This window comes from Mixophyes fleayi, chromosome 1 (assembly GCF_038048845.1).
Source record: "Mixophyes fleayi isolate aMixFle1 chromosome 1, aMixFle1.hap1, whole genome shotgun sequence".
Taxonomy (NCBI): Eukaryota; Metazoa; Chordata; class Amphibia; order Anura; family Limnodynastidae; genus Mixophyes; species Mixophyes fleayi.
In genome coordinates this window covers 105,428,968-105,499,983 of record NC_134402.1, presented here as the reverse complement: position 1 = coordinate 105,499,983, position 71,016 = coordinate 105,428,968, and the positions used below count along the sequence as shown (strand labels likewise).

The window sequence follows — 71,016 nt, the reverse complement described above, 5'->3', positions numbered from 1 at the left end:
CTTGGCCAATGTGTGTAGCATCTGAGCGCAACTTCCTCAGGATGGTGCAACCTCAGAAGCATCTGGCTCGGCATGCTCTAGCTCCCCTAAAGCATTTGTTGCAATAGGGCCTGGTGGGATGGTCCTCTGTTGTAGTAAGTTTGAGGACATAGCTGCAAAAAATTCCTCAAATGCTCTTAACATTTGCACATTGCTCTCCTTCATCTCCTTGGAGATGTTGCTATGGATACTAAATACTATATCATCATCATCATCATTTATTTATATAGCGCCAACATATTCCGTAGCACTTTACAATTGGGGACAAACACAGTAAACTAATAAACAAACTCGTTAAGAAAATTACTAGTGCATACATACATATAAATATATCAATTTTTTTATTCAATAAGTTCACAAATTAATTAGAATGCTACACAGGTATAAACCTATATACCTACATAAGTGATTAGCTTTTTTTTGCTTGCTTTGTGATTGATTGTTATTACTTAGGAACAGGCAGGGCTGGTGCTAGGGTCCATGGCGCCCTAGGCAAAATCGGCAGCCTCTAAACCCTGCAAAAATCGGCACCCTCCTCCCTCCTCACCCCGTCTTTTCTTACCTTGTCTCACCACCGCCGCCTCTCTGCTCCGTCTCCTCCCCTCCACTCACTGACACTAGTGAGTGGAGGGGAGGAGACGGAGCAGAGAGGCGGCGGTGGTGAGCAATAGCCTCTTCCCCCCCCCCCCTCCCCATGCATCTGAATGCTGTGAGGCAGCCGTGACAGGTATGGTCAGCGGTCGCCGCACAGTTTTAAAATTAATTTCCAGTTCTGTGGCGCCCTCCAGAGCCCGGCGCCCTAGACAAGTGCCTAACCTTGCCTAATGGGAGCGCCGGGCCTGGGAACAGGTCCTATGAAAATATAAAAATCACTTGTCTTAGGCCACATTTGTGTCTAGAAAAAGGTTGAAAGAAAGTAGCCATTGTCAGAATGTATTATGAACGCACAATTTATTTTGCTCGCTTTGGTAACTCGCCTCTTTTTGATTTTGATACAGGTCTAGGTATGGGAACCACAGAGTTCACCTGCTGTTTGATGCACATAAAGCACCAACTTATACACTATGAGCGACAATAGCAGCTTCACTTCTTAAATGCTAATATTTGGCTTGTGCCACTTTGTGGACGCCTGGCTGGGCCCTGGTGTTTTGTACTCAGGCTGGGACACTATTTTCCATGGAATAGATCGCAATAGAGCAAAATACCAAAAGGAATGTCAACTGTCACAAAATGGCAAGTTAAAATCCACCCTTTTTTGCTTTATATAGTGTCTGAACAGGTGTATATTTGCTCTGGTTTCCTGCCATTTGTTGCATGAGAATGCCTTATGGCACGTTGGAAGGGCCACTATCATCATCAAAGGGGATATGATAGGTACTCCAGTATGCAGAAATTAAATGAAAGTATATCCGCCATTTTAGATATGGTGTTGAAGGGAACTGTGGCATACCTACGCCCACACGTGTCCTGCAAGCTAATCGGTGAGGGAAATGTTAAAAAGACTTGTTCAGTTGCAGACATGCTGTCGGCGAGCTTCTCCCACACAGAGCTCTGGGCTCTGATGTGTGAAGGACCAATTTTTGGGTCCTTTGCCCCACTATGTCTGCAATGCAGAAGAATGCAACGTAATGGGCTGCCAGGCAGTATTTGCGGCACAGAGTGGGCAGCTGGTGGACCATTACGCAGCACCAGTGAAGGGACTTCTGCAGGGGACGGGCACAGCTCCTTGCAGAGATTAGAAGGGACATTGCTAGGCGTTGGTTCACTATTGGGAAAAAAAATATGAATAGAGTTTTATTTAGATCATGTGGTTATCTAAGTGTAGAAGATAAAGTATTATAGATAGTAATGTTGCTTGTAATACCCTTCACACAACAAGATACAACACATGCTATGTAATAGGGATGTGTCAGTATTATGGCTACATGTGTGATTACATAGAATTGAAAATATTTAATTTTAATTACACCTCCTATATCAAGTCCATATGCAACTGTTGTAGAGGTGTCTATAAAAGACAAATGTTCCATATGTGAGTTTTATGTGTAAGCACACAATAAAAGGTGAATGGTCGTAACAGAATCACATATACAACAATAATATTCATAAAAAACATGTATGTGTGTGTGTGTATGTGTGTGTATGTGTATATATATATATATATATATATATATATATATATATATATATATATATATATATATATATGTATATATATAAATCTATAATATAAAAGCCTATCGGCGTGTGTTAGTCTGTGTGTGGGAAAAAAAACAAACAAGCTGCAGCGCTACCTGCTGGACGGAGTTATACACTGACCTACTGAATTCTTAGCATTATCTAATATATAAAAGTAAAAGCCTAGCGGCGTGTGTTAGTGTGTGTGTGTGTGTGTGTGTGGAAAAAACTATTTTCTCAGAAAGGGCTCATCCAATTGACCTGAAATTTGGTATACTGACATTATTTGACAAAAAAATTAGAATAGTGAAGTCAGTTAACTGCCATCATCCCCCCTCCCCCCCCCCCCCCCCCGTGGGAGGGGTAGTAAAGGCTAAATTTATGAGTTGAGGGGTCAAACTAATTTTCGTGAGGTAATTTTACCTCATGAACACACATTAAAAATGGCGCTTGCATCGGGAAGTAACGCTCTTCCCTGAGGAGGCCTGGGCTAGGCCCAAATGCATGACAAGACAGAACCTTTTTAAGACCTTAAGTAGCTTGATTTGACTAGAATGCATGAGTATCATGCACGGGTTAACTTGAATGTATGTATATATATATATATATAAAAACACAAAGAGAAGAGGGGCGCCACACATAGTGTAATTCAATTTACACAAGTAAATGAATAAGTCCACTGATATAATATTCCTGTACCAAAAGAAAGAAGAATGGCAGCGTATCTGAAACTTAATGTCGATGTTCAACAGATTCCTCTTCTTAACATCAAGAGCCGCATAAACGCCACAACTCAAAGGAAAGGCACAATAGTGTAGTACAATCTAGAAATGAGTCATACTGAGACTCATAATGCATATAAGGATTTAATATTAGTAATTATTAATATTAGTAATAAAACAACCGCCTCAAAAAACGGCTAAAAAGCAAAATAATGCCCGTACATAAGAATAATTTAAAACAGCTTATCTATCCACATTCAAAAATAATGACTCCAGAGTGAGGTCTCGGCCGGAAATAACAACCACACTCCAGGCACTGGTAAGAAGAAGGAAGCCACGGTATCTCCTCAATGCGTTTCGTCCTCCAAAAAAGACTTTCTCAAGAGATCACAGTGATGTGTAACATTTTATTTCAAACAGAACACCAACATCACTGCCTGCATGAGGGGGCCCTGGAGACAGGGCTGGCACTGGCGTTTACAGCGCCATCCTGCCTGCAATTTGCGCATGTGCAGTGTGCAGTGTAGCCCCATTCCTGGCAGCAAGGTGCCTCTGTGCTCCTATGCCAGTCCTTGCTTTAAGTGCTGGGACTCGGAATTTAAGTGAGCAGATGTCCATAACGAAAAAAAAAAAATTTCATCTCGGATGGGTTGGCGATGCATCATGGTAAGTGCAACAACCTCCTGCTGTGCATATCTAGCTTATCATATTCTGCCGGCCCTGCCTGGAGGAGGCTATCCCGGACCCCGATTGTAAGTACCTTGATTTAAGAATATAGTATTATATTTTAGTGTGTTGTTTCTGTTGAAAGGTATAGGCCTCGAAAACTTTATTTTCTGATTACATATTTGGCTAGGTGATTGCTGCTATTATACAGGTGCATTAATTAATGGAAATAATAAATGTTTGACCTTACCTAAAACAACCCAACCACAAAATAGTAGCTAAATTATGTGATTTTACCATATTTTAGCTATTTTTTCTAAAACATACAGATCCAAAACCAAAAAAAGCAAGAGCTGTTTTGCCAAAACTAAAACACGGGGGTCAGTGAACATCTCTAGTTGGTACATGGACTCCGGGGCCACTAGACATTTAAGTTGTAATAAGCACTGGCTTTCTTCATTGAGTGCGTGTGATTCCATCGCAGTCAGAAAGAAGAAATTTTATTCATACAAGATTTAGGGGTCTATGCATCAAACAAAAACGTACTTAAAATATTCGGAAACGACTACATTTGCAATGTATTAACTGCCTAACAGAGATTTCATAGAATCTTCTCCGTTTAGGCTGACACCGCGCAGCATCGCAGTTCCCATAGATTACTATGGGGACTGCGATGTTCTGCAATGCATGAAGCTTTGATAAGCTTCGCATTGCACGGACAGGTAATGCCATCTCAGGATGGCGTTACCTGTAATTTCCTATGGGATTCAGCTGAAGCCTCTCCAGTACAGTAGAAGTTCCTCCCGTCATCGGCAGCACTAAGCTGCCAGTAAGCAGGAAAAAAAGATCGCGGTATAGGGGTCACTTCGCCGGGGCTCCCAGAGTAGCCCCGGCATGGTGCATCTTAGCGGTACCTAAATATGCATCACTGCAATGTGCAGCGATGCATATTTAGCTTATTGATGCATAGACTCCTAAGGAGCTAATCTGATTGCCATAAGTGTCCTAAAAACAAATGGTTATAAAGTAGAATTCGCAGAAGGCAAGTACACTGTGCAAAATATAAGAGGGACTTTATAAGCGACAGCCTCCCGTTGCCAGCGACTATATGTCTTGAGGAGTTATGTGTGATCGCTACCTCTGGTATGTGTCAGACTATGGAACTGTGGCACAAGAGATTAAGACATTTTGGGTATGATAATGTGCAGAAACATCTAAATGGACTGGTAACAGGAATGGCTGTAAATAATCCTGATAGACTGATATATGGAAGTTACTTTCTGCGCTATCCGTTCTCACTCTAACATAAAAAAGAAACCAGTTTCTCCTTGTTCAGGTAATGTTAATTGCCACATAGAACGTAGAAACTTCACAACTTCAGGATATTCAATCGCCACAATCAAAAATAGACTTACAATTAGTATAAGCCCGTGTTCCCGTAGCAGGTACTTGTAATGAGGGAACCTGATCTTATCCGCCCGCTTTTCACATATGGTAACAATCAGAGTACTTCAGAAGTCTCCCACATGGCTCGGATAACACATTAAAAGAAAGATAAAGACATCTAGTGTACTACGTTTAAACATTTAATACAAAACATCCAAATACAACGGGATATGGTTGCCCGTACCGGATAATTGAAAGAAAATCGCATGGATAGTTATTGATGTTCCGGAGCTCCTAACCACAGCATTTTCTGACAATGATGTAAAATGGTCTGCTGTCCACTTTACCAACGCGTTTCAACTGTAATCAGTCTTTCTCACCTTGAGAAAGACTGATTACAGTTGAAAACGCGTTGGTGAAGTGGACAGCAGACGGATTGGGAACCCTTTCTCGTGATTTTACATCATTGTCAGAAAATGCAAAGATGAAGGACTTCATTCACGATGAGCATAACAACCTGAGTATAAACTCAAAAAACAAATAAACAAAAAGGAAAAAAGAAAAAATGAGTTAGAATAATCATCAAATTATAAAAATTATAAAAAACACTTTAACTCAAAATCTTTATTCAAACCATTTGGTATTAAACAGTCCAATTTAAAAATCCATTGCATCTCCTTCTTAGAAAGGGTCTTATCTAAATTTCTAACTTTCCAATTTTTCTCAATTAAATCTATTCCCAAAAAGGACTTTATTCCTGTTACAGAAGAATTATGACAGATTTTAAAATGTTGAGAAACAGAGTGTAATTCATAGCCTATCTTAATATTCCGTAAATGTTCATATAATCTCTTTTTAAGAGGGCGAGATGTCTTTCCTATATATATCAAACCACAATGACATTCTAAAAGATATATAACATTTACAGTATTGCATGTAATAAAATGATCTATTTTGAAGGTTTGACCATGGATAATAAATTCAGTGGTTTTATTTTTATCACATGGTACAGACTTACAAGTCATGCAGCTTCCACATCTATAGAAACCTTTTGATGGGATTCTGCCTTCAGAAATATTGCTAGTAATAGGACCTTTCACCAGCCTATCTTTTAAATTCATCGCCCGTTTATAAATAAAATACGGTTTTATCGAGAGAAAATTAGATAAATGGGGATCCTTTTTTAATATATGCCAGTATTTCTTTATAGTCTTCTCAATCTCTTTAGTAGATTTGCTAAAGCGAGTAATAAAAGCCACAGGTATATCCTTCTTTTGTTTTGACTTTTGCATGGACAACAACATATCCTGTCTATTTTTCTTCCTGGCCTTATTCAATGCAGAGTCAAGTAAAGAATTCTCATAACCCTTGGTTTTAAATTCCTCATACATCTGCGCTGATTGTATTTCAAAACAATCATTTTCTGAGCAACTCCTCTTAAGACGTAAAAATTGACTGTAGGGAACACTTTTTAGCCAATTATCATGATGTTGGCTGTCAGATCTAATATAAGAATTGGTATCTGTTGCTTTCCGATAGCCTTTTGTCTGAATCGTATTGTTATTAATATAAATTTCCAAATCAAGAAAATGTATTGATGTCTGACTTACATCAAATACAAACTTTATATTCCATGTATTTATATTAAGACTTGCACAGAAAATATCAAGTGAAAATTTGTCACCGCGCCATATAAAAAGAACATCATCTATATAGCGTCGCCAAGACACCAGACTTGACCCCAGCCTACCTAAAATATGTTGATATTCCCAATGTGTCATAAAAAGGTTGGCATAGCTGGGGGCAAATCTGGTGCCCATCGCTGTTCCTGTCTGCTGAATATAGTATTCACCCTTATAAAAAAAATAGTTATTATGAAGTATGAATTCAATACCCTTTAGAATAAATTCTTTTAAACTTATATCCATAATGGTTTTATTCAAAAAGAATTCAACTGCCTCCAATCCTTTATTATGTTAGATAATAGTGTAAAGTGACGCAACATCCGCTGTCACTAAGTACATACCCTCCTCCCATGAAAAGGTGTCCAATAATTTAAGTACATCGCATGTATCCTTCAAATAAGATGGATTACTTTTTACTATGGGTTGAAGATAGCAATCAATAAGGACAGACAAATTGGTGGAGATACTATTAACTCCAGAAATGATAGGTCGCCCTGGGGGATCAGTCAAATTTTTGTGGATTTTAGGAAGTGTATATATAAATGGAGTAGTAGGTTCTTCTACCCTTAAATAATCTAATATATCCTTATCCAAAACTTCCTTAAAGGTGTTCAATAATATTTCAAAACGTTTCTTTATAGCTAAAGTAGGATCATGTTGCATTTTGCAATAAGTATCCTCATCATTTAATAATCTTTCTAATTCTACACAATATTTATCCTTATCCATCAATACCAGAGCCCTCCCTTTATCTGCAGATCTTACAATTAAATCAGGATTTTTTTGAAACGATATAAGTGACGATCTTTCTTTTTGAGTAATGTTATTAGAGACCAAAAAATTCCTTTTTTCTTTACGTTTTAGTAATTTCATAATGTCATCCGTAACAAGTTTATTAAAGGTCTCCAAAAAAGGACCTTTGATATGTTGGGGGAAAAAGGTAGACTTCTTTTTGAATTCTGATATATTTCTAGAGGAATCAGCTATATCCAAAGGTTTTTCATCATTTTTCATAATAAAAAATGTCTTAATTGCTGAGACTTCTGAAGTACTCTGATTGTTACCATATGTGAAAAGCGGGCGGATAAGATCAGGTTCCCTCGTTACAAGTACCTGCTACGGGAACACGGGCTTATACTAATTGTAAGTCTATTTTTGATTGTGGGGATTGAATATCCTGAAGTTGTGAAGTTTCTACGTTCTATGTGGCAATTAACATTACCTGAACAAGGAGAAACTGGTTTCTTTTTTATGTTAGAGTGAGAACGGATAGCGCAGAAAGTATCTTCCTCCCCATTTTTTTGTTATATCTATTTAAAACCTCTGTACGGTTTTCTGAAAGATACTCTCTTGCTGCAATCTAGGAGGCGCTGTATATAATCATTTCTCTATAATCTATGATATATGGAAGTTGCATCAAAGGTAAACAATATTAGACATCCCTTCCCGAAGCCAGCGAAGAGCTGAGGCTCCATTAACATTGATGCATATGGATGTATGTGGTCCCATGGAGAATGAATCAATTAGTGGTTACCGCTACTTTATGACATTAATTGATGACTATACAAGGATGACTCAAGTGTCATAGAGAAGATCCAGTAATACAAAACTTTGATAGACTCAACCAGCCATAAACTAAAGACTTTGAGATCTGATAATGGAGAATGCCTGAATAAGAACAGCGTTGACTTTTTGAGAAATCATGGAGTCCAACATCAGTTGACGATGTCGCACACGCCAAAACAAAATGGTGTATGTGAGCGATCACATTATACAATTGTTGAAAGAGCATGTACGATGTTAAAAGACACTGGCCTAGAAATCAGGTTTTGGGCTGAAGCAGTACAAACGGGTTTATTTAAAAAACTACGCACCCACTGTTGCAATAAAAGAAAAGACACCAATTGAAGCGTGGTCTGGAAGATAGCCTGATGTCAGTCATCTTAGGGTGTTTGGATGCAAAGCATATGTACACAGAAAGTATATAAATTGGACTTTAAATCACAAGACTGTATTTTGCTTGGATACAGGCTTTTGGACATTGTAAACAAGAAACTTATTAAATCCAGTGACATCATATTTTATAAAAACAGCATCACCTAGTGAAAAAATAGGATTTGATATACCCACATTCTCCAGTACATCTACTGTATGGCAAATACTTTAAATTTTGGCAACCAGCAGGAGAAAAGAACTTCTGTAAGAAGTAATGAAGCAAAACCTTTAAGAAGGTATAGTGAGGAATATGCCAACGTTACGTTCTACGATACACAAGTTTGTAGGAAGCAAAATTCAATGATGAATGGGAATATTGGAAATTAGCCGTAGATAAAGAGATGTAAAAATGTGAATACAGATGGATCATTTTCCGTTACAAAGCTCGTCTGGTTGCAAAGGGTTTTACTCAAAGGTCCAGAATTGATTACAGGGAAATCTTCCCGTCTGTGGCAAGGTACAGTACACTGTTTAGTTATTGCCATATCTACGTTGCATAATTTGTTCTCTACCAATTAGATTTTGACTCTGCTTTCTTAAATGAGGAATTAGTTAAAAAAAAATCTATGTGGAGCCTTTAGAGAACGTTTCCAGGAGGAAAAGTGTGTTAACTAAAAAGAAATCCTTTTATGACTTTTTAACAAGCAAAGTGGTCGATGTTGGTACATCGTTAGATACTATGTTGATTGACATGGACTTTGTACGATCAAAGACTGACCACTGTCCATACCACAAAATATTAGATAGAAAGCTGTTTGCGATTGCTGTATATGTGAATATGTGTAAAAATGTCAGTAAAAAGTCTGTTGGGAGAAAAGTTCAGATTGAAATAATGAGGCCATGCACATCACCTGTTGGGAATCAGAATTTAGCAAAATCTGAATTTTAGGAATGTTATCATAGACCAGCAATGTTACATTGAGGCTATACTTCTTAAGTATGGAATGACAGATGCTAAACCAGTAAATATTCATGTTGATAAAAGTACAAAATTAACCAAAGTATGTCACAAACAAGTGAATCTCAGAGGAGAGGAAACGAATCCCCTATCAGAATGAAATTGGAAGTTTAATTTATGCAAGTGTTGGAACTCGTCCTAACATCAAACATATGGTGAGCCAAGTGAGTCGATTAGCAATAAATCCCGGAAAACAGCATTGGAAAGCTGTTAAAAGAATCCTGTGATACCTGTAAGGTACAAGTTCATTAAAACTAAAGTTTATAAAACCCACGTCTTCAGAACTAGAGATTTCTGTAGATTAGGGTACAGACGATGATGATCATCGTTCATATACTGGTTCCTAGCCAGACTGAAACTAAAAATCAGCCCTAGCATTTAAAGTACACAGGCACACCTCCTGTGGCTCTCCAGTTTACATGGCACTACAAGTCCCAGCATGCCCAGCAATAGGCTGGCAGGTATACTGAGACGTCTAGTTCCACAGCAGCTGGAGAACTACAGGGTGTTGGGGTATGTTTCTATAGTCCTCTGTGGATCAGCTGTTTGCTGTCTGTTACCTGCCCTGCGCTGGTCATCTCCAGATATCACTGCCGTGTCCTGTGAGATACAAATGTATTACACGCAGCTTGACTCTCTGTTTGCAGCATAAGGCGCACCAGTATCAGACAATGGTATGTACAGGACCGGCAAGAGAAATCTGGGGCCCGGGTATAGTGAACTTTTGAGGCCCCCCTCCATAGATGAGCAGGGAAAGAAACTTTGTGCCGGGACAGCGGTGGCGGTGCCGAAAAGGGCGTGGCCACATTTTGTTGTGGGTGTGGCCAACATGGGGCATTGATACATACATTATAATAAAACATTACAGTTATCACGCCCTCCAGCCACATCACGCCATCCCCCCAAGCACATTATGACACCCTTGGCTCACTGTACTTATCTATGCTTCTGGTGCTGCTGACATCCATCAGGATGGAAACTTCCTGTAGAGTGAGCATGGAAGCTCTTGGTCTCATGTGTTATGTGCGTATTGTCGCTAACCAATAACGATTGTCGAACCTCGAGTTGTGTTTCCAAAGCACAGAGATTTATTCGCAAATAATAGAATATATATATGCTCAAGCGAAGTAATAGTAAATACAGCCGTTACTTATCGCAGGCGCTCTGGATCCAGTGCAGTCATTCAATCCTGAAGTCTGGGGACAAGATGTCTGCCCACTGGATCACAAGCTGCTGCTTATATACAAAATCAAATACAGTAATACAATGAAGATGGTATAGCTTGCATCTATTGGTCCAGGTCTCAGGAAGGTCCAAGGGGTCGTCATCATTGGCCAGTTCATACAAAGGAATCCAAAGGAGGGGGTCATCTCTGCAGGGGGTATGCTCTGCTCTTCCCGCCAAGAGTCCTTAGTCTTAAGTAGTTCATAATTCCCTATCATTCATAACTTGCGTATGCACTCTGCGATTCCCTCGCAGAGTGAACCAAACAGTAGGATATGTGACAAGGTTCATTATGATACCACTCATGATGTGATTCCTTCAACCTGTTCCGTGTATTTCATTAATATACATGTAACTCTGATATAACATATAAATACTACTATATTTTGACATAACTGACTGTGTTGCAACTACCATTAATGTGTACTATTTTATAAGTATGCGTGTTTGTGCGAATGTATGGTAAAAGACCAATAATTGTTGCTGCCACGTGTAGTGGATGCGTACGCCCTTTCACGCCGTAGCGTGCCCTTGTACGTCATAGCGTACTGTACGCATCTTTTCAGACAAAGACAACCAAGTTTGCTAGACTTTAATTGAAATTACTTTATCCAATTTGCTGACTTCGACAGCTCCACCCTTTGATAGTGTAATAAACTATCACCCAATCACCGTTTCAAGTTCAGGATTATACAATACTTCTTCACAGACCATGATCTCGGTATCTGGTACCACCCTTTCAGTCTCTTTCTCAGTGTTACTCCTATGAGACCCTTTTCCACACTTCAACACAGTAGGAACACATTTGACAACTAAACCAATTGCTAAGATGACACCCAGTATAAGGAGAAGGAGCTTACCTACACTCGCAATCATTTCCTGTACCCACTCCCCCAGACCGGAGAACCATTTTGCAGGGTTCAACCACGAGAACCAAACCGCCACCTTTTCCCCAACCTCATATAATGAAGAATTATGGCTCCTTCGAAATTCCCATTTCAGCTGCAAAATTTCATCCATCTTCCAGTCTATAACCTCTTTAGGGTCATCCGTATTATTAGTAATGTACGTGCAACATTTGACACCGAACTGGGTGGCCAGTGTCACACAGTACCCACCAGTAATAGAGGTGAGATAATTTAGTACCAGTCTATGTTGCACCAACTCCTTCTTGTACGCTTGTAGCTCCCTTCCAGTATACCTGAAAGTGTCATCATACATCTCGGTGATATTATCTATTAATTTAGCTAGGTCTTGGATATATTTAAAGTTTAATGTTCCCCGAGCGGTCCTGGTGAGTTCTAGAGCAACCATAACTTGAAAACCAGCAGTTTCACTAATCAATTTTGTAGCCATGGGTTCCTCACCAAGAATCATATTTCTCTTGCCACGGTGTTCATACTGTGTGTGTATGTATGGTGGTGATGTAGTCTTGTGAATACCAACCATTTCTTCATGAGTAATAGTCATGATTTCAGGAACCAGTTTAGCTAAGAAACACAAGCCCTTGGAACTCGGAGTCACCCAGGAATAAGCTTTTCTTCCACAAACAAAATACACATCCTCAGGGAGAACATAAGGAACAGTATGCCCATGAATTATATCACACAGAGTTTTGGTAAAACTACCCATGCCTAGTGTCTCCATCTGCTCTAGACACGTGTCGGCATTAATGACATTTTTACATTTATCTGGAGAGACTTTTCCAATGGATACCTTCTTATGTTTGGTTATACGCCCTAATTTGTGATTTCCATCAACATTCCTGCTTATTAGTGACCTTGTGAGTCTCCCTCTAAAATGAGTGTGGCGAGCCATTGTCTGATCTGATAGGTCAGCCTCCCAATTCTCCAGGCGCTTTGCATGCGATATGTTTAGGCACAGCAAAGATCTGCCTATGGAGTATTGTCGAAGCGTCAGACTAGGGGACCTAGTGTTATTGTACCTACCTTCTATGGGCCTCCCACCCCTTAATTCGAGTACTTCAGATATGTTTAGAGGGAATGGCACTAGTCCTATATTATGCTGCCCTTGAGGCACGTGAGAGCACACCCAACACTCGGTTTGGTTTAGCACCTTACCCACCAGGGAGTGATAATCCTCCAAAGGATGTCCGCCTATATTCAGATTACTGGGGGACTGGCATCGTTGGATGCATCTCTCTTCAACTAGGGAGTCGCAGAACTTGCAGATACAATACTCATCAGACAATAGCCCCTCACAATGCCTTCCGAGTTCCTGAGCTAGCAGACCTTTTCATAACCCCTGGACCAAGTTTGATAATGGGCTGCTCTGAGTATCCTATTAACTTTTCTTCGGCCTCCATTTCATCCGTATCACTCCCAGAACTCTCCTCCGTCCTCCATCCTCCTTCACAAAAATAGAATGTACTAGAAAAAGTAAAAACAAGGAAAATCCTGGAACAAAAGAGAAACAAAAACCGCCACTCCATCGCTGGAAAGATAGTTCTGAGGCAACGTCTCTGGTTCAGATGTCTCAACTGCAGGCTTTAGGTCTCCCGGAACAGGCTCACAAGTGACAGCTCTATGTCGTCGGTCTGAGTTTTGTCTTGCACTTTCTCCGGATTATGGACTCTCCTGCAGTGGGTGGAATGGACCCAAGTGTCTCTCTCTGCAACCTTCAGTGATGTAGTACTGGTCAGCAGCACTTGGTACGGGCCTTCCCAACGGTCTGTTAAACAACCTGAACGTAAGAAATTGCGGATCATCACATAGTCTCCAGGTTCAACATCATGACAGTTCGTTTCTGGCATACCAGGTGACAGCATTTTTAGTTTTTGTTGTTGTTGTTTTAGCTGTCTACTCATTCTTATAAGATATTGTACAGTCACTTCATTATTACACTTCAAGTCGTCTTGTGGACTCACGATCAAATGAGGTTGTCGTCCGAACAGTATCTCAAAGGGGGACAGATTAAGAGGAGGTCTAGGAGTGGTTCGAATGCTATGGAGGACCAACGGCAAAGCCTCAGGCCATGCCAACCCAGTTTCAGCCATTATCTTACCCAGCTTGTTCTTTATAGTACCGTTTACTCTCTCCACCTTACCACTGGCTTGTGGTCGGTAAGGGGTGTGAAGTCTGCTACTGATTCCCATGAGTTTACACATATTTTGGAAGATATTACCAGTAAAATGGGTACCCCTATCACTTTCAATGATTCTAGGGATACCGAACCTACACACAAAGTCTTGTACAATTTTCTTTGCAGTGAACACAGCAGTATTAGTGGCTGCCGGATATGCTTCTACCCAACCGGAAAACACATCAATACACACTAACACATACTTTAGAGTCCTGCACGGTGGTAATTGGATATAGTCAATTTGTATTACCTGAAAAGGTCCGTCTGTAGGAGGGATGTGGGATGGCTCAGTTGGAATAGTTTTCCCAATATTTTTCCTCAAACAAGTAAGACATGACATTGCTTTCTTACCAGCCTGAGAGGAAAATCCGGGAGCACACCAGTATGCTCTCACCAGTTTGCACATACCTTCTTTACCCAGGTGAGTCACACCGTGTGCTGCTTCAGCCAGGCTTGGATAGTATGTTCGGGGAGCTACAGGCTTACCTTGTCCATCCCTCCAGAGTTCTGAGGACTCTTGACCACATCCCTTCGCCTTCCAGACCGCCCTTTCCTGCAGGGAACACAAATCTTGCATTTCAATTAATTTCTGCATGTCTAATGTCTGAAAAACCATCATAGTCTTGGTCGATACAGTTATAGGTTGCCCTGCTGCCCATTTAGCAGCTTCGTCTGCCCTGTTGTTGCCCTTCTTCAAAGGTATGGGCTTTGCACTTTATGACGGCTACTGTTCTGGGTAACTGTATCGCTGTCAGAAGTCCTTTTATGTGTTGTGAGTGTGCTACTGGTGTACCTGCTGCTGTCGTAAAGTTTCTAAGATGCCAAAGGGCCCCAAAATCATGCACTACCCCGAAGGCGTACCTAGAGTCAGTATATATATTGGCTGATTTACCCTCTGCCAATTCACACACTCTCCTTAGTGCTATTAGTTCCGCCACCTGGGCTGAGTGAGGTGGACCAAGGAGTTCAGCTTCTACCACATCCTGATCGTCTACAACAGCGTAACCAATACATAGCTCTCCTGTCTCTGTCTGTCTATGGCAACTTCCGTCTGTATAAAACGTAAAATCTACATTTTCTAAGGGTGTCACGTATGTCGGGCCTTGCAGTAAAGGTCTGATTCAGGTGTTCCATACAGTCATGCGTGTCAGTATTCTTGCCTAACTCATCATCAACCAGGGTCTCCTCACCTCCCACCCTTTGTGTCTCTAGAGACACATACGGAAGGTATGTAGCTGGATTTAAGGTGCTACATCATTTGATGGTGATGTTTGAGGGTGCCATCAGGGCTAATTCCCACTTTGTGAATCTAGCTGAAGAAACATGTCTGGTTTGGGCTGAATTTAACAGAGCTGATACAGCATGGGGTGTATAGATAGTTGAATTATGTCCTAATACTACATCCTCGCTCTTACTTACTAGTAGGGCCGTTGCTGCTACACTTCTGAGACATGTTGGGAGTGATCTTGCCACATTGTCTAATTGTGCACTGTAGTATGCTACCGGTCTGCTAGCGTCACCATGTTTCTGTGCGAGGACACCTGCTGCACAACCATCAGCTTCTGTACAAAATAGCTCAAAAGGCTTTTCATAATCAGGTATTCCCAATGCAGGTGCTCTAGTCAGACTATCTTTACGATTAAAGAACGCTTGCTCTGACTCTTCTGTGTGCACAACACGTTCTGGTTTCGAGGAAGAGACTAGCTCCTGCAATGGTAATGCCAGAATAGAAAAACCTGGGATCCACACATCCCCAAGAAAGTACGAATCTGCTTCTGGCTCTGCGGCAGAGTCATGTGTTGTATGGCCTCAATTCTGTCGGTTGTCAGGTGTCTTAGCCCCTTAGTGAGGCAGTGTCCTAAGTATTTGACCTTAGTCTGACATGGCTGTAATTTATCCTTTGCCACCTTGTGCCCTGTTTGTGAAAGATGGAGCAACAACAATTTAGTATCATGTAAACATGACATAAAATAATCAGAGCACAACAACAAATCGTCCACATATTGAATTAGAACAGACCCATTGTGGGGTTGAAAGGATTGCAAACAGTCATGTAAGGCTTGGGAGAAAATACTGGGGCTGTCAATGAACCCCTGGGGTAGTCTGATCCATGTGTATTGCACTCCCCTGTAGGAGAATGCAAAAAGGTATTGGCAGTCAGGGTGAAGAGGGACTGAAAAGAAAGCAGAACATAGATCAATGACAGTAAAATGACTGGCAGACGGTGGAATCTGCATGAGGATGACAGCTGGATTCGGCACTACGGGGAATTGGCTCTCAACAACTTTGTTAATTCCCCTTAAGTCCTGGACTAATCTATAGCCCCTCCCCCCACTCTTCTTCACAGGGAAAATGGGACTATTTGCTGTACTGGCTGTACGAATTAAAATCCCTTGTTGTATCAGCCTTTCAATAACAGGATATACCCCTAGTTCCACCTCTGGTTTTAATGGATACTGTAGGATTTTTGGAGCAATCCTACCACTTTTTAGATTGATCATGACAGGGGCTACGTTTGCCATCAGTCCAGTGTCCTGTCCACCTGGTCCATAGGGAACCTGGTATTTCCAGCAACATCCCCTTTACTTGAGATGGACTTTGTTCTATAACAGTAGAGTATAACATTAACCTTTGAGGGGTGTCCAATATGTCCTGTTCCTCATGTGCAACCTTCTCGGGTATATCTAGGAACACACCATCTGAAGTACAGTATATGACACTTCCCATTTTACATAACAAGTCTCTCCCTAGCAAGTTAGTAGGAGCCGCTGCAGCTAAGAGAAACGAATGCTTAGTATGCAGAGGGCCGATAGTAACTTCAGCGGGTTTAGTTAGAGGATAATGTAACACTTTTCCCGTTACCCCCATAGCTGGAATAGTTTTACTGGTCACCTGTAGATTGAAAGGAGAGGTTATCACAGATCGGGCCGCCCCTGTATCTACAAGAAAGGTTTGTTTCCTACCAGCTATATCAACTATCATTGTTGGTTCTTCATTCTGACTCTCAGTTAACCTCACTGGCTGTAGACTACAGGTATGACCTGACCCCTAGCGCTGACTATTGATTTCCCGCGCAGCATTTGCTGCCGTAATATGTGCGGGTAGATGTGAGTCTTCTAGTCTATGTGAATTCCTTCCTTGGAGGATATCTATGTGACCCACCCTTCTGTGTATTGAGTCTTTCCTTTTTACAATCTTTCACGTAATGTCCTTCCTCGTTACAGTTGAAACACCTGATCACTTTAGGTTTCTTGTTATATGGGTTGTATGCTGGTGGTCGTGTATGCACCCTTTCTAGAGCCTGTATACTTACCGTCATTAACCTATCACTTTTCTCCTCCCTTTTTCTAAAAAGGTTTTTGTCATGCTCCACAGCAGACTCCCTAAGAGAGTCTACCGTGACGCCTCTCCAATTAGGTAATGTGGTTTGTACTCTCGTCTTTAAATTTTCTCTAAGGCCATCCATCAGTACCCCTACAGCTACCTCTCTGTGATGTGGGTCCTCACTTATGTTAGATATCCCAGTAAACCGCGTTATCGCTGCTATAGCTCTAGTGAAGTAATCTGCTGCTGTTTCACTATCCTTTTGTTTAATGGTGAAAATCTTACTCCAAATTACTACTACTGGAAAATAGATGGCTAAGTGTTTGACAATCTGTTCTATATTTTTTTGGTTAATCTCATCAGTCAAGGTGTCATCTTCCTCCAACAAACAATCTTTAATAAATTTTTGTATGTCAGTATTGGGAGGAAGACACGCCCTTAACACTACACTCCAATCCTTATTGGTTGGTTTGTGGGCATTTCCTAAGTCTTTAACAAATTTCTGACACTTAGCCAACTCTTTTCTAGGGTCTGGGAATTCAGTCATAATGGAACGTAATTCTGATCTAGTCCAGGGACAATGCATTGTAACATTTCTTAAAGGAACTACACCATCCTTATCCGGTTTCCCATTGGGAACTGATATTGTGCGGACTGGGAATGCACCCTCTGGTACACTGACTTCAGGGGACACTACAGGATTTGCTGGTTCTAGATTCAGAACGCTTTCACTCCTAGTGATCACGCTACTCTCACTCCTAGTGATCACGCTACTCTCACCTATCTCAGCCATTTTCTCATACTTGCGCTGAGCTTCTAGTCCACTAACAGCATGGGCAATGGCCGAAATCACAGTGGGTTCATCTTCATTTTCAGATACACTTGATTGAAACTGGCTTAAAACAGGGTACAACTTAGCAATTTTTCTATTTTCAGTTTTAACAACGGCTGTACTTACCCCTCCCGCCACATAAGGTGGCGGGGGCGCGCTTGCGCTGAGTTCGCCACGCTTCTCAACGGTTACATCCGCCTTTCGCGCGCTTTTCGTCACGCCTACTGCCGGTTTGCATTCGCTGCTCTGCCACGTGTTTCCTTCCATTTGCCACAATTTTAAACAATCATTATGTTTATTCCTCACTTTCGTTGAGGTAATCAACCATACTTTATCTTTTACAGTATTTAGCACCTCTTCATTAAAGCTTCCTATTGTTGGGAAAGGCCTATCACAATCTTTGGTCATCTTGACCCACGTGTCACAATACACAGTTGCGTATGCACCATATTTCTTACACATGAGAAACCTCGCTGAACCAATAGGGCCTTCCTTAGGCAGTACACTGACCATCTCTAGCGTATGCTTAGCACCCATGTTGAACAATATACCAACTCTTTTGCTACAATCACACCTAGAGATCTCTAATGCTCTGTGAACGTATTTCCTTTAGCCGCGTTCACTCGCTTTTTTCCGCCCCTGGCGTGGATCCCTAATACAGAAATATCACTGTGGGCCCCAAGGGCTATCAGCTCCTCGATACCCTGGCTCAACCACAAAATCTGCTGAGTTTATTATAACTGGGAGAACAAAGTCAATACAATCAACCAGCCTTTCCAATATAATTCCTCCTAGCTGCTTCACCAATTCGCACTCAAGATGCGTTTAGATTGCACTGCCTACCAATACTAATTATTAGCAAACCTTGCGTTCTATTGGTAGCGCTTTGCGAAAACCCGGTTTTCGCATTCGGTATACCTGCCCTGTATACCGTCCTTCAGTTGGGCAATCAGCCTCGTCAGACAGCAACTGAGCACAATGAATAATGAACAGTGTATCTACGTTACAACATCACACACTATACACCTTTTCTGCGCAGAAAATCAAAAGTTCCCAACAACAGTAATAATATCTCAGAGGTTTTCACAAGTAATTATACTATACATGTACAATAACTATCAAAACGATTGTTTAACCACGTGGAAAATATACCGAAAGTTCGCGTACGCACAGCAGGAAATACACATACGCTAAGCAATGCAATACAGTTAAAACGCACAATGACAGTAAAAAGAAACAGTTTTCTCTTTTGTCCCTAGGTTCTAGTTAGCGTGCCCTAGATAATGCAAAACGGACATTCGGTTTCACAACACGGAGTAAAATTCAGGTTTTGAACATGCGTTCTTACCCGTTTATGACGCGTCTCCACCCTTTGTTGCGGAACCGAAATCCGTTGGTCTTGCGTATCATCAGCACCGAAACCTCCAAAGCTCACGAGCCCCCTAATTGTTATGTGCGTATTGTCGCTAACCAATAACGATTGTCGAACCTCGAGTTGTGTTTCCAAAGCACAGAGATTTATTCGCAAATAATAGAATATATATATGCTCAAGCGAAGTAATAGTAAATACAGCCGTTACTTATCGCAGGCGCTCTGGCTCCAGTGCAGTCATTCAATCCTGAAGTCTGGGGACAAGATGTTTGCCCACTGGATCACAAGCTGCTGCTTATATACAAAATCAAATACAGTAATACAATGAAGATGGTATAGCTTGCATCTATTGGTCCAGGTCTCAGGAATGTCCAAGGGGTCGTCATCATTGGCCAGTTCATACAAAGGAATCCAAAGGAGGGGGTCATCTCTGCAGGGGGTATGCTCTGCTCTTCCCGCCAAGAGTCCTTAGTCTTAAGTAGTTCATAATTCCCTATCATTCATAACTTGCGTATGCACTCTGCGATTCCCTCGCAGAGTGAACCAAACAGTAGGATATGTAACGAGGTTCATTATGATACCACTCATGATGTGATTCCTTCAACCTGTTCCGTGTATTTCATTAATATACATGTAACTCTGATATAACATATAAATACTACTATATTTCGACATAACTGACTATGTGTTGCAACTACCATTAATGTGTACTATTTTATAAGTATGCGTGTTTGTGCGAATGTATGGTAAAAGACCAATAATTGTTGCTGCCACGTGTAGTGGATGCGTACGCCCTTTCACGCCGTAGCGTGCCCTTGTACGTCGTAGCATACTGTACGCATCTTTTCAGACAAAGACAACCAAGTTTGCTAGACTTTAATTGAAATGACTTTATCCAATTTGCTGACTTCGACACATGCGATTACCAAATCTTGTGATACTTAAAGCTCCTCAGTTTGCTCTGCTGGCCTGTTTCCTGGCTGTGTCCTATCCAGCGACTGGGAGCAGCTATCTGGCTCTCTCCTGCTAACCAGAGCTGGATTAAGGCTCGGGGTGCCCGGAGTATTTAAGACACGGGGTCCCTATTATGTAACATGGTTATCATTTTAGACAAATTTTAGACATATATACAGGCAATACTGTGTGCACTACTGTTAGTTGCACGCAGTTCTGCCTTCACAAGCAGTACAGTGTGAAGCGGGACCTCCCAACTGTCCTTATAGTCGGACCAAATCTCACTAAGCGAAACAGTCACCCAAATTCAGGACTTCCTGATCAGATTCAAGACAGTTGGCAGACTGTCCTGCTCTCTCCTACCCGTTCTTGTCACTTTCACCACCTGTGGCTGTGGGTGTCTTTAGTTGCTGTTTGTCTGGATCCTGGAATGTTGGATGCCCTATTTGGAAAGAAAATGGGTACATGTAATGTAGAAAACTCCAACCAGCCCTGGTGTTTAGTCAATACAACCCACATTTTATAATTAGGCCTCCCTCCAGCCCCAACATTAAAATATTAGTATTCACATTTAATATATAAACCTATTTCCCTCCCTCCAAACAACCCCAGCAATAAATTAAATAGCATTTACACTTAATAAATATACTTATTTCCCACAACCATCACTGCCATTAAATAATTCTTATTCACATTTAATAAATAGACATTTTTTTCCCAAACAGCCCCACTTTCAATTAATAGCCCCCAAACCACCCCAGCATTAAATTAAAGGTCCAATCACCCCTTCTTAAATTGATAGGCCCCAATATTAAATTGAACTAAATCACCCCACAAATAAAATTGCACCAATTAATTTAATGGCGGAGTTTAGGTGGGGCTAATTATTTAATAGCCTACCTCCCACATTATATTAACACTCTCCCCCTTTCCCTCATTCCTGAGTACGTGCTCCAAATACATATTAAGCCACCACAGAGCCCCCAAATCATATTATGCCACAATAGTGCCCTAGTTTGTACTATGCCACAATAGTGCCCCCAAATCATATTATGCCACAATACTGCCCCAGATGATATGCCACAGTAGTGCCACAAAATCATATTATACCATACAGCAGAGCCCTAGTTCATATTATGCCACAATAGTGCCCTCAAATCATATTATGCCATAGAGTGAACATATTAGCACTAAAATTATATTTGTATAAACTGTGAGCTTATATTAATATTTATTAGGAATAATTATGGATTATATAGAGGAGCATACTAACTGCAACATACAAGTATATTAAAAGTCAGCTTGGAGCTCTGTAACTTCATGGCTTGTGGCTTATTTTATGGCACAGTAAGTCCTCAGAGCTTTCTGTGCAGCAGCCCCCCCCCCTCCCCTGTTTTAGTGTACTTACCTTCTCATCTTCTTTTTTTCTTCTTCTTTCTGTCTTCTGCCTTCTTCTCCTGTCTGTTCCTCTGCTCTGACAGCTTGCAGGACCCCGGCAGATTTGAAAGTACAGCTCTGCGCGCGGCACATGTAGTTGGGTGGCTGATTCCTGGGGAGGAGCCAGTCGCCAGGAAGCCTGTCAGTGTCAGGGCCGGCCACTAATAGACTTGGGAGCCAGAGCCCATTAACTTGGATTCACTGACTGCCCGGGACCCGGCCTCACCTAACCATCGGCTCTTCTGGCATTTGCCAGAAGTGCCAGATGGCCAGTCCGGCTCTGTACTGGTTATCTGTTTGGATTAACAGGCGCAGAGGTCATCAGGGCAAGTAGGAAGCAACCTACAGTTGCTCTTTTTAGTACCAAAGCTGAGTATATAGCTTTAATCACCAACATCGAATGTGACAAGAAAGATGCTATTGGCTGGTCATCATGGCAGGTCTAAGCATATTGTCATTAGACCATTTCATTCGAGAACTCCTGAAGAGAAAGTCAATTAGTGTAAGCTACATTATAAGTAAGCAGACTACAGCTGATATGCTTATCAAAAGAACTTACATCACAAGTGGCGATTGTATTTTGTATAAAATGTGGTTTGGAATGTTATGAATACTGATGCTTTTGCAGACATTATCTGTTGCACTAACCCCATTTTTTGGTTACAGGTGAACCACGTGAAAGTTTAATGATAAGGTTAATACTCACGTTTTGTAACCGGAGATATCTGTAAGCGAAGGGGGTGTTGAGACGGATGGGCGCTGCATGTTGTCTCCAGTGGTCAGGTGCCTAAAACACAGTGCTTTGCGGCCCGACTGAGGAGCCTACTGCGCATGCGCAATGGTGTCTGCCTGGAATATCTACTGCACATACGCAATGATCATTCCTTACTGTGTATGAGTACTGTAGCGCACTCAATAGTGGCTACTTAGTAGTCACTCATCCCTGAGAACTTTTCCTTCTGAACACTACTCTTGTTCTTGATGACGCTCCTCTGGGGTACCCCTGATGGTGGCTCTGATTGGTACCTCTGTCTATGCCTCTTCAGTGGCTATTTTTCTGTAGCCACACAGCAGGAGCTACGCTCCCCCCGTCCCCTAATCTCAATGGAAGGGTCATTATGCAATCAGCCAATCAGAAGTGCCTAGACAGTGCTGCTAATAGTCGTCATCATTATTGCACCAGCACCCGCAAGAGATACGCCCACATCTAATTGTGTTGCAGTTATAAATGGCCCCTAATTTCCCCACTGCTTCCTCCTTCAGGAGAAGAGAATAAAGGGCCTGAGTCATTAAGGAAAGTAAGACACAAAAAAAGTAAATACAAATAACTGATAGCTTTATTTTTGCACTGAAATTTTAAGTTGATCCAGGACATTCCCTACACCAACTATAAATCTGTCCCCACATTTTAAATTTACCTCCCTCTGCAATGCAACATGGTTTTGCCCAGGTGCAAAGTTACTTCTGTTTTATGCTTTGCTCTCCTTAATGACTCAGGCCCAGAGTGTCTCAAAACACTATAAACAGAGCGTAGAGATGTAGGAGGAAGCCGTCCAGTGGGGAGAAAGACTCTGTAGTCATTCAGCATTTGTACATATTGGACAGTATACTTCATGCTGTCTCTTGGGTGAAGGGAACAATGGGAGACTTTTAGGTCACAGATCGTCGCTCGGCCTTCTTCATCCAGGTTCCCCATTTTGGAACATCTTAACTGAGCCACTTAAATCTGCCTTTTTCAAAACTTCCGTATTTCAGCTTTATAAACATGTAAATGAATTAGAAATTACTTGTAATGTAATGCTTTGTGCCTTTTGTTTGCAATTTGGTCACAGCTGCAGATGTATTTCTTCCTAGTAAAATACTTTTTAAATAAATAAAAGTGCACATAGCACAATGTAAAATATACTTTATCTGAAACTCCACAGCTCCCCTTTGATGCATGTGATATCTTGCTGTTTGGCAAACTTGGAATAAAAAATTGCAGTTTTTCTAAATATGCTGAAGTAGCATCTGCCTCTGATGAAACGGCAAACCAGTGCCGAGAAACGCGTCAGGCGAATACTATACTATTAACTGGAGGATTGGAGATTTGAGAAATTTTAACCTCATTTACCCCGGGGTAGGACTTTATACATCCGCTGTTTTTATGATTCATCTGAGCGGCTGCTGATACGGCTGAAGCCGCAGGCGGAAGACACTGAACACGGCATGCAGGTTTGATGCATATGTCTCTTTATAACAACCAAGCTCCATATACCTATTACAATTTATATGAGTATTCAGAGCTGGGAGCTTAGGTCATTGAGCTCACCCACAAATTGGCAACATTACGCCTATATTTATAACATGCTATACAAATATTCAACATATTGAGATATGATCCTTTGAAGAGAGTGACCTTTCCTATATAGTTGCTCAGATTACTCTGGATATCAACTTAAAATATTATCGGCACTTTACAGAAGCCAGTCACGGCTCTTTTGAATCTGACGGAGTCTCATTTAGTGCCTTTCCAGAGGTCATCAAACCTGTTTATCAACTGCCACTATTTGTGTATACTTTCTATTGTTGTTTGCTAACCAGGATTTCGATTTATTCATATGGACATTGAAGGAAAGTTTACATACGTATAGCGTTGTAATCGTCCCGGATGGTAGTCTATATGATACGAGTAATATATACAGGACATTCAAAACCTTTTCCGGGCCTGGTTTGATTTATTATGTGATGCATCCTAAGGACACTAAATAATGTTATGCATATTATCCAAGTGATATAATCACATGTACTATTTAGTTATTTTTAATATTGTCTCCATCCTACTCCAGTGTACACTGTAGCAACTTGCTCATTTATATTGGGTATATATATATATATATATATATATATATATATATATATATTTATATGTATATTTTTATGTATTAAATTTTCATGCCGATTTGAGCTTTGCGCTATCTTATACTTATTATTTTGAAGTAGGATCTAATTGACATTTATAATATAATTTGTGAAGAAGCTAATATGGACTTTTCCTCCTATTAACTCCAACTTTACTTCCACGAAAAGAGGATTTCCCCCTTCAAACGACTTTAATAAAGCAGCAGGAGGGTATGTACCATCAAATATTAAGCATTTTGCTTCTTTCTAGCTTCCTTCTATATTTTATCCTTAATAATAGTATTTCTACCCGCATTTTGTTGCCGTAGGATATAACGCAAAGCTTTCTATATCCAATGCAGAGAACAAATGTCTAATTATATAAATACATGGCTGAAAAGCACACAGGGAACCTGTGCTTAGTAGAATGTGCAGAGATGTACAGTACAATAAATTAAAGCCGTCTGAAGTTGTATGTCTTTAATTTTAAATGGTTATGCTTACTTCCCATTAGAAAACATTCCATGTAAGATATAGCAATGCCTGTAAGGAGTTAATCTGTTCATGGAATGGAGACATAACATTTTCTCAGCAGCTATATTTGGACTATGCAATTTGCCAGCAATGTGCTGCATGGGAAGTAGGTATTTCCACAATGTGAGGAGGTCTAGCAATGAGCTGGGCCAGATCATGTGAAGCACCGTGTAACTAGAGATGTAGAAGTGAATCACTAGATAGATAGAGTAACATTCAGATGCTGTAATTCCTGTTGTCCCGTAACACATAGGGATGATTGATTTACCATATTCACAAGAGACCACTAGTATGTAAATAGAATAGAAATAGACCTGGCAGTTGCTGCACTTTATTCTTATAAACAAATGTTTTGACAACCAGTGGCAGATCCATAGGGGGTTCAGTGGGACAAATCATCCCCACTAGCAGCATAGTAGATACATTTGCAAAGCAGCCAAGAGGCAGGCAGAGGATCCTGCCCGGCTACCCCAAATATGTTTTAAACTCAATGAGAGCAGCTGGGTAGCATCCACTGCCAGAGCCGATGTAAGCGAAGGAGGGGACATGGCCCACAAATCAGAGTGAAGGGGCGTAGTTATGCTAAATCAGCCCTCCTTAAAAAAAAAAAGTCTATCTGCCAATGGTGACAGCATAGCACTTTTATGCATTACGATCCTTTGACGCCGGGACATTTTATGTTTGAGAAAATACATCAGAACTAGCATGGAGCTGAATTTGCAGGGGCATAGAAAGCAGCATATTTTTAAAACTTAGTGGTATAAGCTAAATGGAGTTTGTCATAAAAAAGATTTAACATTTTTCTCACCCCTTCCTTTTTCTAGGGATTCCAGGGATTGTTAGCAATTTCCATTCAACTCATTAAGCAGCTTTTCCACGTTTCAGGTCCAAGCAGAGGATTTTTATAGTAGAGATGGTTTCTACCCTCTCCTTATGTCCTATATACCACAAATATTAGGTCTCAAACACTGTTCTTTTATTTGCAATGTTAAAACATGTTATAAATCCGTTTCATATCGGCTTTTTTCTAAAACTTTATTTAAAAAAACACTAACTCAGGTAAAATACAAAAGGATATGGTCCATTTACATGTGTTTTAAAACTAAAGTGACAGAGCTTGCAACACAAACCTACACAATGAATTGATAAAATTAATGTTTACGGAACATAAAAATACATTTTACAGTTGCTCATGATTGCAAACCCACGTTACAGCATGCATAGCAGACTGTCATCACTACCGATCAGGACTTAGATTAGCCCTGTAGCTGGAGCAAGAGATATGACAGAAAAACAAGTGACGGACGTGTGTAGGGCTACGGCAAAATGCCCCTTCCACACAGTCTCCCCCCGAAATCGTAGGCTGTAGTAAGTGTCCTTAGTGCTTGTACGAGCACGAAACATTAGTGCGTTCATGGACATATCTGCCAGTTCTGCGCTTGCGCAAAGTGATTTTGCTGTCACGGTAAGAAGTGTAAAACAGCATTTGTTTGACATCTTTGGACTTCCACGGATAAATATAGAAAAAAAATATTTAAAAAAATAAATGTTACTGTTGCCACGTTTTAATCACTGTATCCATCATGCAGACCTCATCCGCCACCAGCAAGTCTTCCCAGAAGAAATAAGGAGGTAGCAGGCAAGTCCTTTTAAATTTTGTTTTCAATCATTTTTTTATTTTAATTTTTTTTAAAAAGGGCCAAACTATTTAAAAATAACCCATTGTTCTTAAAACATTACCATTAGAAATATGTATGCATTTACAGCAACTTTAACCCAAACACAACAGTACTGTCCACTAGAATATTGTATTCAAAATTATGGATGTCCTTTGAGGCATCATTATTACATTAAATGTGGTATATTAAATAGGCCGCACCTGCTGATCCCCCTCAAACTCACCAGCCTCTGCCCGAGATGCCTCCAGCGACTGAGGCAGACAACCCCACAGATATGGGATGAGCAGGGGTAGTTCTGAGGGGATTTGTGAACAGCCAATATCACCCCATTGTGCATGATCCATCAGGAAATGAGAAGGTCAAACCACTCCAGGAGCAGAAATACAAATTCGCAAGAGGGTCTTTAGATTGCCTGGAGTATTTTAGTTAAGGAGCATATCTAATGTCAAAGCGTCAGGGAAGCTGATTAGATGAGCCTACACGGACTGTTCACTATTTGGGGGAGAAGAAGGCTTCCATTAAAAATATATAGCTGTACCAGGAACTGTGGCTCCTGTAATTATCAACTGTCCAAAGGCACTCAACGGTGGAGTGCAATTGGTCATCAGCTGCACAATCAGAAACTAGCGCTGTACATATGTTCAGCAACTGCCTGGAACTAGCACAGTGGCAATAATAAATTGTCCAGAGCAAGAGCTGTGATAACCAGCTGCCCAGAACCAGGAACTAGCACTGTACCAACTGCTGGCGCTAGCACAGTACATGTATCCTCCTGAACAGCTACAATTATTATCCCTGTACTTTATCTATCAAGTTTTCCCAACGCCACTTACATTATAAGCTTGCTTGGGCAGGGCAATATTTGCCTCGTTTCTTGCCATTGTTTGTATCATGATGTCCCTAATGCTGCCCAATATGTTGGCGCTTCATAAATCCTAGGAAACACTTAAGTTACATTGTCTGCAGAGCTGTATTGACAGTGGAAGCTGCATTCTAAGCAAATACACTTTAAATTACAATGCAGCCAACATGTTAATGTCCCTATATTCAGCACTCCCTTATTTATTATATTCAGTGGAAAGAGATGAATAATTGTCTGTAAACGATTATACAATCATACTGGCAGGCACATTGCACAGCCTCATGTGAGGAAGACCCCACTGCACCGTGTCCTTCAACATAGTAGTGCTTCAAGGTGGCAAAAGTAGCAGCAGTCTGACCCTGCCAGGGGTTCTTCAATAGGAGGTAGACTAATTTATCTTCCTCCTGGAACAATGAAAATAGGGTAGCTCCATAGGCAGGTAGGAAACAGTAATTTATCTTGTGGCCCTACTAGCAGTTCTCCACTGTACCAACCTCACCCACCAAGTTATAAGCCAACCCATGGGACTACTATTCAAATCATCAAATAGAGACATCTCTCTCTCTGGTTAACTGCAAGTAGGGTAGTCCTGCTTTAGTGACAATATGTATGTTTCAGCTGCCTTATATCTGTTTTCTTTAAAATAAACTAAAAAGAAGCGATGTTTAAAAGTAATTTTAAACAAACATTTGTTTTCATGTACAATGGATATTTCATTGACACACAATATGTATGTATATTTTTACACACACACACACACACTTGTCCCATGCGTCAAAAATAGTAATTGTTCACTTGTTTATGTAACCTTTCATTTAGTGTAAACGTTGTAGTCTGTATACATACAATGTGATCAGCTTTCCATGTTTAGAATACACAGAAGAGGCAATTAGTCACCAAACAATACAATATTTAATGTAATGTTACTACAAGAATAAAAAAAAACATTGTTTTTCTCATACATTTCTATCTGCTTCAATTATTTAAAATGTCAAAAATATCTAGTTATTTATAAAAACAAAACAACTCTTAGGAGCACGTTTAATTCCCCGTGTTGTTCCCCACTGCCCTCTCTTATGGTGGCCTCTCCTTCACCCACTTGGCGATGTTGGCAGTGGACAACACAGGGCGCGTAATTTTAAACGCAGATTTTTGCTCACGACTCACAGAGCTGCGAGCCAAGATCAGCGTTGAAATTACAGTAGTAACAGTAATAATGCCCAGCTGTTACTGTAGTAAAAGAACAACACAGGGAATTGATTCTGCCCCTTAATATGAAGTCCTAGTGTAATACTGATGCCAATTATATACAGCACAGTTTTTACGGTCAAAAGTTGGCTGGTTACTCCTGTGTCCGTCTCAAGGTCATACTGACATTGCTGTTCTGGAAATGTAATCCAAGCAACAGTTCTTCCCCTTCACCAACACTTAGCGGTGTCTCAAACACAAACGCTGCTTGTTTCCAATGTGACGTCGCACTGGAGGTGTCCAGGTGAATGTCTTTATCAAGGTAGAGGTGATACCAAAAAGGAACAGCAGTCACCTGTCCGGATTTACAGATTTTAACCTGCAGGAAAAAACATGACAAAAACAATATGTACTGTAGTATAACCATGCACATAACAAGTATTGCTTTAACAGAATACATCACACAGGCTGGAACTCGCTTTTTGTTTTTACTGTGCTTTGCATGTGTTGCGTTCATATTGTCCCGATTACATGCATACTGCTTTATGGCTTTAGGATCATTGATCCATTTGTTCAAACACGCAATGTGAGTATTCTTATTGATAAGAGGGGCAGTAAACACCACATATAACAAGATGTATACAGATTGATGGGGCTTATGCCGATATCTGAATCTCTAGATACCAATACGTTTTTTTTTTTCTTCAATATATACATTTTCAAAAAGACTTCTAAAAGCACAACTTAAATTGCATCCAAGTTTAATTCACTGCTGTTTTAAATGTTGCCAGAAGATGAGCAACCAATCAGATTCTAGCTGTCGTGTTGAAGTGCAGCTTAGAAAATAAAAGCAAAAATATATGATTAGATGTCATTGGCAACACCACAATTTCCTGGTGCAATAGTTTTCATACAGGTCTCCCATTTGTATGGTTTATTTTCATTTTTAGGAATTATTTTTCATATGTAACAAACACTCTAGTGCTTGTGTCTAAGTTTGACAAAAAACAGCAACATTTGCATTGTGAAAACCAGATTGTAAATGAAAACATAAGTCTACATTACCTTTATTTCAGTGGCTACGCTAAAACTGTTTAAATATGGGTTCATTAGATCCAGCCTCAGCAGTTCTATTGGATCACTTAGATAGACACAAGGCAGAGTAGAGAGATTCAGGAACACGTGGACAGGAACCTGTAAGAAATCATAATACTAGCAATTAATGACAATGATGTATTTCAGTAACAACAACCTCAAACATCAGAACAATTTACTAGATTAAACATTTCCCCTTTACTACTAGAATGAGAAAAGTGTTGTTTTTCTGCACAGTAAGGAACATTTGCATTTAGTATGTATCATTTTTATATTATAAACAACTTATCTCAGAGTAGCCTACATTCATATGCTATATTAAGTAGCATATTGTAATATTTATTATTGTTTTGCTTTCTATATCGAAAAACACAAAATTTTAATTTTACACAATGCTGGTTTTCTGTTAGGGATTTAAAAGAAATAGTTTCGGGAAGTTACAATAATAGTGATAAAAGGCAAATGGCACCCCTTAACCATAATAAATTATATATATATATATATATATATATATATATATATATATATATATATATATATATATATATATATATTTTATGTATTCCTTCACCCCAACCTTTGGACCACTTTACTGTGCGCAGATGAAAGCTGGTATATCTAGGTCCCCTCTCATCGTGAACCTTCTCACCACCGGTGTTCATATTCTCAGCGCCAAGAGTTAACGAGTTAGATCCTTGAATTGGGGCCTAAGGCTGCTTAATAATCAGTAGTCAGAAGTCAGGCTTTCTGCTGACTGCATCAAAGACCCCAACAGGGGAAATGAATGCCCCAGGTAGGTAGTACAACAATTCAGGTAAAGTAGGGGGTAACGAGTTGGGATGTAATTTTTAATAAACAATGGTTAAAAGATTATATAAGCCTCTTAAATTTAAGTGGTTTCAAAATGAAGAATATTTGGAAATGAAGCTGTGTCAAGCTAAATCTTTTGAAATAAGTGAAATTTATGTACATATAGACAGATAAATAGGAACACATAGATTATTGCACAATGTTGTAAAATTCCAAGATCACTACTACATGTCTTACTTCATATTGTGACACGCTGCTTTTTGTTTTGTTTTTTTTTTAGCTGCTGAAACTGCACGATATTCCAAAACAAGAAACTGCACAGTCCAGACGCTTTTATGCTGTGCAAAACATGTATGAAGACTAGGTCTGCACTTTGAAGTGTTGCTCGAACCTCCTTAATCTGTACTTTAAATGTATGTCACAGGTTTGATACACTTGTGAACTGGATTCAGCATACCTTGAACTGATTAATGGACTGTGCGATGTTAAAGCCGAGCGTAGGGCCTGTGCCTTGGACAGCACACTCCTGCATTAAAGCATGGGATTCAATCAGTATGCCATTTATTACCACGGACTGGGGAAATATTTTGCCTCCAATCTGAAGTAAACACCTAGAACAAAACAAAACAAATACAGTGTATAGTGAAAATAAGCGTGAAATAAAAAAATTCTGAAGTTTTACATAAGGCACTGGGATAGAGACAGCCAATTCATAGATTTGTCATTTACAGACAGCCATCACTCCAGTAATACACTATCTCTATCAGAGGTCGCAGCCTTCAAGCACCCACAATTATTTCTTTATAATACATGAATGGTGTGAATACATATATAAAAAACATATGTAAAAAAAAATACCCTTTATCTCTTATATTACAGATAATATATGTCAACATGATGACCATGTTAGCACATCCCTAAGCCATGCCAAGGATAAAATGTAACATTATTTTCATACATGGTGCTTGAGAAATACTTGCAGCTTCTCCGCTTCCCGCCCTCCACCAAATTTACTTTGGTCAAACATTACACTATCATAGACCCAACAGAAACACATGCATCTGCCACACCTATGTCCCTCTGCACTATGCTACAGCCAGTCACAGCATCCTTTATGAAACAGTTACATAATATACAGACAGCTTCTATCATATTAAAAGAAAAATACACTAATATTCCTATATTTCACAGTACATTATCTCACATATATAATGCACCCATTTTAACAGAGTTTAGGGGTTATTCACCTTTATGGCCGTGTCCAAAATTATATCTGTAAATCAGTTTTGAACACATTGTAGTTTACAAATGAAACATATTGGGCCTGATTCATTAAGGAACGTTATTACCAATATGTGACATATTTTGTGTAAAAGTGCTCTCTGCATGCTCAGAAATAGACTACATGCCAGTGAACGCAAATGTATGCAATACATCTTTGGTAGCAAAGGACACTTCCGAAAGCCTACGATTTAAAAATCGGAATGGAGAGAAGGTGCACAGCCTGCAATGTGCCATGTCTGTCTGCATACGGCAAGCACCGTACAGGTATATCGCACTTGCACCAGTATTCAATTATAAACGTTTCTTGAGATACTCTTCTTGTTGAATACAGGTGTACCTGCTTGCATTTTCCGTCCGTTTTAAAGAACAAAAACAAACAACTCAAATTGCTTTCCTTAATGAATCAGGCCCATTATTGTTAAAGGACCAGTAAACTTTCCAAAAGTAATTTCTCTTTCAACCTTCATCGACATAACTACATCCTGTGACCCCTCTTCGCCATTGTGTAGAGCTGCAGGGAAAACACTGTTACCCCCAAAACAGCAAGTGGCCCACCATTGGCTGTACAGCAAGCAGACGAGTCTACGTCTTTATACAAGGAGGACAACAGGGATCAGAAACCCGGATATAAATATAAAGCAGGGACTGTCACATCCAATGTTTTAAACATTAAAGTGAACTTATATTCAGAGCTGGAACACTGCACCTGATTTACTGGATCAGGCACACAACAATGTTGGTCAAAAGATTGCCGTCTTGTGTTATCTGTGTAGAGGATGGTGATAGGCTAACCTAGGGAGACTAAGAGGGTGGTTGAGGAAAATTATAAACTTCCCTGAAGAGGTGGGTTTTCAGAGAACTTTTGAAGGTTTGAAGACTAGAGGAAATCCTTACTGTGCAAGAGAGGGAATTTCACAAAGTGAGTGCAGCCTGAAAATATTCCTTTAAACGGGAGTGGGAGAATGTGATGAGAGTAGAAGAGAGACGTAGATCTTGTGCAGAACAGAGGTGTTGAGTTGGGAGATATTTTGAGACAATTGAGGAGATGTATGTCGATGCAATTTTGTTGATGGCATTGTATGTTAGTAGAAGAATTTTATATTGGATTCGTTGAAAAACAGACAACCAATGTAGAGACTGACAAAGTGGTTCTGCAGAGAAAGAGCGATTTGCAAGGGAAATCAATCTAGCCGCTGCGTGCAAAAGTCTAATTTTGGGAAGACCGATAAGGAGGTAATTGCAATAGTCAATGCGGGAGATTGAGGAGTGCATGAATTAAAAGTTTTTGCAGCGTCTTGCGTCAGGTATGTACCTATTCTGGAAATGGTTTTTAGATGTATGCAACATGATTTATATATAGAGTTGATGTGAGGAACAAAGGATAGTAGTGAGTCAAGGATCACACCTAGGCAGCAAGCTTGTAGAATGGGATTTATTGTCATGTCAACAGAAATAGAAATGTCAGGAGCTTCTGTTGGTGGGTGGGAATATTATTAATTCTGTTTTTGAAAGTTTGAGTTGGTGAGAGGACATCCAAGATGAAATGGCAGAAAGACAGTCAGTAACGCAAGACAAACACAAATCGTGAGAGATCAGGAGAGGATAGTACATTTGTGTATCATCTGCATAGAGCGGATACTAAAATCCAAAATGAGCTTATTAGTTTTCCAAGAGAAGTGGTGTAGATAAAGAATAGCATAAGACCTAGGACAGAGCCCTGTGGTACTTCGACAGATAAAAGAAGCGGAGCGAAGGTGGATCCAAAGAAATTAACACTGAAAGAGCGATTAGATAGGTAGGATGAGAACCAGGATAGGACAGTGTCTTGGAAGACCTATGGATTGTAGCATTTGTATGAGAGAGTGAGTGGTCAACAGTGTAAAATGCAGCAGACTTCAAGCAGAATCATTTTTAAGATATATACACACATACATATACATCATAAATTGGGCTTTACTATGCCATCCTGAACAGTTTGGGGAGGTATAATTGTTTTCTTTTTTGCAAAGCAGAACACAGAGTGTATAAGCAGTAGATAATTTACCTTGCTATGGCAGCTTTCTCCATCACTTCTTGTCTGATCAGACCACAGGGCTCAATCACATCTAGAATGATGATGCTCCACAACTTGTCAGACTTAGGCCTCTGTAAAACATCATCATCTGCCTCCAGCTGGTTCAGCCAAAATTCCAGACTCCCTTTAGAAATTCCATTCCTCTCCGACAGTCTCTCCAGGGCCGCACAATGCTGCTCCTCTTCCACTGAGCTGTAGGATTTCACTCTACCAAGCTGTGCGGCAATCAGAGGTAGAATAGAAAAACCTTCAGATACATCCAGTACGTACAGAGGATCTTCTTTTGGAAAGGAGACATCGTTTGTAGTCCTAAATGAAGAGCTCTCTTCCGGCATCATGGAAGACGTGACTTTACCAATAGCGGTCTTGAAGCTCTCGTGGTACGCAATATTGTTTAGTAAAGCTATCTCACTGGTCTCTAAGATGCATGGTTCCTGCACATTATCCTCCTGATGCCTGGTATGAAGACTGGCTAAAGCATCACACAGCTCTGTCTCGTTACCCACGGGCATAGTACTACAAGACATAGTATTGTCCACCTCCCCAGCTCTAATGACTGTAACTAAATCTAATTTTAAATAGCAGTCAGGGCAGGAAACATCCACAACTACTGTATCTCCCACACTGACAAAATAGCCATCAGCTGTAAAAAGAACAAACCGGTTAATGATTATAGGCAACGGTAAAACAAAGTTTTATTTTAAATATTTATTTTTAGAAGACAAATAGGCATAATTATGACAAAATAATCCCATCACTGTGTGCTAATTTTTGGGGGCCCATTCAATTCTAAGTGATGTGCCGCAGAGTGCCTCCAGAATGGTCGTGAAGGTACTCCACGGCAATACAACATTGCACATTATTCCCCTCGCAATCCATAGAGGTGCACAGGAAAATCTGCAATGTTGGGGTAGCATAGTATCCAGAAATGTGCGCAGCCGGGCATCGCGGACCATCGCTTAGTGCTGAATCGGCCCCTTGGTGTGTAAGCAGAAAGTATACAAGCACTTACTCACCAGAGAGGTTCTGGATGGGGAAGACAGCTTGTTCCCAGCATGTTTCTTCACTGGGTCCAGTTGACAGATTGTGTTCGCTATCCAGATGGAGGACGAACCAGGTTATAAAACAATCAAGCTGCCCTTGTTCATGGACCAGTACAGAGATCCTGCAAGTCTTTCCAGATGCAATGCTTTCCAAATCCTAGCATTAAAGTACAAAGCAAAATTATTTTCATATTAAAGTGTCCTTTTCTTCAGAACATGCATAAACTATGTGTTACAATTCAATTTGACTAAATTTGCACTGATAATTTGCTACATATTAGCCATAAGCATCCCACTGCACTCGCTCTTAATAAAAGCAATTACTGATATTAATGTTTCTTCTGGTACAAAATAAGCATATATTAGGATGTGTAATCTATTTGTGAGCTAGAAATTTCAGCTGACAGTTCCATTAAAGCAGCAATCCAACATCTCTCTAGAGGTTGCAAAAATACAGTATGGCTGCCACAAGCTCACACAGCTCTCAGTATGAAGGAGAAGGTGGCGAAGAATTTTACATTACACAGAGCAGACAGAGCTCAGAGAGGGGCGTTCCAAAGCCAACAGCTGAAGAAGCGTTTTGACGAGTACATAGCGATTCCTTCGAGTAAAGCCAAGAAGATGGAGCCTCCTGGGGATCTTTCCCAGTCTGAGGCCTGCAAAGCCTCCAGTTCTTCCATTGCCAGACAGCAGCCTGTATAAATATTAAGGAATTAAGGGAGGAAAAACAAGGCCAAGCACTGGTCTCAGGGCCTAGTGTGGCCACTCTTACAGAGCCATCCAGGAATAAGCCTGCCCCTGGGAAATGCTCCATTATGCAGCACAGGTGTAAACCCTACTATCTCAGGGGCAACGGAAGCAAACGAAAACTCGGTGATTACCCTGAGCAGGAGCAATAAGTTTGGTCCATGAGCAGGTGAATGTGGGATGGGGGGGGGGGGGTAATGGGGTGGATACCTCTGTGCTTCTTCTGAGTGGGGTGAAGAAGGGCAGGATGTATGCTCCAGTGGCAAGGGAAAACAAGAGCAGACGAGCATAAGTGGAAATGACTCCTAATCTATGGGATCCAATGATGCCGTGATTACGGACAAGATGGAGGTAACCAGGCTAAAAAAGAAAAATCACAATCAAGTGGAACAAAGCAACCGCGCTTTCAGTTATGACCTTTAGAACCTAAAGACGTCCACAGAATGGAGAAAGATCCAGAGAGATCTTGAGAATGTATCAAAGGAACAGAGGAGGGTTAGCAAGCCAAAGCTGCAAAAGAGTGGATTACAGGCTGTGGTTGCCTCATTGGAGCTTCTTTCATCAGCACTGCGATCCCCGAATGTATCAGGGAATGAGGAGCCAAGTGTTTGGTAAAGACAAGAACACACTCTACTTAAATATATAGTAGAGCTAAAGGACAGTATGAACATAAGCACACAGGTGGCCGGTGGTGAGTGAGAGTCTGGGACTCAAAAGTTCTAATATTGATAGTAGTACCATTATTGCCGAAAACGTTACCGATAGTCAATCATCTGTGAAAGATTACAATGGCATTGCCAATATTAATTTGTCTACTTAAAGCAAAGGAGAGACATCTGTTTAAGAAGAACAGTGGCAAAGGTTAATGTTTTTCATAAGGAGTGAAGGTAAGAGCTCTCAACAGTAACAGCAGTAATACAAGTGCTAATGAATCAGTTGTGAATATCTGCAATGTGGGTAAGATATATGTGAAAGATAGCAGCAATACAATGCTAATATGCCCATTATCAGTAAAGATAAGCCATCTGCGAGAGATAACACTGGCAATGCGGCTGCTAAAAGAAAAGCTAAGCAGACTGACATTTACATTGCCACTGATTCATTTCACAATGTGTCTACTATCAGCATAGGTAAGCTGTCTGAGATAAATGGCTGCTGGGTAAGTGAAAACCTTTTTTTTCCTGAAGAGTCAACCAGCCTGCTGTATGGTTGGTGATGAAAGTGGAAGGGTTACAGTACCAGCGCTGTTGCAATCGGCTCAGCTATGGTGCTCGATAGTGGTATAGAAGGAGGTATAGACTTCAGCTATGACTGCTATCTTTACAAGGGATTGCAACACAGCATCAGAAGTTGGTGGAAATAAGATTATCATCTAATAATAATGATGCTGTCAATAATGACCTGAGTAATGCAAATGTGAGTAGTAATGTGTAGCTGGGAAAACACTTGCAGCAGAAACTGTACCCAGTGTTTCTGCCTTGAGAGCAACGGTGCAAGTGGTGGTCCAGCTGACAAGTGATGATGCAGGTAGAGCACCAATATCGCAAGCCAAGGCAGTTAAATGGCGAGTTGGTAATAAACACTAATAGTCCGCCAAGGGAAACTGGTCAGTACTGAAAGTGTTTCAATGATTTACATTTGAAATGGGCCAGTGAAGGTCCCTTGCCCCCTCGGTTTGGATATGAGCTTTAGTTTGTGGTTCACAGTCCTTGACTATGCAAGGTCAGAAGGGATATATGTTACTTACATGTTGCAATGAGACGATTAGGTCAGCATCATTTTCTCGTCAGAACCGCTAACATCCTATATCACTGCAGTCCACGTGGTGCGGTAGAAATGAATGAATCTCTAGGCCACTCTTTGCCACTTGACAGGTTCACAAGCTCAAGAAACCAGTCATCAACAACTTAATAATAAAATTATGGGATCTATGTGTGTTCTCTGTATAGCGCTGCGGAATTAGTGGCGCTATATAAATAGCTGATGATTTCTATTAGTACATCTCAGATCTGCTTGCTCTGCCCTTAGTCGATTACCCCTACTCTTTCACTAACGAAGTCAAGGGAAGCACAAGAGCGCATGTTAATTGACATTCATTTTAATGTGATTGAAGACAACTAGTCAGGAAATGAACAGTGAAAATCTGCCATCTACTGCGTTTCAGCGCATTACGTTTCCCAAAACAGCATTAAACTGAAAATACAGCGATAAACAATAATTTGTACCTGCAGGCTATTGAAGTCTACGGTCATTGCCTGGAAGGGCTGGCTCAAAGTTTTATAACCCCCAGGAACTCTGCCAAATTTTTCTGTAGCATATGGCTCGGTTACATCATTAGCTTTGCGACTGCTGTGTATAGGACTGGAAAACTGCACTGCTGTTCCTAACTTCACGCCAGCAACCTCAGTCACAAACACTCTAAGAAAAAGAAAATAGACATTCTGGTAAATACATAAAGGTGTCAATTATAAAGCATAGCTGTTTACTTGCAGTATCCTTCCTCCTCTCCTCATCAGAGTGTCCTTTCTTTACAGATTAGAGGTTTATATGTCTTATCTTTTGGGTTATTGTGATTCTTCATATCAATTAAGAACATTTTACTGTAAGTTGTGATACATTTTGGAACAATTTAATTCTATGGGTTGGTCATCCTCTCTCACATTGTATGTGTGCCTTCATGGGTTTTACCATACAGTTTAAAAACCACCTTAAAAATGCCAGAATACACCCTTTTCTTACTCGACATGCTACCAAAACACTTATCCATTCTCTCATCATTTCCTGTCTTGACTAATGTAACCATCTGCTATCTGGCATTCCTGACACCCATATATCCACACTTCAATCCATCCTAAATGCTGCTACAAGACTGATCTTACTTTCTCACTGCTCCACATCTGCTGCTTCACTTTGAAAATCCCAACACTGGCTCCCTGTGTCCTCCAGAATCAAATTCATATTACTCACCCTTGCCTACAAAGTCCTCAACACCATTACCCCTGTATACATCTCAAATCTCATATCAATATACTCTTCATCCCGTCCTCTTAGATCTACCTCTGACCTGCACCTTGTCTCGTCTGGTAACCACTTCTCACTCGTGCCTACAAGACCTTCTCCCATGCTCCACACTTATGGACTTCCCCACCATGCCCAATCAGGCTTTCCTACAGCCTACAAATCTTTAGATGTTCTCTAAACACTCATCTTTTTTAAAGCTTTCCTTATCCCCGATGACACTATTTACACTAATCCTCCCTCACAGTTGTCCCAATCTCCACTCACTCCTCTTGTTTTAGCTGTGTCCTCTTCCACAAAGAATGTAAGCTTTTTAATGAGCAGGGTCCTTCATACCCTTTGTTTTCATGCCTGCATTTATTCTGTCTACCTTGTATGGTTCTGTTTTATGTATGTACTGTTTATCCTATTGTACGGCGCTGCGGCGCCTTACAAATCTATGAGAATACATTTTCCTGTACACCATAACTATGCCATGTAGGCACGTCTTGTTTTTAGACCGAATGGAGAGCAAAATAGGCGATATTCTCCACTATTGCTGGAACGTTGCAATGTTACATGTTATTATTCATATAATAGGACAGTTGTAAATGCATTTTGAAATGTGTCTAAAGAATGCAAGTCGTGTACTCACCTGTGATGTCTGCGTATTTCTGAGCACTCCACAGCCATGCCATATACAACAGCGCCTGCAGGTATGACTTGCCCATACCCCTCACCATCAGCATATTTGGGCTAAGACAGAGAACCATCTCACATAATGAAATCAATATAACATGTCACATTGTCAGAGACTTATGAAAAATATTAAAACATCAGCCCCTGCATCACTTTCAATGGAACTGTATGTAAAACAAGAGATTATTAATTTCACTAACCTTTGGCTCTAAAAGCAAGTTTTTCCAGGCATGAATCAGAGTCTCCACAATACCTTCACCAAACAAACCAGCATCTACTGTCTCTGTGACAACCAGTGAAACCCTGCAAATGGATAAAAAGGTGTAAACACAGCACATACAATAATATTCTGACATCATATATTACATTTCAGTATAGTACACTCATCTAATGCAGAGTAACAGGTGGGCTACAACCGGCCATGGCAGAGTACAAAAGTGGTGCCAAAAGGCATATCAGAATACTCACTTACGGAAACTTGTAACTAAAATAGTCATTAAAATGAAACATTACGATGAAATGGGCTACAAAATACTGAAAAAAAAGTCAGGTCTGATGAATTTTCTTTTCATCTGTTTAAGAATAATTGCAGGATGATAATATTGTGAAATTCACATCAGTCCACATATCCATACACTGATGCAGGTTGGGTGTAGTTCTGTTAGGTGTATTTTTGTGGCATACGTCTTGTCTTTATACCAGTAAAAGAGCTCTTGAATGTCATAGGATGTCTAAACATAGCTGGAGCTCAAGTGAATCCTTTCAGGTCAGCATTGTACCAATCAGACTTTAAGCAAAACATGACTTCATGCCACCACACTAACACTAGGCAAATCCTGTAATGTGTTCAGGAAACTTAAGTGATCTCAGACTAATACAGTTTCACCAGTCGTTACAAATCCAATTGAAGAGTCTATGGTTGGAGATGGATCAAGCTATTCAGCATAGAGAACCGCCATCGGCTAACTTAGAACTACTCTGCAAGACATATTGTAGTCAACGTGAGCTAACATCATTGTGCCAATAGGCCACATCCCTAAGGTTTTGAGGAAGCAGACATAGAAATAGCACCGCCAACTATTGGTTGTTGTGATAGCCAGAGACTACCTTAGGTTGGAAGAATAGCAACAAGGACTGCCTTGAGTTTATAAAAAAAAAAAAAAAGGCCTAAGTATGACTGATGAAGAAGGGCTGCCACCTCAGAGACATGCATATCTGAGAAAATGGCCATGGAAATAGTCACTTTAGAGATTAAGCACAGGGGAACAGAACTACGAACTCAAAGAGAATGCTTGAGGGTCTTTAGAGCGAGGTGCTTTCTCTTTGGGAAGTGTGAGGCTTATAGGCCTTCAAACTTACTAGATCAGGGATGGACTGGATAAAGGAGCTGGCTGCGTTAAGTATTAGGCCCATTTGGGCAAATCCCATGAGGGTGCTGTCTTAATCTGCAGAGCCAAGCTAGTATAACAGAGCAGGCCCTGGATTCAACACAGGTCTGTCATTTTGTGCCAATGTAACCATTTACCGTCAAGGTGGAAGGCTTAGTGGGAGTGGGAGTCTGTGTTACACACTGACTTGGTGTCAAACAATCTACACCCAAGCAGGAAGCCAGAAGGAGTGGGATCTGAACACTACTCTGCTGTGCTCTATAAAAGGGGAAAGGCTACTTAACAGTACTTATCTATAAGAACTACAACTCTATTAAATTCAAAAGTGACAAAAAGGAGAACTTCCCTCCTGAAATGAACGTAGCCCAGGGTCAGAGGGAATCAACATCTATCATCTTGCACCATTGTTTTCCTCAGTGTGGTCCTGCACTTTCCATGTGAGTCTCCAAGGGTCAGCCACATATTATCCAGCTAATTCTACCCCCCCATTCCTCCGTGCAGGCACAGCTACCTGGCAACTGCCAACTTGGAAAACCAGAAGAACCAGGCTACTGCTTAAGGAAACAGATGCATTACGTTGTAATATATTCCCACTAATTCCCATAGGGTCCAAGAGCCTGAGGGTGTTATAAGGAAGAGGTTGCTTTACAATAGTATGTGAAGAGTCTTATGAAATAATTCTTGTGGAATTAGTGTATTTACTACATACTTTTCAGGGATGTGTTCATGGACTCGAACATCATGAGACTTCATATGCAAAAGCTTTATCTCGTCTTCCATATTATTGGCTGCCAAAACTTCACAGGCCAGGTCATACATGGTCTTGGAGAGCTCGCAGGCATAAACATGAGGGGCGCCTGCTCTTTTTGCAAACATGCTGGAAAAATTGGGAGGCAAAAACAACATACAAAAGTTATATTACTACATTAAAGTACAAAAAAATATTACACAAAAATGCCTGGATATTTAAGGCAAAACAAACAAACAAAAAACAAAGATTTGTTTTTCCATTTTCTAGTACAGCAAAATACTCAAGAAACCTTAGGATTCCGGTACCAGTTCCAATATCCAACACAGTTTTGCAGCCAGTCTGGACTGCCTTCTCAATAGCTTTCTGATACATCAGGTTCCTCTTCCCGTCATTGAGCATAACAAAATGCCAGCGTTCCACCAACCAATTTGCCACTCGATAGAAATTTTCTTTGGCATCAGCTGAGTTTGGATTCAATTTCACAGCTTTGTAGAAATAACCAGCTGCTTCATCTCGAAATCCTAACCTGTCCATGACAGAAGAAATCATTCATGTTAGCTGCCTTTTTTTTTTTTTAATCACAATTATGCAGAGTACATATAAAAGGAGAAAGTAGATAAAGTGGTAAATACAACATCAGTATGTTCACATGATACAGATATAAAAGCAAAGAAAACAGGTATTTAAAGAAATTTTACCAAATAAATAGACTTATTTTAAACACAGGGTCATGTACTAAGTGAACACATTTCATTCAGTTAGTGAACAGGTATTTCTCACCTGAAGAGGTGCTCCCCCATACTGTTACAAATAACATCATCATTTGGAAAGAGATCAAGGGCTTGTTCATAACAGCTAAATAAATCCTGACTTCGATTTAAAGAATATAACTCTTCTGCCCATTTGAAAAGAGCGTACTGAAAGGTTTCCTATAAAATAAAATAGTAAAAAAATATTAAGATTTCGGGCATCATGAGATACAGCAGATATATAAATGTATTAAACGAGTCAAATTTCTGTCTTTGAAATTCAAAACATACCAAACAACACCGGAAATAGGCTCACATGACTGCCACGGCTTTGAGATAATGATCTTGCTATGCAAAATCCAATTGTACGTGGACCGAAGTCAGTATTCTATTTTTTTTAATCATGTAATGGATAATAATAAAAAAGTTATGGAGTATGAGCTAAAACTGCACAGACCTTTATCAATGTCTAGGGTAGTTTAACACAACAAATCATTAACACAGTACAATGTTGTCATTTTGTGCATCAGCCTTCAGTGTTCTCCCCAAAAAATTGACAGCCAGGTGGCATTAGGAAATAGCCAGGTGGGGGGCACTGTGTCCAACACACACTGCTGGCTGTAGTGCTCACATAGTGTTTGTTCCAATAGGAGAAACAATGGCTTATTCTATTATAATAGGACTCTGTTCGGCTCCAAGAGCCTGGTGGCAAGTAAAAATAGCCAGGTTTAGCACCAGGGAAATAAGTGCTGGGGAGAACACTGGCCTGTATGCTATTGTTTAAAGGACCACTAAAAATGAACTTTTGGATACACTATGAAGGTAAAATACATTGCTCAGCATTAAGCCAACATTCCACTGGAGTTATGTTAACAAATTAAGTATTCTCGTCCCCATTATAGACACCTGCAACTCCTTCCACAAATCTAGGACAGTGTCTTGATGATATCTAGGTCCTCATACTTGTTGCCAATAAAAATATATTTAATACTAGTAAACACACATGTAGAACAGGTCTTACATTGAATTGTTTCCAATGTTAGCATACCAACTTGCATTTTTACTTGTGTTTGGGCGCATTGTGGTTGTTGCAAATGCTTCTTGCTCCATTCAATGTGTTATTTACTGTGTCCACCATTGACCTCCCAAACGCAAGCAAAAATTCAAATGAACTACCACATGTCAAACACGTATTGTATTTGACAAGCAGTTTCATTGGTATTTCAAGTTGCGTTTTTAAATTTAACAGTAGGCATAAGGGATAATACAGGCCTGAAAGGTGAGAACAGTCATCTGAGCTACTAAGCCATCACTGGTCTTATTTGGACACACAATGAATTGCAGCACAGCAACTCTGCCTGCTTCATAAGAGAAAAACCTCCCTTCTCTATTTAAGCAATCTGCTGTAGAGGAGCGAAAGAGAGCATGGTGAACATATTTAGTTAACTATAAGTACACTTCATTATTTAGCATATATTCAGTTTAATAACACAGCCTGATATATATTCATTTGGAAAAATGACTTTACTGTGAGGCATGAAAAAGGTTTGCCTTGAAGGTTAAATTGGCTGGACATTGGTAGGTGGTAATCTGTTATTTTGTGCCCTGTGTCATACTTGCCTTCTTTTCATACCTGAACTCTTAGAGAATGGCTAATTGAGTCATTACAGCATATCCCTGCCCACCTTGCCGGGAGGTCTCACCCTAATTCAGGAGTCAGGGACAATCTGGCAGACCACGCAACTATGCTTTATATGGGTTCTTTGGCCAATATCTTGAGAAATAAATTTGTGTTATTGCACATAAAATTGTGATGTGTTCTAAGCCTTAATGCTTATCAAACTGACAACTAAGATGTTATTTTTTTCTATGAATTACCTAGTTTAGTAATATTGCATCATTTCTAGATTTTCTTATTTTAGCCTACATGGGTGTTCTTTTGAATACACAATATGTTAAATCACTGCAGTGCAGCACCTTATGTAAATGTAGTGGGAGTAATAGGGGTTGTGCCTTGTGCGTACACCTGATGGCTATACCTAAACTGTATAAATATAATACATTGCAAGCATATTGACCATTAAAATCCATTGCCAAACAAAATAGAAGCTGCATGTCTACACATAAACGTTTATTAAATGTTCAAACCTTAAATTGGTCTTTCAGCTCAGGAGCCAGGCTGAGCACCAGCAGGAAGTGGGCATATGCAGTCCCGTAATCCCGCTCCCGCAGACAGTGCTCAGCGCTCTGCACAGACCGGGAGATCAGCTCTCTCCTGCTGGCAGCCTGCCCGGCCTTGCGCCCCCTCCGTGACCGCCTGCTGCCAGCTGCACCCACTTCTGCCATGGTGCCCGCTCAGGAGGCAGCGGCTGCTGTCATCACTGTACAGGATAACAGGCCGGTAACATTGCGAGGAGTGCGCTTCATAAAGTGGAACGCAAGAGGAGAGCCAGGCGCCAGCTATGACGTGGAGACCGCTGATTGGAGCATGCTTGTCCCTCTGTAAGACAGGAGGAAATGAACAACACAGAATGTTGGAGGGAAATTGTTATATAGAACATCCAGATTAGATTTACACATACCTGCCAATTTGACTTCTTTTCACACTGTGACAATACTCTGCTTTTTCCTACTTCATGTCCAAGTATAATATCCTGGGCTAAAGAAATGCTTTTAACTAGCTAATACCATACTTGCCAACTCTCCCTGAATGTCAGGGAGACTCCCTGAAATAGGGGTGATCTCCCTCACTCCCTGAAGAGTCTGGCATTCTCCCTGATGCTGAGCCAGTACAAGACGTTGTTGGCTTCGCTATTTGTGGCATGATGACACTAGTTCAGAAATTGTGTCCTATGTCCATGTATTGATGCCTATGGAGGTGGCCATTTTTATGGAGAACAAGATTTAATCAAAGACTGACATGTAAGACAAGATGACTTCAGTAATGGAGACAGAAATATAAAAGACACTTCAGTCTCTAGAGATTCATTAGATGCTTTTCTTTAACGCATAGTTACCTACCCTCCCGGAATGTCCGGGAGACTCCCACTTTTCTGGAAGACCTCCCGGGAGAGCAGTGCAAACTCCCCGCTCTCGCCCCCGCGATAGATAAGTGGTGGGTGGGGGCTTAATGATGCAAATATCAAGTCATCTTAGCCCTGCCCCCTGCTTTAATTGGCCAAAATTGGGACAATTGTTTAGGTGGCAGGAGGAAAATGATGTGTTTCGTTAAGCCCCACCCCCACACACCCACCTTCCCGGGATCTCCCTGAAGCTTACGAGGAAAAGTTGGCAAGTATGGCTAATACATTCTCTTGTTTATTGAACTTAGAAAATAAGGTGGAAAAGTTTAAACATGGTATTACCACACTGTGATAGTGAGTGAGGTTGGCCACCACTACATTTAGGTGCTGTTTCAGTCAGGGGCGGACCCAGACATTTGCCCTACCCGGGGCGATTTTAGGGGGGGGGGGCGATTTAGGCCCCGCCCCTTTCTGTGTTCTAAGGCTGCCGGCAGCTGCACAGTATGTGCAGGTCCGTTCAGCAGTGAATGTGCTGTCCCGCTGCTCTGATTGTATTTAAAACACAATCAGAGCAGCCGGGCAAGCCCCTGCTAGGGGGGGGGGGGCGATCCCCTGGATCCCCTGGATCCGCCACTGGTTTCAGTTAGCCATATGGTCCAGTAGGAACTTTCACACAATCGTGTTCCTGTACACAGGGCTGCCATCAGAAATCGTGGGGCCCAGTACAAACGAAACAGGTATGGGCCCCTCCAGCACAACAACCTCCCCAACACCCCCCTTCCCGAAGCCAAATACCCCCCCCCCAGCGCTAACCGACTGCACCCTCCCAACCACTGTCCCAGCTTATGTATTTGGAGGCAGATGTAAATGTGGCTGAACTGCATTATCATCAATTACTGATGCAAATCTACATTAATTACTAAGAGCAGCATATTTGAACTTTGTGTGCTCTGAATCGCTATTGGAAGTGGGATTTATTTTGGACTGTGGGACTGAATCACAGATATAAACTTATTGTTATATTGGATTTGCCATATATACCTGTGAAATTGAATTACTTGAACTACATCTCAATTATAGATTTGTGATTGTGCATCAAGTAGTGTGGAGAGGAATATTATTTAATCTAAAATTTAACATAGTTTTAGATAACCGGATATGTATTTATATCCACCAACATCATTTCCTTGCTTTCTTTATTGTTCTCTTATGCGCCTTTTCCCTTAAAGTACAATTTTTGAATTTTGATCAATATTGTAATTATTAAAAACTATACCTCCATCTCAAATGATATCAACCCTTCAAGACATCCTAAGAATTAGCCTAGGTTATTGCTAAATCCTAATAAGTGGGAAAAGCAGAGTCAGCTTTTATCACACTATGACAAGGAGCCTTGTTAGCAGGTATAGATCACACAATAATTATATATATATATATATATATATATATATATATCCTATTAGTGATAATGGGTTTATATGGATGTAAAATGAAGTGGAATATAAAATGCAAAGATATTTATTTTGCTTGCATTATGGATATAAGCTTGGATATCAGGAGTGGTCACACCCCCTGGCCTGATTGACAAAAGAGGTAGGGTTGGGGGGTATGGTCAATTTGCGTGTATATATACAGACGTCGACCCACACACCCTGTAAATAGGAGCAAACTACCACAGCATGGTTGTTAATAAGCAGAGGTGCAGTGGCTTGAGTAAAATAGCAGATAAATGGATGCAAACTTAACAATGTAATACACATAGTTCAGTTGAAGACTGGAGTAGGAGCATACAATGTAAATCACAGTAACAGGCAAGTAACTCTAATAACATAATTACTACTAAATTCAGATATTATCATGCAGTTCCTAACTGGTATAGGTGGCTGATCACAGTAATGTACCTTACTCTAATTGTGTTAATTCAGTATACAGTATGAATCACTTATAAACTACTCTCACACCTGACCCTCTGGATAACTACACTTCTGATTAATAATGACACATGTATCAGGCAGTGGTGTGGATGATTTTTCAGTGGTGTACATACAGGAACCCAGAAATAACCTCACTAACAGATGGAAGTGGTGTCTTAGTCTGTCCTGGGTTTGCATATGAACAATAAATCTCCCTTTGTGTGCTCAGCCCTTAAGCCAGTTCTCTCTCTGTGTAACTCCTAGCTGTCTTTATCCCTCCATTAAGTACCTCTATCTGTTTTAAAATAAAAAATACTTACCTACATGTTGATTCCTGCAGGCTGCAGACTCTCTGTTGCTTCTCCCTATATCATCGGCAGGAACTTCAGTGTAAGGTCAGCTGATAGGAAGAGGGGGGCGGATCACATGATCGCAGGGGTGGAACGATCATTCCCCTGCGATTGTGTTTGAAAGCTGCCTGGCTGTGACAGCCAGGATCAATGCAGCAGTGGGGACGCCGGTATTAGAGGAGAGCGGGCCCCCTGGTGAGCCCGGGCCCCATACGCTGGTACCCCCTGTACCCCCTGATGGCGGCCCTGCCTGTACAGAAATACCGCAATTATGGTATTGAAAAACGCTTGTGCATGCAAAGATGAGCAAAGTTTCTTGCCTCAAACATGCCGCAGAGACACATCAAGGGAGATTCAATTCAGTGTGATGTGTCTCCAGAAGACATTGCGCCACTCATTTTGCCTCCATAGAGGTCAGAGGCAAAATGCATGGAGATTCCTTAACGCAACAGTCGGCTAACATGCGCAGCTATAGATTGTGGTGATGTCCAGCTTGGGCAATTGAATTTTGCCACATTCTGCAAGGTTCCTAAGGGACCTTGCAGCTTTATAATTCCATCCCAATGTTATGGTATGTACTACAATGCCATATTTGATGGAAAATAGTTACCAATGATAGCATAGTTTGTTCAGTAGAGAGCAGATGTTTGGTTGGGACAAAGAAAGGACAACTGAGTGTTACGAGCCGCGTCTCTCCGACGGGCCGCCGCGGCTCACTTCCGGTTGTCCCTGCTACGTCACTTCCGTCCTCCGCGTCCTGGTTGCCTTGGCAACAACCGGGACACTCTGTCTCTTCTGCCGCAGCGCCGGGCCAGCTGTCCTACAACCGGGCGCATGCGCGTGGAAGAAATTAATATTTTCTTTACTAGTCTTGTCTGCAACATAACTCGTGTTGCATCGCAATGTATTGCAGACATTCCAAGATAGGGGAAGCTTGAACATATATATATATAATTAAGTCATGGCCTTACAGACTGGTTATTAGTATATTGGGAGGAGTCTTTCTGGCACTTTGCTCCTATTGGTTTCCCTCACTACTTAAGGCAGTGAGGACAGAGCCTTACTGCCAGTTATAGCTCTCAGTGTAGCTAGGCTCCCTGGTTCCTGTTTCCTGCTCCTGTGCTGTGTTCTAGATCTGATTTCCCGTGTATGACCTCTGGCTTGTTTCAGGACCCTGTTATGTTGCCTGTGACCTCTGACCTCGGCTTGTTCTCTGGATACGTTGTCTGCTGCCGGCCCTCGACCCTTGCCTGGACTTCACTTTGCTGTCTGCCATAACACTCTATTCCTGGGTTATCCTTAGCCGCTACACTTCTCACGACCCTCTGTTTGTCTGCAGCCAAGTCTGTCCCCACCACTAGGGGCAACTGTGAACACCAGACTTTCGGAGCAGACTCCGGGTTTTGCTGTACTGGCTGGAGGGGTTCCTAACACTGAGTAATAAGTAAGTAAAGAGGTCTGGTTTGAGATCTGCCTTGTACGCTAACTGCCGGGAATATGAGGTCTGCTTTGTATACTAGCTATCTGGAGTGTGGATTCTACTTTATATACTAGTACTAGAATTGTTTTTTGGTAGGGTCTGTGTATAACAATGCCTGCCAAGATGGGGCCTTTCAGGGACTGAACAATGCAACATCTTGCTGAAGAGCAAAATTTGTATAGGGGCCAAGTAATACCAGAGCTGTAACTTAAAATTTTAGCACCTGGGACAAGAAGGAAAACTGCCGCCTTCCTAGCCCTGATTTTAACCAAATGAACTTAAAGTATTCACCCCCCTTCAGCGTTGCGCCCTGGGCAGTCACCCCTCTCACACAGCCCTAGTTACGGCCTTGAGTGATACCATTCTAGCTTCCACTCTCCACTCTTCTTTGAGCTTGAGTGGACGTGAGCACAAAATACATGAGTAAAACAACTTTTAATGGAGAATTTCACATAAAACTAAAGAAAATAAAAAAGTAGAATAAGAAAAAGACTGTCACGAAATCCGAGAATGTTTTAAGGATCCCCTGGATCTGCCAGGTTTGACACGGATCATTCAGGGGTGCGGAGTCTAACAGGTAGGTGGTATTCACCAGGGGCCCCCGCAAGGAGGTATGGTCTTAGCCGCCCCTATCCCACAGGTCACGGTCCCCTGAGAAAGTACCGGGCACAGTGGTAGGAGGAGCCAGAAGTGGAGGAGATAGGTGATAGCTGACACTAGAGGTAAGTTGGAATAACGGCAATAGAATCACTGGTGCAGCCGTGGTTCAATATAGACAACAGAGTAGAGATGTAAAACTAAGCTGACATGATGATGGTAACTCAGAATAATAGCAATAGAGTCACTGAAGCAGCGGTAGTGCAATATAGGCAACAGAGAGGAGATATAGAACTATAGCTGACACGATGATAGTAACTCAGGATAATAGCAATAGAATCACTGGAACAGCGGTAGTTCAATATAGGCAATGGAGAGGAGATGTAGAACTATAGCTGACACGATGATGGTAACTCAGGGCAACGACAGTAGAGTCACTGGAACAGCGGTAGTTCAATATAGGCAACGGAGTTAAGATGTAGAACTATAGCTGACACGATGGTAGTAACTCCGAATAATAGCAATAGAGTCACTGGAGCAGCGAAAGTTCAATAGAGGCCGTGGTGTGGAGAGGTAGAACCGTAGCTGACACGATGGTAGTAACTCAGGAGTAGTAATGGAGTCACTGGAATAGCGGTAGTTCAATAGAGGCTGCAGTATGGAGAGGTAGAACCGTAGCTGACACGATGGTAGTAACTCAGGAGTAGTAATGGAGTCACTGGAACAGCGGTAGTTCAATAGAGGGTGTGGTGTGGAGAGGTAGAACCGTAGCTGACACGATGGCAGTAACTCAGGAGTAGTAATGGAGTCACTGGAACAGTGGTAGTTCAAAAGAGACAGAAGAGAGCCAGATTCTAGCACTGACGGTAGTGAGCACGAAGAACAGGCATCTGACAGAAGAAACCAGGTGGTTTAAATACCCCTCCATGATACTGTGGCCAATGAGCGAGTGGGAGGTCTGGAGAAGTAGGAACAGATCTGCACATGCGCAGACCCGACGGCAAGATGGCGGCTGCCATCCGAAGATGTGGCCTGAACGCCGGACTCACTGCCTGGAGGAAGGAGGTAAAGGCACCGGTGCCCGTTTGTGGGGCCAGTGTATGACATACACACACCTACCTGTGCTTTCCACATATGTCATGGTTTTCCAGGACAGTCCTCTTATTTTTCACTCAATTTTTTACCTTACAATACTTATTTTACCATAGCTGAAACTCCTGATGAACCCAAATTAATAGCAATAGGGAGTATAGTTCTTATAACCTATTTTTCTGGGATCTAAGTAAACGTGGTGAATTGTATTGCTTTAGAAAACTAATTAAGGGTCCTGCCCCTTTCCCTGCACTCAGAAACGACCTCTATTTGTGGTGCAGTGCTTTGTGATACTGAGGAGCAGTGTTTCCACTTTCAAATTCCAGATTTCCCTGTGTTGACCTGATTGTTCCTGGTGAAAATCTCCAATTTCCCTGTCAATTTTATTTTTAGTAAAAACACTGTACTGCATAAAAAGCTAAATTTAACATGAAAGCTTACTATTTCCCTGTGTTATTTTCTTTGTTCTTTGACGCTGCAAACAAGCTACAGTGAGATTGCTGAATGCACTGTCAACTACTTCATCACCTCCACTTACTCTGGCTAACACACTGTTGTGCAAGACCTAGTTCAATCTATGATAATTGGCCACAGATCAACCTCCTTTCTCTATGGGGTGTAAGGAAAAATGAGTGGAGGTTCCAGCCAGAACATCAGCGTAATGTGTCTCTGTGGACGTACCGGAGACACAACGCGCTAAATTGAATCACCCATTGACTCCAAATGATTCCCAAGACTTTGCTGTTGCTATTATACATGAATGTTATTAGCAATGTCTCCCCAATCTTTTCTATTAAGCTGGCTAAATAAATCTGACAGTGTCTGGTTGTCGTAACAATCACACATTGACAGGATCAAGAATCTGTGAGTATATATTTTGGCCTCAAAGTCAAACATCTTTAGCAGAAAAACAGGTGGCCACACAGTAGAACAGTTCATGAAATTCTTGCTCAAGTACCTCTATATTATGTTTTAGTGCAATAAGGGAGGAATGGGCAGATGGACCTAAATATACTAGAGGAACCCTTTTCTCTTTTAGCTTTGGATCAATTTTCATTGCAGCAGTATTCACCTAATTGTGCTGCATAAAAATTAGTGTCACGAGCCGCGGCGGTGCCCAGCCGCCGCGACCCTCTTGCCTGCATCCTGGCCGACGCTATGACGACCGGTACGTCACTTCCGGGGGTTGTCCCGGGGCTGTTGTCCTGGGGGTTGTCGGGACGCTGTTAAAGATAGCGCTGCCCTGCTCCTATTGGCTAGTAGGGGTATATAAGGCAGGGAGGGCTTAGCCTCCCTGTCGATTATAGTTCAGTGCTCCTGTGCCTAGCCTGCTCCTGTGCCTCAGTTGGTGTATTGCCTTTGGATTTTGGTTACCCGTGTATGACCCTTTGCCTGCTTCTTGATATTGAACCTTTGCCTGTGACCTTGACCTATCGTCTGTCCTTGGATACTGAACCTTTGCCTGTGGCCCCGACCCTGCTGGTACCTGACATTCCCTCTGGTGCTTCGTCCAGTCTGCAAGTTCACTGGCCTGCCTCTGTTCCGTGTACCTGTGCGCGGCTTTGTGAGTATAAACTTATACTACTTAGAGTTTAAGACCTGGGGCTTCTGAGTACCTGTGAGCATAACCAGTCTCTACTGGAAAGGCGACTGCTAAAGGTGAAGACCTCGTCACCTGTTCTATAAGTTATGTCGTACTGCTTGCCGTAACACAAAGTTTATAATCAGACTTTCTGTTTCTCTTCGAAGTCTGTGAAACATTGCATTCATTAATCAATTCCAGATCATAATACAGAAACTCAAAAAGTACATAATAAATAGGGTATAACAACGTTTTCAGGGTCTGTTCTGTAGTATGGCTAGAATCAGTTAAAGACAGCTATAATGCCTCCCACTGTTCCAGTACTCAGTCTACAAATTCCTTAGGTAAAACTACAGAGTCTGACCACTTTTTAACATTTTATGGACAGGTGCATCAACAAACACTTAAAATTCATATTATATGTGTTGACGCGTAAAACTCCTACTGAAATGACTATATGAAACCTAGTTAACTCCTCCAATGACTCATATGAAATGCACATTTGATAATAATCACCAAAGGGAATTCAGATTGATATATGTTGCTACACTTTACTGTGAACCCATCATGGAATTTGTTGTATCATTGCAGAAGCCAATAAATTTTTCATTAGGTATCTTGTGCACTATATACAGACTTTTCTTTATAGCCATAAATACCGATGTTACACTTGAGTCAGCAATGTCCACAATATCTAACACATTAATTTCAATGTCAAAAAGATTATCTTTACAAGAGAGAATACAAACTGAAATATGTGTTTACATCAGAAACCTCATTTATCTCATCTTTCACAACAAAATATACCCGATATTTCAGGTGTCACACAGAACGTCGTTGTAATAATATGCACAGACATAATGTATACCATTTGTTGTCTCCTGCCTTCTTATCTCTACTTTTTCTATTACCTCTTTCTTTGGTAAACTCTTAAGAAACATTACAAAGCCTCTACTTAAACCAAAGGCATGTCTTGTTCCATACTAAAATTACAAATGTTGGCTTCCCAGAGCATTCTCTATGTGTTTGTACCCAATCTTGTTTGCATAAGCTTGTCTAATTTAGCAGATTGACAACTAGGCCTAGATTTACTAAACTGCGGGTTTGAAAAAAGTGGGGATGTTGCCTATAGCAACCAATCAGATTCTAGCTGTTATTTTGTAGAATGTGCTAAATAAAAGATAATTGGAATCTGATTGGCTGCTATAGGCAACATCTCCACTTTTTCAAGCCCATACTTTAGTAAATATTCCACTCCTAGACAAAGTTTCCATGTTTTTCACATGTACATTGCTCTTTGCATGTTTTAGAAGGATAGATTTGCAGCTTGTATATATTTTAAAGTCTTTTTTACAAGCTTTGCAGTACAGGCTTACATTATTCAGCTTTTTGACCAACCAATCTTTTAGTTCTTTTACCTTTAACCGTCAGTTCTTTTACTTTTAACCTTGAGTCACAGAACTTTTAAGAACGTTACTATAATGTTTTAGGTTTTGTAATTGTGTTAGGGCTAGGAGGAGTATTTGATTCCTTACTGCTTTGATTTTCATACTCTGACAGAAGAGAGAATGCCCTAGGAATGATAAATGTTTTTATAGGTAAACATGATTTAAACAAAATGAGGTAGTGATGAGTTGCTTGGCGATGGTGTAGTCTGTGAAAATTGTTGTGCTTTGATCACGATGGCCGAACTATCACCAAGACACAGATGAACCCCAAAATAGCCTGCCAGTCAGCATGTCAGTAATACATATATTGAATGCCAATGTATACAAATGAAAATTCAAAATAAACAAACTATTACTATTTAAGTGTTATGGAACACAATATGCATGCTATTTGTTACACTGTCTAATGGTGATTAGGAGGGGGAAACAGAGATATAATAATAATAATAATAATAATAATAATAATATATCTATGAACCCCACTCCCAATCAACAGTACACAGTCCAAAGAATAGGACTTACAATTTGGCATAGTGATAATAGATATCTCTGTGTTCCTCTCTTTTTGTTGAACTTCACTTAACAATGTAGCTTTCCTGGTCGTGTCTGTGTGATTTGTATTTGTGTCGCATTCACTTGTGTTCCAGGGTCCAGGCAATGGGTGGTGACACACTGACACTGCCAATCTTCCACTGCCAGTCTGCCACCACTGCCACTGAGCTTCTGCCAGTCAATGTCTGCATGCAATACACAATTTCAGTATATACAAATTTGACCAGTGCAAGAGCAATTTAGATGAACTCCTAAGCCCACCAGGATACTTTGGAATCCCTGATGGGCCCCACTTGCTGTGTGACCCCTAGGTGGTGGATTATTTTGTGGGTGGTATGGTGTCACCGCGCCATGGCTTAAATGGAACAGAGTTGTCACTCCTCCAGTTCAGTGACAGCTCTCAATCCAATTAGTTTTGAGGTTGAGGCTGATGTCTGGTATGCGGTGCAAATCGGTTCTTCCCCCTCCTCCACTTGCCAGCTCAAGTCCCATGGAGTATCATGAAGTTTCATCAGTTGAGGTTGAGGGCCAAGATATCTAGCGGCACACTGCATGCCTGCATCAGACCTGGAATGACATGCAGCTCACGCTCTGCCTCCCAGACCTAGACTACTCTTCCTCCCCTGCTCTGCCTGGCCTGTGTTCCAAAGGGACTTGTCTGTGGAACTTGGCTATTTTGCGGAATGTCAAATGTACCCAGGGAACAGGAGAAATGAGTGCTGACAGTGGCGGCAAGTGGTGTCATGCATTAATATGGGGTTACAGTGACTACAAGTGATTAATATTGGGGTACAGAGTCTGCAAGGGATTGCTATTAGGAGCCAGTCATTACATGGGTTAGTTATTTTTGTTGTTGTTGAGAAGGGTACAGAGGGCCATTAAGTTATTTTGGGGTCATGGTTTTAGTATGGTAAGTGAAGGGGTACAATAAATCGATATGGGACCATAATTGTTCCAGACTAACTATGTTGGTTCAGATATTAATTTTTGGGGTGTAAGAAGGTGACAGGCAGTGTAGGACTGGACCACTGGGATAACAGGGAAATTCGTAGTGGACCCCACTCGCTGCAGTTGTGGAGAGGGGTCCTGCACTGCTGTGCCCAAGTAAAGGGCGAAGAAGGAAGAGGACGCCAGCTACTCCCCGGTCCTGCGTTCCAGCGGTGAGTACCTCCATTCTACCCCGACAGGTCCCGACAGCAGAGGGCTAGTGAGCCAATCAGGGCTCACCTCCCCTGCTGGCCAAGCGGCGGCCGTATAGGTGAGCCAATCCTGTCTCACCTCCGGCCGTTTAAACTGTTGGCGCCGCCGCAAGCCGATCAGTGCGGCTATATACGCTGCCGGGCACCGCCATCTTAAGTAGAGTTCGCCGGCAGAGAAGGAAGAAACGTCGTGGAACCTCCAGCGCCGGAGTCGCCAGTGGAAGTAGGGAGCCCTTGTATGGGCTGGGAGCTACCCTGCCACGTGAAGACAACGCGACAAGCGAGGAAGCCGGCGAGGAGATCATCGGCGGGGAGCCCTTGTAAGGGCTTTCTAGCGCCCCCTCCAAGAAGACAGCGGGGACAACAGCGCCGAAGCATAGAAGAGGCGCCGCCAGCTGGAGGGTGTTTAAGACCTGAAAACGGCAAGGCAAGCAGAGTTTCCTGCGTGGAGCAGATGAGTATAAAAAAGGAAGCTATAGCAATGAACAAGGCCCTTGAAGGGTAGCAGGGCACAAGGCCTTTGAGTGGTAGTAGGGCACGAGGTCCTTGAGTGGTAGCAGGGCGCAAGTCCCTTGGTTCAGGCAGGGCACGAGGTCCTGGGTTCAGGCAGGGCAAGAGGCCCTTTGGCTAGTCTGGGCTTTAGGCCCCAGTGAGGAAGGGCAGCAGGCCCTTGAGAGCGTAGCAGGGCGCAAGGCCCTTCAGTGTAGAGAGGCGCAGAACTCTAAGTGAGTGAGACACTCTGTCTCTGGGTAGTGTAGGGGACACTTGGTCCCTGGAAAATTATAGTATTGAGCTATACACTTTTTCTTTCCCTGAGAAAGCCCCCGATGGAGGGGTGAAACGCGTTGGACTCTTGTATTTTAATATTCCTTGCAAGAAGAGGATTTAGTACTTTTATTAGCTTTTACATTTTACAGCGTTGCTGCACATCCCCGCTGCCCGAAACCGGAAGTGCGGAACTTGTAACACAGGCTTGCGTTCCAGGACACAGGAAGAGAGGGTGAGCTCACTGAATCTAGCCACCGTTGGCGGTGCACCGCTTTCCGGAGAGAGAGAGTCTCCATCCCTAGCCCCGGAGGGCTTTACAGACTCACGAACCCAGATACCTGTTTTTGAGACTTATCCAGAGGTAATTTTTATTCTTCCATCTATTTTGCTGGAATTGTGATTTTTTTACTGGCTTACATCATCACTGGCCTTTTTTTATTTTTTTTTTGCTATTGGAATTATACTTTTCCGGTCTCTTTTTGTTTCCTCCTTTTTTTTTTTTTTGTTATACATCTAATGGACTATTTTTAGTTATCCTTTTATCTTTTATCATTTAGGGATTTATCTATTAAACCCTTCTGGGTATTTCCAGAGTGCCTACTGTTGTCATTATATCATTGTCATCACTTCTGTGTATTTTTGCATCTATTTTTATTTTACTTTATTCTATTTTGCAGATTGTAAATTCATAGCGCCGTGGGTCAATACTATGGTTTTTGTATTATAGCTTATTGGGAAGTTTGGAATTCGTCCCACACAGACCCACATTGGCAGCTTTACATTTTCTTAGAGCAGCGCTGTTATCCCTACACTTTTTCTATCCCTGGAAAATTAAGTGGATAAGTTCTGAGAGTGACTTACAAAGCCCCTCTATCCGTCCGGAAGGCCACCTAAAGTCCTGAGCCCCAGGACATGACAGGCTGTACAGCCGGAGCTCGGCCCGCGGGCGGAGGCCTGTGTAGCGACAGAGTACCAGTGGACCCGTACGATCGAGGACATATGAGTGGGAGGATTCTGGTCGCGGAGAAGAAAGTTACGGTAAATCCCGTAGCAGTCCCTCAGGATTTGGTGAGTACCTGGGGTGTTGGGGAAGGGATTGTTCTGTGTGGCTTTGTCTCCCTTGTTTTTCAGGCATTGGCTGTCAGACAAGGTTTTCGGAAGACCCTGGCGAGTGAGAACTCCTGGAGCAACAGGGATGGACTCTCGGCCGTGAGTATAACCCGGACAGGGCTGTTCCCATGGTGCACGTACCTTGTGGAGCTGCCCCTCCCGTCTTTCCCTTTCCTTTACAGCAAAACGAGTGCCCGGCACACAAGAACAAGGGCCTTGTTGGCGTTTTGGGTGTTTGGACACCCCCTCCCACCTTCTCATACAGTGACGGATTATATTCTGGGTGGAAAGGTGCAATCGCCATCAGGCCACATATGCCTTAGTATTACTACACTATCCATGAAGCACCGCTGTGGCTTTCTTTTTAGCAGTGCAGCATAATTAAACAAATTATGTCTGTGGTGCTATTAAAAACAATAAGCTATAGCTCTGTTTTTTGAGAGGAGTCAAAGTAACTGTCGGAAAATGTCTCCCCAGGACCCCATGTGGTAACCTATTTCATCCACATGGTTATAGATCCATTTAGGGCTATGTCCAAAGCTTCTTCCAAAGATACTGAAGTCACATCTTAGGAAGTTGCCAGCTGAGGTAAGCAGTCTGACCCCTTTTAAAAATGTTATTCTATGCCTAAGAAACAATCTTTTTTCTTTATTTTTAGCAATAATCAACAGATATAAAAAATTTAATTATTAATGTAGGAGATTAAATTTCTCCTACATTGCATAAATGTTGATAATTTATGTTAAATGTACCATAAAACAGAATGAATGTAGATAAAATTCACCCAAAGAACCAGTATTTCATATATTTATACAAAGGGAAACAGTTTCAAACCTCATATAACATGCTAGACAAATGGTTACCATAAGTTCTATGACTCTTGTGGCCATGGGGTAAATGTATCAAGCTGAGAGTTTTCCAGCGGGTTTGGAAAACCAATCATATTCTAGTTATCATTTATTTAATACATTCTACAAAATGACAGCTAGAATCTGATTGGTTGCTATAGGCAACATCTCCACTTTTCAAACCCGACGGAAAACTCTCAGCTTGATACATTTACCCCCATATATCTGGAGCGGTTTACTAGAAGTAGATATTAGATATAATTGCATATAGCCATGTTATTTCACTTAATTGGGGCACTGACATAATTGTAAAAATTAAGGAAGGGAGAAAAAAGAGGTGTCTAGAAGGGGCACTCAGGATATAGCAATGGGTATATTGTTACATTTAAAACATAAATTCTATTGGTATATTTAAAATAAAACAATTGTACAATCCTCCTAAGTACATAAGAAGCTAGCAAAATATTAAAAACAAAACATACATGGTGAATTAAAATTGCAGATCAACTGCAATAGCTCTGTGATCATGTCTTGAATTGGTATATGTATATTAATTAAAGCAATGAGTTATCACAAATATGCAGGGTTACAGAGATATAGATGTAAATATGTCCAATAATCTCTATGATCTATTAGATCTATACTAGTCTCCTCACATTATTATTGGATTCAAAATAGCTGGTATACAATTCTATATCTAATACTTGTACAATAATAAGTTGAAGCTTCATACAAGGAATTAGTGTCACTACTCTATGTTGCGTACCTGCTAGGGTTGACAATACTTGGAGGAAGGTTCGGAATCTAACATGCCCCTGGTATTCACCTTCCCCAAGTCGTATAGCGAGGCACGAGGAAAGGATGGTCAGACAAGCTGGGTCGGTAACAATGTTTGTCCACCCAGGACCTCTCTTCTGACCGAATCCCTTCCAATGGACGAGGAACTGCTGTCGGCCATGAAGAACACGAGAGTTCAGGATCCGGCTGATCTCAAATTCAATTCCTGTGGAAGACTGGACTGGAGGAGATCGGGAGGGAGGTTGGAAGAATTTGTTGAGCACTAGAGGCCGTAGTAACGATACGTGGAAGGTATTATTGCATCTCAATGAAGGAGGTAGTTTTTATTTGAAGCAAACAGGATTGATGACTTGCAGGATGTTATAGGGACCAATAAATTGTGGGGCCATCTTCATAGAGAGGACTTTCCGTTTCAAGTCCTTGGCGGACACCGTACTTGGTCCCCTACCTTTAGGAGAGGAGTAGGTCTCCGATGACGATCTGCAAAGATTTTGTGATGCTGTGTGGCTTTTCCTAAAGCTGCCTTGGTTTTAGCCCAAATAAGAGCAAATTCCCGACAGAGAGTGTCCACTGCCGGAACCAAGGAAGTGGAAGCAGGAAAGGGATCTGGAAAAAGTAGGGTGTGTTCCAAATACAAGAATGGGGAAAACCCTGTGGATTCATGTGGTTATGGGAAAACTCTGCCCAGGGAAGGAATTGAGACCATTTATTCTGGTTGTCAGAAGTAAAGTACCATAGGAAAGTTTCAAGGTCCTGATTGAGTCGCTCGGTCTGGCCGTTGGTCTAGGGATGATACCCCGAGGAGAATTTTAAATCTGTACCCAGGTTTTTGCAGAAGGTTCTCCAGAATCGGGAGGTAAATTGAACCCCTCGGTTGGAGATGATCTCCTTGGGACAGCCGTGTAACTTGAAAATCTCTTTGACAAAGATGTCGGCTAAATGATTGGCAGTAGGCAAACCGGTGAGAGGGACGAAGTGAGCCATCTTGTAAAACCGGTAGATGATTACCCAGATGGTGTTAAATCCAGCACTGGAGGAAAGAGCAGTGATAAAGTCCATAGTCACACTTTCCCAGGGGGCATTGGGGATGGGAAGTGGACGAAGCAATCCAATGGGAGCTCTTCTAGAGGTCTTGTGTTGGGCACAGGTGGTGCAAGCAGCGATGAATTTACATATGTCTGTGCGTACAATAGGCCGCCAGAAACTGCAACAAAGTAATGCTGTAGTCTTCTTTATCCCGGCATGGCCAGCGATGAGGGAGGAATGAGCCCAATGTAGAGTTTTGAGCCGTAGATGGGGTTCCACAAAAGATCGTCCGGGTGGAGGAGTGGAAGACTCGGTTCTGGTGAGAGCCACGATATTAGAAGGATCGATGGTACACTGAGTCACCAACTGTTTTAGGCAGTCACAATCATCAAAGGAGCGAGATAAGGCATCCGCTCGCCCGTTGTTGTCACCAGGACAGAATGTAAGAGTCATGTTGAACCGAGCAAAGAAGGATGCTCAGCGGGCTGGCCGGGAGTTAAGGCAACGAACTTCTCAGATAAACACCAGATTCCGATGATCCGTGAATATAGTAATGGGATATAGAGCACCCTCCAATAGATGACGCTATTTCTCCACTGCGGCTTTAATGCAAGGAGCTCCTTATCCCCGATCCAAAATTTCTTTCGCTGGGAAGAAATCGTCTGGAGAAAAACTTACACGGAGTGTGAGTGCCAGAAGAAGATTTTTGAAACAGCACGGCTCCAATGTCCACCGAAGAAGCATCCATTCCTGATCTGGCTGAGAAAGGACTGAAGCCAAGGAAAATGCCTTTTTTAAAGCAACGAAGGCAGAAATGGCTTCCGGAGACCAGACCTTGGGGTTAGCAGATTTCCTGGTTAATGCCATGATAGGAGCATTGATGGAGGAAACGTCTTCAATAAATTGGCGATAATAGTTTGCAAAGCCAATGAACCTCTGGATAGCGTTGAGACCCTGAGGCTGGAGCCAATCCACAATAGCCAATACCTTGGTGGAATCCATTCGTAGTCCCTTGCCAAACACGATAAAACCAAGAAAAGGCACTTGGGTCACTTCGAAGACACATTTCTCCAATTTGCAGTAGAGATGGTATTTGCGTAATCTGCGTAAGACCTCTTTGCCTTGTTCCCAATGGGACTTCAAATCTTTAGAAAACACCAATATGTCATCCAAGTAGACTACCACGGAGGTATATAATAAGTTCTGAAAGATGTAGTTGACGAATGTTTGGAAGAAGGCGGGGGCATTACAGAGGCCAAAGGATATGACCAGATATTCGAAGTGCCCATCCCTGGTATTGAAGGCCGTTTTCCATTCATCGCCCTTATTGATATGAATCAGGTTGTAAGAAAAAATTTGGGACCCACTGATTCTGTTGAAGAGATCAGAGATGAGGGGTAATGCATAGCGATTCTTGATGGTGATGCGCTTAAGGGGACATAATCAATTCATGAGAGGAGAGAACTGTCTCTTTTCTTAACAAAAAAGAAGCCTGCCCTGGCAGGAGAAGTAGACTTGTGAATAAACCCCCATTTCAGATTCTCTGTGATATATTGGGACATCACCAATGTCTCAGGACGGGACATCGGATAAGTCCGTCCCTTGGGAATGGGCTGACCAGGAGACAGAACAGTGAAACAATACCATGGATGACGAGGAGGCAGGATCTTTGCTTCAATCTTGCTAAAGATATCCTGGAACTCCATATATATGCAGCAGGAAGGGTAGAGGCTGTTAACGTGGAATGGGCTATGACCCGAGACCTGGAGGAAGGAACCCCGGACATGCATCTATGATGACATTCTAGACTTCATATGGTAACCTGAGCACGACCCCAATCCATTTGTTGTGAATGCATCCGGAGACAAAGGGAGTCCCAAAATGAGAGAGTTAATGGACTTAGGCAGAACCCCTAAGCTCTAAGGTGGTGGCCGGAATCTCCACAGTAGAGACAGAGTCGTTGCTTGAAGCGTCTCTCCCATTCCTCCGGAGACAGTCTGGAATGTCCAACTTGCATAGGTTCATTCAAAGGCAGGATTGGATTTTGGAACTGGGGTGCAAGTCATGGCCTGACCCGCCTGGTAGTAGAGCGTTCCTGTGTGCGTTCTTGATACATCTGAAGCAGATTCCTCAGAGGGAGACACCCCAAAACCTCCGACGGTCTTCTTAATACTGATATTTTTAGAAAAACAACGTAGACAAATAGTATCTTACACCATTGAAGTTCTCATTTCCCTACGGTTTTTAAGAAGGAGAATTCTTACGGATGAAACTGAATTTTTCTGATACGAAGATATACAAAAAAGATCGGAAGAACTCAGTAACCGATTAAGGAAGAGAGGCTATGGAAGAAAAATTATACAGAAAACCAAAGAGTTTGTGAATCATAAAGATAGAGAGACTTTGATATATCCTACCTCTAATCCTTCTAAGTATCAATCTAAAATCAGAATGGTGGGCACATTTTGTGCCGAATGGCGTGATTTATCCACTATTTTACAGAAAAATTGGCATGTTCTGCTTTCTGATGAGGATCTAAAAAAAAGAACTGGATCAGAAGATTGCTTTTAGTTGGAGAAGGGCCAAAAATATTAAGGATAAGCTTGTACACAGTCATCTTCAAGATTCTAAAAGAAATGATAATAGACTTAAAGGATTTTATAGATGTGGCACTTGCAATGCCTGTCAATTCACTATTCAAACAAAAGAATATGTGGATAAATATAATAAAACCTGGAAAATCAGAGAATTTCTGAATTGTAACTCCAATGGAGTCATTTATTGTCTGATTCGCCCATGTGGCATGAAATATATAGGCATGACTTGTCGGTCGTTTAAGAGACGACTATTAGAGCATATTGGTAATATTAAAAATGTTATAAGAGACCGAAACAATTATAAAACCTTAACGACGGTGGCAAGACAATTTATGATTTATCATAATTGTGATCCCAAATGTGTTAAGGCTTTTGCTATGGAGAAAACTACATTCGATCACAGAGGAGGTGATTTACATGGATATATTCCTCTGATATATTTTTCACTTATTTATATGGTGTTACACCTTTTATAATTCACATATTTATTTTTTTACAGTATACACTAATTTTTCTGTATTAAAAATTATTATTTTTTCCTAATGAATTATTTATTTACTTAGCTGTAACAGTCACTATGTATTTTTAAAATACAATGTGATATACTTTGTCTATCATCATATTTATTTCACTTAGATTCACACATTTTTTAATTAAGTTTATTTAGAGCTTTATTATTTTTAGCACAGTAACATATTTGGCCACGACATATATTATATTTTTATATTAGATTGATTAATATACTAATCCCTTATACTTTCTTTTTTCAATATGACACTTATGATACACATTTGGTATATCTAGTGATGATTTCTTTTTAATAGATGATTTTTTATCTTTTTATAATTTTGCCATAAGACCTCTTTCTTGGTGAATTTTGATTCACGCTCGGATTTAATGTTATTATTCTCTGATTAGTTTTGCCTTTGTACATATATGATCAGATTCTTATCCATTTATTATACTTACCTGATGAATCGATCGACTTTCCATCTTCTTAATATTGTATCTATTAGAGGTTCTTGTTATTGTCTTCTTCCTTACATCTTCCCAACCAATCGAGAGAGTTAGTGGGCGGGACTAAACAGACTTACCCGCTCCTTATTAGACGATTACGATGTCCATCACTGTCAGTGATAATGTGATGGGATTGGTCCAGCATATGTGATGTCATGAGAAGGGCTGGATTATCAGATTATTTAATACTCACAAGAATGAGGCTCTGGTTTGCCTTGAAAAAGCAATACTAGCGAAACGCGCGTCAGTGTTCTCTTCATGTGTCTGTTCATACTCTATGTAGGTATTCAATCACGTTATTTTCCTTTCCCCAATTGGGAATACACTTTTATTAAATAAGTAATTTGTATTTTGATTGGGGGCATTAAGACTCAGTTGACAAGCGCTGTAGATTAGATCTTCTTGCTAATATTTGAATCAGCTGAGTAAATCAACAATCATACAAGGAATAGATTCAGTAATATCTATATGTGAACTCACAAAGATTGACTCCTATTGGATCCACTTATAGTCATTATGTCATTTATGTAAACCTAATATAATATTAGATAGAGATCTATGCTTCTATTAATCTGAAATGCGCAACAATGTGATATGCTTGTTAAAAGATTTAGCACATAATTAAAAACACTGCAGACATCTGTGTTTGTGCTATTCAATTAGATCCACTATATACCAGACTGGTTGATTCCTCCTATGAAATATTAATTCATTATTAGATAGAAAACTATATACTAGCTATTTTGAACTCTATAATAGTGTGAGGAGACCAGTACAGATTCAATACACTTTAGAGATTATTGGACAGTGCTACATCTATATCTCTGAAACCCTACATATTTGGGAAATTATATTGTCTTACATTTCAGCAATTTCCTTGGGTAATGATCATAAACCTATTATAACATTGGTATCAGACAGATATTTCAGTTCTCATCATTTTGTAATGAGCAGCAATGTGACAAGTTTGTCATAAGACTCAGCACATAATTCAAGATACTGCAGACATTTGTGTCTGTGCTGTTTACTTAGATCCATTGTATAACATACTGGCTAATTCCTTGTATAAAACTTCAACTTATTAATGTACAAGTATTAAGCTGGGTACACACTACACTGTTTTCGTCCAATAATCGGCTAAAAGAGCCGACATACGACCACTCGTTCAAAAGTCGGGTCAGTGTGTGCAGTGACACGACGGTCGAAAGTCTGCCCAAATGGACGATTGTCGCCTCATTTGGTTGGTCGTACCATTTAATATTTTCGTTCTAATCTCGTTTCCGCTGTGCAGTGTGTATAAACTTTCGACCGATCCACGACAATCCTCCGATACTTCCTCGACCTGGGGGCGTATGTTAATTTTTTATGTAAATCCCAGTCCCATGTGGTGCGGAATCCAGGCTTGTGTTTTGTATAGATGTGTATTGCACCTGTCTGGCTGTAGACCGTTACACGTGTATTAAGCACATGGGTTATTACCCTTTGCATCTATGTTGGCAATCATTTCTCATTTAACCTTTATAAAGTTTAAAAACTATGAAAGTTTTAAAGTCATATTAACCTTTATTAAATAATATTTATAAAATACTCTGAATAAACCACACAGTGTTAAAGCAACAGTTTTATTGCAGGTAAAAAAAATAACAATATAAAATTTGTATAGTACAATATGAAACGTGAAAAAAAATAGTATTACAGTGAAAGGGTGCTACTGGTTTGTGGCACAACAGTTGCAAACAGCATATACATGTCATCAAAAATATTATCAAGGTTTTTTTCTTAATGTTGGCAATATTTCCTTTCATTTCTTTAAAATAATCGTTGAGCTTGGCAACATTATTTTCTTCTTCCGAAATTTCATCGGATATGACGATGGTATCTATGAAGCAAGAAAATAAAAAAGTTTTACCATTACGCTTCTATATCTGTAATAAAGTTAATAAAAGTTTTATTCCAACACCAGAAATGTGCTCACCTTGCACACTGCTCGAGATCAGTTTGTGTTGTGGTCCCTCTGGCACATTTATTTTTACTTGTTTTATAACAGGTGTTATTACATCAATGGTATCTACAGTTGCCTTGTCACCGTTAATTCTTGCTTCTGACAAAACAATAATCATACATTTGCATTGGTTCATGTGACAGTAGAATAAAATACATAAAGTCCTTCAAACAGGTACACTACATGACTACACGTGCTACTCACTTTTTTTAATGTTTCTACGGATTTGCTCCAGTCTCCTAGCCTCTTTATTTTTAAGGTCAGACCACCTCTTCTGCACTTGGAATTTATTTCTTTTCTTTCCAAGTTTTTCCTTCAGTAATCGCAGTAGTTTTTGCATTATCAATTCCTTTCTATTATTCACTTTTCTGTACTTTCGCTTTTGACAGTCGTAGTCGTACTGGTCCAGTACTTTGATCATCATCTCCATCTCTCTAGGGCTCATTGACTTTGCTCTTTTAACTGCAGTACATTCTTCTTGAGCATCTCCATCCCCCACCTTAACTTTTCCAACATTTGTTGGCCCTTCCACCACCATTTGTGACTGCATCTCCATCTCCATTGCCTCAACCCCCACTAACACCTTCTCTTCATTCGCCATCTTCTCACTTTCCTCTGCGCCAGACAGGCTCCTCTATAATTTTATACACTCAGACATGGGCGTTTGTTTTGAGAATGGAGCATTGTGGGTGATGCCTATTCATGAATAATAACCTCGTGTATGGATTTTTTTTTCTATAACTGTAACCCGTTCATGACCATTACATACGAAGTACATTCGTTCACATATACGATAAGTTATTTCTGATTGGTACATACATGTGTACTTGCATTGGTTTATTGTACAGCACAGATGGGACTTATGTTTCTTTTATACCCAAACAGAACACAATGGCTTACGAAAGAAATGCTGACCTAATGAAGGATTTTATTGAGACCTACAGGGCTCACCCATGTTTGTGGAAAGCCAAATCTTAAGAGTATTCTAACAGAATGATGCGAAACATGGCGATGCAAGAGCTTGTAAAAGCATGTCTGCCATATCACCCTGGAGCAACTGTTGAATGGGCAAAAAGCAAGATCCAGAACCTTAGGACTGTCTATAAAAAAGAATTAAATAAAGTTGAAGCAGCCAAAAAATCTGGAGCTGCAGCTGAAGACGTGTATGTGCCAAAGCTATGGTACTTTGATATGTTACACTTTGAAGGACCAAGAAACACCACGTACGTCCACTAGCAGCCTGCCCACAGACAGCAGTTCATCCCCAGAGGTAGAGCAAGCATATGATATACCTGCAAGCGGCACAGTAAGTACAGTACATTATGATGTTGCCATATAACAGATTTATTCATGTTCAAACAATCAACAACACAATAATAATGCATAAAATGTATATAAACAGTCATAAGCAATCATTCTGCCATGGCACGACACCATCACCGTTGAAATATGTAAGATTTAATTTTGCCAATGAACTACTATTTTTAGAGTGTCCACACTCTAATGGTGTCAAGCCCACTACCTCCATGTCCTCGGCATTACTTTCCACATTGACCTGAGTGGTACGTCCACAACAGGCCATCACTACTTTGTCCAAACGCAGGTTTATTGTACAATGAAAAACTTAGAACCTGTTACTTAGAATCCCAAAGGCATTTTCAACCACACGCCGAGCATGTGACAGTCTGTAATTAAATATACGCCTTTCAATGGTCAGATTTCTTTGAGGGTATGGTTTTAAAACATTGTTGTGCAATGCAAAGGTGTCATCTCCCACAAACACAAAGTTTAGTCCATATTTTGTGCTACTCCGTGATGGAAGGTTAAGGGCATTGTTTTGTAGTTTGTTTTGGAAGGTAGTATGCTCCAATGCACCACCATCTGAGACTCTTCCATTTTTTTCCGATTTCCACAAATAGGAATTCACAGTCCGCATCCACTATGGTCATTAAAATAATGCTAAAAAACCTTTTGTAGTTATAGTACAAAGATCCACTGGTTGATGGTGGCATGATTCGGACATGTTTGCCATCAATGGCACCACCTCAATTTGGGAAATTCCATAGTCTCTCAAAGTCTTCCGCTATCACTTTCCAGTCTTCCTCTGTCGATGGAAACTGAAACATAAAGATGTGTACATAGTTTACATTTGAACATGCATGCAATTGCATTCCCTTATTCGTTTGCTCTTTTTCAGCCTGCACTACTGTCTGATGGGCTCTTGCTGGAAGTTGAAGACCAGGATGCTACAACAATTAATAGCACTCCATGTGAAAGCCAGCTAACTGCTGACAGGCAAGATGTGACCCAAGCTGATACACCAGCAAAAAACAATCAGAAGCGAAAGAGACGCAGAATAAATGAAATACAAGAAACTGATGCACTAGCAGAAAAGATGATTGGTTGCGCTAACACTCTGATAACAAAAAGAAAGGAACAGGACGCATTTGATTTCCTCGGAGCAACAATAGCTAGCAAAATGAGAAGTAGTAGCAAGCGCATACAAGCTGAAATGGAGCGGCTGCTGTGCGACCTCATGTGTAAGGCTACCGCTGAAGATTTGTGGCCGGACACATTTATTTCCACAACTAACCATAGACACAAACAAGCATACACATTTCACACAGCACAGTTGCAGCATGGTACCATGGGTGGACAAAGCGGCATGTCTCAACCTTGTATGACATCCACTCCATTAGCATCAGTAAGGTTGCCACATTACGCAGGGGACACATCTGGTATGGACACAAGCGAAATTTTGAACTACCAACAATTATAAACTATTGCTCTGGTCCAAATAATTTATGAATTGCGCATTCCAAGTTAAATGTATTTTATATATGTTAATATGTATGCTAATAAACCGCTATTTTTACAATAAATACTATTGCTTTTCACCAACCTTCATATACTGGTCACTGAGAACGTCGATTCTAGCATAACAGGTGTCAGGTATTATCATGCCAAGAGCTTGAGGTGAAATAGCCGTACTGTATTTAAGATCTGAAAGTGTTCTCCCTGTTGCCAAAAATCTTAGTGTTGCCACCAGTCTTTGCTCTGGCGGTATGGGTCTCCTTAAATGGGTGTTCTCCCTCTGGATGAGAAGGGTTACTAGTTGGAGGAGTTCATGAAAAGTTGAATCATTCATACAAAGAAAATTCTTGAAATCATCTGGGTTGTTGTCCCGTATCTCATGTAGCAGGGGCATATGAGAGAACGTGTCTCTCCTCTTGAACCAATCTTTGCTCCAACAAGATCTACTCTTTCTCCGTCTTTCTCTTTGGTTCCGTACCAGCAGTCTTCTTGCCACAGCAAGCAGGAGAAGTGCAGTTGCTTGTCCTTGTACTTCAGTAGCCATTGTAGGTTTACAAATAGGAATGAATGAAGAGACAATGTAGCCTTCTGTTTTTATGCTGTTTTGGGAGTTAACTATAGTGAAAGGTCTGCCCCTTTATGCTAATATCTTTGGTATCTCGTTACAGTTCCCGCAAATGTCGCTGCAGTGTGTACGAAATTTAAATTATTGTTCAAGACAACATGGCTTTAAAAAGTCGCTAAAGGGACGTCCGCTCTTCCCTTTATCGTCCTAAACAAGGCTAGTGTGTATGCAGTCCATGGACCGAGCGATCGGACCATTGGTCGCATGTAAAATCGCTCGGCATAAAAAGTTGGTCGAAATTTCTGTAGTGTGTACCCAGCTTTAGATAGAGAATTGTATACCAGATATTTTGGATCCAATAATAACGTGAGGCGACTAGTATAGATCTAATAGATCATAGAGATTATTGGACATATTTATATGTATATATCTCTGTAACCCTGCATACATGTGATAACTCATTGCTTTATTTAATATACATATACCAATTCAGGACATGACCATAGAGCTATTGCAGTTGATCTGCAATTTTAATTCACCATGTATGTTTTTTTTTTTATATTTTGCTAGCTTCTTATGTACTTAGGAGGATTGTACAATTGTTTTATTTTAAATATACCAATAAAATTGATGTTTTATATGTAACAATATACCCATTCCTATTTCCTGAGTGCCCCTTCTAGACACCTCTTTTTTCTCCCTTCCTTAATTACTATATAAGTGTTAGGTTGCACCACTCAGGAGTTCCTCTGGATTTATGTACCCTGAGAAATGAGTTGCACATTAATGTACTCATGTAAGAATTTATAGCCAATGGTTTAATTGTAAAAACTAAAACAACTGCATGTACGGCGCTGCAGACCTTAAGTGGTGCCTTAAATAAAATATGTATAAGGGATAATTTAGCGCCTCTGACGGCCATTGCTAAGGCCAATAAAGAAGGCCAATTTCACAGAGAGTAGGTTTATGGACAAGGACAAGTTGTCGACGAACTCTAGGTATGACGAGTCGTATTATTTGAGCATGGACATTGCCAATCCCTCATAAAACATTTTAGGCAAGCAAATGAGGGCTAAACTGATCTCACTAGAACTTGTTGCGGGTATTTCACTTCATTTTTGAACTGAGCAGGCTAAGGGAATATGGTATTTCTTTTTAAAACAATCTGAGATGAGTCAAATCAAAGTTAGGATTCTAGGGTTCCTTGCCAGTATCTCCCTGGTTTTTTAATAGGGGAGCCTTTTCTGATGAAGAGGAACCTTCTTATAATGGTAATGTGAGCTTTATGGCATTAAATTTCTTCATAGAAACGGGTGGAGGAGAGAAAATGCTATTATTAGTGGCTGTCCTCCATCTTCCTCGTTGACAGAAAATCTGACATGCTAAGCACAAGCGATCTTGGCAGTCGGTCCTGCTGATCACATGACCCTGTGCTTAGAGCTCTGTGACACATAGAAAAATTTCACATCATTTTTTCATGTCAGCGTGTTTTTTGGGAGGCTGTCACCACCCACTAGCTGTTACTAGGTGAACAAATGTGAGTCTGTGTGTGTAAGAGTGGAAGTGTAATTCAGTGTGTAT

The 71,016-nt window shown here is 41.0% G+C and overlaps 1 protein-coding gene across 1 annotated transcript; it reads right to left on the bottom strand.

Annotated features, from left to right (window-relative positions):
* Positions 1-28,624: 28,624 nt before the first annotated feature.
* PRMT9 (protein arginine methyltransferase 9) lies at positions 28,625-45,093 on the bottom strand. Its single transcript, XM_075198939.1, has 12 exons — positions 44,803-45,093; positions 42,686-42,834; positions 42,195-42,431; positions 41,864-42,031; positions 39,967-40,069; positions 39,723-39,823; positions 38,296-38,488; positions 35,297-35,480; positions 34,251-34,923; positions 31,380-31,533; positions 30,083-30,211; positions 28,625-29,396 (listed from the first exon to the last, which is right to left on the bottom strand). The coding sequence occupies exons 1-12, from the start codon at positions 44,998-45,000 to the stop codon at positions 29,172-29,174; spliced, it is 2,514 nt and encodes an 837-aa protein (XP_075055040.1). The 5' UTR covers positions 45,001-45,093; the 3' UTR covers positions 28,625-29,171.
* Positions 45,094-71,016: the final 25,923 nt, after the last annotated feature.

What these genes read in the sequence shown, in the direction of transcription:
- PRMT9 (XM_075198939.1), bottom strand. Translation starts at nt 45,000, where the DNA reads ATGGCAGAAGTGGGTGCAGCTGGCAGCAGGCGGTCACGGAGGGGGCGC. An exon ending in CATGAACACATCCCTGAAAA is followed by an intron (nt 40,070 to 41,863) that starts GTATGTAGTAAA and finishes ATCCATTTGCAG; the next exon opens with GGTTTCACTGGTTGTCACAG. An exon ending in ACTTGCTTTTAGAGCCAAAG is followed by an intron (nt 39,824 to 39,966) that starts GTTAGTGAAATT and finishes TCTCTGTCTTAG; the next exon opens with CCCAAATATGCTGATGGTGA.